Source organism: Carassius auratus, chromosome 50 (genome assembly GCF_003368295.1).
Source record: "Carassius auratus strain Wakin chromosome 50, ASM336829v1, whole genome shotgun sequence".
NCBI lineage: Eukaryota > Metazoa > Chordata > Actinopteri > Cypriniformes > Cyprinidae > Carassius > Carassius auratus.
In genome coordinates this window covers 12634812-12689866 of record NC_039292.1, presented here as the reverse complement: position 1 = coordinate 12689866, position 55055 = coordinate 12634812, and the positions used below count along the sequence as shown (strand labels likewise).

The following is a 55055-nucleotide window of genomic DNA, read 5'->3' as shown; positions in this document are numbered from 1 at the left end:
TCTGGTGCAGTCTTGATAAGAATTATTGCCTCGCCTACCATTGCAACCATAAACCAATCAAATCACCTGTTACTTGTCAAGCACACTTATGACAACAGTTTGAAATCCTTTTTAGCCATTGGTTGTAAATTTCAGAGGGGCTGGGACCCCCAAACATTAAATGGCCAATTTTACCTGATATCACCCTAGATAATTTGGTGAAACCACAACTAACAGATCTGAAATGTCAAGTCAAGCAGGCGAACGAATCTGTCAGCGGTCTCGACCGCGACATTGAAGAACTGGGTAAATCTTCTCAAAAGGTGAACTCTCAATTTGATTCCCTCCACACCACTGTACGTGCTCAAAATCAAGACATTAGAGACCACGATAGACAGACTGCATCCCTCTCCATCACATCACAGGAACCGCCGAGGCTAGTGGGCTTACCAGAATCTGAAGAGGGGTCGGATCCGATTGGGTTTCTCAAGAAGTTTTTACCGTTGTGGAAATCCTCCCTGGCTGGTCGTGAGATTCAAATTGAGAGAGCACATTGGCTTTCTACAGGAGAGAAACTGAAACCTTGAGCTCTTGCACTTTGGTCTTCAAACTTTGGATTATGCTGATCAGCAGGTAATTCTGAAATATACACAAAGTTATTAGAAATCACTCGCATAAAATATTATATGCAAATCTATCAATAGGTGACCTAAGATTTACAGCGATGGAATACTCTCCAGATTTCTTTACGAGAAATCATTTCTTTCATTAAGATGAACGTTCTTCCACGTCTTAATTAGTTTTTTCATGATTTCAATTTCTCCTCCTCCTAAGTTTCTTGAGCAAATTCGATCTTTGATATCCAAATTTAAATGGAACAACAAACAAACTAGAGTTAAGTCTTCTACTTGGCAGCATCCTAAATTGATGGGAGGGGTTGTCTCTCCCTAATTTAACATTTTATTACTGGGCATTACAACGATATATATTCTGCCTTTTTTCTGAAGCCTATCCCTCAGCAAAACACTGACCTAATTTTTTTCATACATAATTGATCTCTACAATTCTTCTGGCAATAATATTAAGTGCTCTGTATCTTTACAGCGAAATGAGAACAACAGCACTCAGCCACTTTTGGTAACACAAGGCTTGACCTAAAATGCTTCTTCCATCATCTCAAGTATCACTTTCTTGATAGCAAAAGAAAAAACCAGACAGGTAGATCGATTTAGATCAAGTAGTAAAACAATACATGTGTGAATCATTTTCACATAGAAATCAGACTAAATATTGTTTGATTATATTTATATTTAGGAAGGTTGTGGCATCACAAAAAAAAAACTATATATTTGGTGCTTCATGAATCACTGCCCAACCTTCTCATAGTTCAGCCCGCTCGTTTCCATTGGCGTTCAGTGTTTAGCGCTCTCTGCTGGTGCTATCATGCGCATGCGCATGCGCAGCAGCTGCTGGACACGTTTAGCTTCCGGTGACTGTCAGATGCCTGAGCTTCAGGCACATAAGGTAAAATTTATAAGTGCTAGCCAAATATTTGATAATGTATAATATAAGGAAAAGTATAGTGACGAGTACTCTGCTTTCAAATCGTTTGTGTGCTGAAGCTTGAGTGAGTTTCGTCAGTGAGACGGTAGCTAAGCTAACCAGCTAACATGCTTAACATGTAAACAAACCCAGCAGAGATGAACAACCCGACTTTTAAACGAACTATTGAATTAAATCAGCCAAATATCGGAGCGGTAGAAGACTTAGAGCAAATGAGTGATGAGTTTATATTATATTATTCATCTGCAGCAGAGCTGCTATTGTTCTCACTGAAAACAGGTTCAAGAGTTTACAGTCTACTGAAATCATGCGTCAGCGTCCACTAAATCATGTCTTCTTTTAAATCTTTAAGCACTTAAATCTGATTAAAAAAAATAAAAAGGTCTGTTAGATTCTTTGTCCTTTATTTACTGAAGGCAAATGTGTCCTGTTTATTATTGTAAATTTAGCTGTAATATATTATAAACTGTATAGCATTCTTGAAATAATAAATGTATTGTACTTTATGAATTATTTAACAAACTTAATTTTTAGAATTAACAAGATGGTAAGTTAGCAAACTAATTAATGGGAATATTGTTATATTTTATTGAATTTATAAATACATGTCAATGATAATATATAGTATTATTATCTCTCACAATATATAGAAAAATATAATTAAATTATCATATATAAGCTAATATGTGACTTAAGTGTCAATTTCTTGAAATTGAGATTTATACATCATCTGAAAGCTTGGATCAGACAATATTTGGCCGAGATACAACTATTTGAAAATCTGTGATCTGAGGGTGCAAAATAATCGAAATACTGAGATCGCCTTTAAAGTTTTCCAAATTGCGTTGCTTATTACTAATGAAAAATTAAGTTTTGATAAATTTAAGGTAGGAAATTTACAAAATATCTTCATGGAACATGATCTTTACTTAATATCCTAATAATGTTTTGCATGAAATTATTATTGATCATTTTGACCCATACAATATTTTTTTGGCTATTGCTACAAGTATACCTCAGCAACTTAAGACTGGTTTTGTGCTCCAGAGTCACAAATATAATATATAATAAAACAATTACATTTTTATACCATATAAAATACATGTAAAAAAAAAAAAAAACAATATATATATATATATATATATATGCATTTAATATACATACTCTGTGTATATACAGTGACTCTGCATATATTTTATATACATATATGCCTACACTATATTTTGTTTGCTACTAGACTCACATTCTACATTCTACATTAATGAACATCACTTATTATTATTATTATTATTATATATATAATTATTAAATAATATATAAATATGTATATAGTACAATAGTATATATATATATATTATTTGATTTTTTTTGACGATTTTTTTTTTTACTACATGACTCACAATGTACATATTTTGCATGAATGAAAATAGTTTGTTATTGTCTATTATTGATGTTGTATCTGCTGTGTGTGTTTTAGTGTTGGGAATGCAGCCTCCTCTCCCGACAGCTGCGGTCAGAGAGCTGGTTTGTTCCTGTCTGCATCGAGACCCTGTAGCCGCAGATCTGCGCTGCAGCCTCTTCGTAGCCGCCGTCCAGAGCTACAGACGTGATTCAGCGCTCAGACCCTTCCCTCCTCACTACCTCACAGGAGAGGTCAAGGACTTTGAGGAGCTGGTAAGACGTTTGCAGAAATAGAGCTCTCCGTGTTGTTAGTCTTCCAGAACAGACATCCGTTATAGTTTTGATTCTACTGTGTCCCTCACAGCAAAAGGACGTGGATACTTTGCCAAACGTGAGAGATCTTGTGCGTCTGGGACATGGGGATGGAGATCATCATCTGGCTCTTGTGCACTGGGTTCTGTCCTCCAAGAGTTTTGCCGTAAAGACCCTGCAGAAAGAGGAGGTATTGCTGAACTTCATTTAGATCTGTGCATTACACAGATGAATCTTAATGATTCTATAAACGGTTCTTGTAATGCAAAGAAAGGTTGTAAAGTAAAAAAATAAAGCAATGTGGTTTGCGGGCTGCACATGTAGCAATCAATGTTTCTAAATCACTTTGTTTACTGATTACTTGTTTAACTGGTTCACTAACAAGATTCATTTTAGTGTGATGTTTCATTGCATTGGCAGAATAACTTAAAAACTGAATGTTAAAAGAACAGAATACCATATAAATCATTTGGTTTTGGTATTCTGCGCACTCTTAGTTCGATTGTGTTCAATCTCCTTCCACTAGTTTGCCAGACTCAGCCAGCTGACTCAAAGCGAGGGCGTTTCGGCTCCGGCTCCAGACTTCCTCTTCGAACTGCAGTACTGTGATTTGCTCGACTCCAAGTTCGAGCGGACGCGGGCCGGACGAGAGCTCATCTATGCGTTCCACGGCAGCAGACTGGAGAACTTCCACTCCATCATACACAACGGATTACACTGCCATCTCAATAAGGTCAGAAGGTGCCGTGTAGTGTCCGCTGCACTCCTTTAGACCTGCTCTGGATGTTATAGAGGACTGCAAATAAACATGTTTGATTATCCCCTATCAGTTCATGTTTAGATGATATGTGTGAAAATGATCATCAGAACTCCAGTGTTATCAGCAGGTTCACTGTAATGATGAAAGCCACTTATCTTTGGTTACTACTTGAGATTTCAGACCTCACTGTTTGGGGAGGGCACATACCTGACTAGTGACCTCAGCATGGCCATCCTTTACAGTCCCCACGGGAACGGATGGAGGGAAAGCGTTCTCGGGCCTTTGATCAGCTGCGTTGCCTTGTGTGAAATCATCGATCATCCTGATGTGAAGTGTCAGGTGAAGAAGAAAGGTAATGTGTCAGGTGACCAGCTTCATACAATAACTGTCCAAAGCTGTGATTATTAAAAAAAAAGTCTCTTATGCTCTCCAAAGCTGCATTTATTTGATTAAAAATGTGTTAAAAACAGTCATATTGTGAAATATTATTACAATTTAATAGAACTGTTTGTCTATTTGAATATCAGTTGAAATGTAATTTCTAATTGAATTTTCAGCATCACTACTCCAGTTGAAAAGTTGTTGTGCTGCTTGTTTTTTGTGAAAACTGATACTTTTATATTTTTCAATATTGTTTAAATGGAAAGTTTAGCAGCATTTATAAAAATTTGTCCGAAATCTTTTGTAACATTCTACATTACTTGATCAGTTTAATGCATCCTTACTTAAAGTGCTAATTTCTTAAAAAAAAAAAAAATAATAATAATAATAATACAGTATTTTTCGGACTATAAGTCGCACCTGAGTATAAGTCGCATCAGTCCAAGAAAACATTATCGTCTCCAGCCACGAGAGGGCGCTCTATATCTTCAGGGTAGACTACAGGAGCACTGAGCAGCACAGAGCGCCCTCTCGTGGCTGGAGACGGTAATGTTTTCTCTTGGTTCATTTCTCTCGGTTCATGTCAAAGTAATTTTGATAAATAAGTCGCACCTGACTATAAGTCGCAGGACCAGCCAAACTATGAAAAAAAGTGGGACTTATAGTGCGGAAAATACAGTAGTGCAAATTAAGCTTTGGATGTGTTCATTGTCTGCGACAATCTTTCCAACAGTTATATGCTACATAATTTTTAACAAAATAAAACCAAACAAACATTGATTTGATTTTTATTCCAATTTTGTGTAAAAGCAGACATCTAAATGCATCTCTTGTTGTGTGTTTCAGACTCTGAGAGCATTGACCGTAAGCGTCTAAGGGCCAGGAACAGTGAAGGAGGTGAGGTGCCCGAGAAATACTTTGTGGTGACCAACAACGAGCTTCTGAGAGTGAAGTACCTGCTGGTGTATTCTCAGAGACGCTACCGATCACGGTGAGACCGGGTGACGCCGGCATCCTTATTCACCTGATTCTTGCATTTCAACTGATGTCATGACTGTCTTTGTATTACTTTCAAAACATTTACAAGTACAAAATACAAAAAAATTCACTCAGAATACATTTCCTGTCGACATTCTGTTTTCTGTGTTTTGAGTAATGTACCAGTCATACTTTTCCGTACAGTTACACTGATTCACTGAAAAACTCTGACTTGAAAGAATGAGTCGTGGATGGATATCAGGATTTCCAGTCAATAACGGCTTAAACTTTCATCTGTTTCTCACACAACGCTATCATATGACTGCAGACAACATAGGATTTAGTATTTTGGTGAAATGGGCTGCTATTAATATAATATTATGGTCATTTCTTTTTCATCCCAAAATGAAAATGTGCTTAAATCAAAGATGTAGATGAATTAGTTTCTTTGTCTGAATTAGTTTTTTTTTTTTTGAGAAATCTATCATTCTGTCACTTGTTCACCAGTGGATGCTCTGGGGTGAATGGGTGCCGTCAGAATGAGAGTCAAACAGCTGATAAAAACTTCACCGTAATCTACACCACTCCAGTCCATCATTTAATAATGTCTTGAGAAGTGAACAGCTGCATGCTTGTAAGAAACATATCCATTATTCCTGCATTTTTTTAATATATATGCATTATCTGGTGAAAAAGTTGTCTACTTAATCAGGAGAGAAATATGCATAGATCTAAAACCGTTTATGAGCAAAAACAGTCTAAAGCACATTTAAACAAGTATGTTGGTAAATTTTTATGTTGAGAGGAGGACAGAGGATGGACTTTATTATAGAATCATATTTTAGCCGGAAGAAAACGTTTTAAGTTAAAAACGTCTTGATGGATTAGAAACGCAAGCTTTTCATTTCACAACACTTTAATTGATGGACTGGAGTGGTGTGGATTACTTGTGGTTTATTGTGATGTTTTTATCAGCTGTTTGGACTCTCATTCTGACGGCACCCATTCACTTCAGAGCATCCACTGGTTAGCAAGTGATGTACTGCTACATTTCTCCAAATCTGTTCATATGAAGAAATAACCTCATGTGTATCTTGGATGGCCCGAGGCAGAATTTCCATGTTTTTCTAGCTTGCTGTATAAAACGATGTTCGGTTCTGATTCCAGACACACTCAAAGGACATCGTGGCTCGCCAGACATCATTTTGCCATCATGATGGGCCTGTATCTCCTGCTCCTCATATTCATCGGTGCCTTCAACTCGTCCACTTTTCAGTCGTTCTGGCACAGAATGTTCCGGTGACTCTGACCGCTTCACACAAACGCTCACGTCCAAAGTGCCTTTTACTCATAAAGACTATCATGAAAGAGGGGAAAAATCTACTCAGGAACGATTTGCTTCGGGCTCAACATGACATTCCTTGATTTTTATTTACATTACTTAGATTTGCATAAACACTGTGCATCTGTCAGAGGTAGAGCATCTTGCTCGTGCGGATGCTGCCGAGCACCAAGAATGTTACATGATAGCATGTAGCCTGGTTTTACTTTTTGAATAATGGGGACACTACATTAGCTACCAAATGGTGAAGACAAAGCGCTGTCTTAACCTGCCTTTTCAACCTAGTCGTTGGCAAAATTGCTTAAAAATAATCATGTAGGGAGATCGGTGTGCTTTTATATTGGATATTTTTCAGTTTTCATGTCTAGATCAAGTCAACTATGCAGAAGACTCATGCTATGGTGGTCAGTATCTTTAAAACTGTAATGAAAATTAGTCTTGATATCGCGTAAATGTCTCTAATTTGAATAATCCAGAGGATCTGAATTGTGCAAATATTTTCAATAAATAAATGCAACAATGCTACATTGTGTTTCTTTAGGCAGAAAACCTCACTTAAGGCAATATCGCACTTAAGAGTGACATATTGGCTGTTGTTGAAGTTTATGGCTCTTGGCGCGCTGAACGTTTTGTCTGGCCCTTGTTTTTATCAGTCGTAAAAACAAAAGCAGGTGTATGTGCCTGATAACAAACGCGGTGTGTTTTTCATCTTGAGAAACGGACACTCATTTGTGTGCACTTGACTAGCTCTGTTTTTGAATACATTTTTTACATTTTGAATTTAGTGGCGGCCTTATAATAACTTACTTTCATGCATAAAGTTTAACGCATTTATGCATATATTTAAATCACTGTTGGTATAATTAAGAAAAAGTTATTCACTATTGAAAAATTAATAAAGTGCATTTCTGTTACATGTTTGAAAGCATATATATGTGTGATCTCCGAAATGAAAATAGTTTTATTCATTTAACATTCGCACATACAAATATTAGAATACATCATTTAAAAAACGGACATGATTATATGACAAAAATATTAATGGTAGGCATCGAAATGCAGTTTTAACATGTTTTAATGACAAAAACACTGCTTTAGATTGTACGACAAAAGCTGTACAAGAATAATGCAAGTAATTTCACAGCATTCTTTTTTTTATATATATAGTAATGAAATGCATTATTAAAAATAGCTGCCTTTTATGCTACAATTTACAACTGGATTACATTATTTGGATTCTTCTTAAAATGCAGAATCAGTTGGCTGCAGTTGGACAGGTAGGGGCCAAGCACACAAAGAATCCCTCATAGTTATTCTGTTGGGGGGAAAAAAATATTAATTTTAAATAATTTTAACCAACACATAAATAAGCAAAAATAGATAAAAAGAATGATAAAGCATAATGAAATTGACCTGTAGGTTCTGGTGGCAGATGGGTGGATGTGTTTCTTGGGTCAGGTGTCCTTGCACACACCTGCCGAAGCGATGCAGGCACACGTGATCTGTTGGAGAACAGGATTGAGGACACGATGGAGGTCTGAGAACCAAGCAGCTGGAGCAGGTGGTGTGCTGGCAGTGACCTCCACACTCACGCTTCTCCAACGATACAGACCTGCAGCCGAGAAGGGGTCACTCATCAGAGACACTGAATCAAAGATCAATCCGAATCAAGACTTCAAGCAGAAGTTACCTGGCTGAGCATATTTCATTGGGATTTGCCTTGCAGAACTCCCATGTGCACTCCGGTCTGCAAGTGTCGGCTTTGAGAACCTCCAGCACTGTTTGGAAATACAAATCCAAAATCAACAAAAGAGCCATGCAAAAAGTGCCAAATAATACACTATATTGTGAAATACTGTTCTGCTGCTCAAAGAAAAAAACAGACAATAAAACTGATGGAATCCCGTTACAATACGGATGCAGTTCTTCAGGAAAGATTGGGGATTTCATCACCGTCTAGATAAGAACAATCAGAGCTTAGCTTTTATGGTAAAGTGCACTGAGATCAAAGGAATCCTTGACTGCCGTATCTCTTTTCACAGTTCATAAATTAGATTAACCTTGATGGTGCCATTTTTAAGAGTGTGAACATGAACATAAAGTTAATTCATGAGCAGGTGCGCACACTCTGCATGAATCGATTGTACCACAGGGGTTGTCATACTTTTAGATGGAAAGAGAATCTTTAGTAAACATTTGTAAAAATGTATTTATTTTTTTAATTTTCAGCAGACACTCTCCGGTGGATCCCTGGACTCCAGTTTGAAAACTCCTGTTGTGTTATATATTAAAATAAATCATTAAAAATATTATTTTTGCTGCATAATTCACAGGGTTCCCACTTTTATTATTAACATTGCTAAGACTGTTTCACTCATTCACAGGGCTGTCGCTAGTGGGGTGAAAGGTGGTGACGATTATAGGGGCCCACGGCCAAGGGGGGCCCCCTGTGATCTCGAACGTCTGGCTGTGGCCAGTCCAAAAAGACGCTCAGGACAGTTGACAGAACGCTGCAGCGTGTCGTCACGAAAGCGCGTCATTTTCACGTGTTATTAAGCCTTGCCACTTGCCAATTTAACCATTCAAAAGACTTTAAAGCATTTAAACACAAATGCGGAAAAGCTGAACTGAGTAGCTGGTTACTCGCGCGCTGTGCTCGGTGTACTCTCCTTTACAAAGTTCTCATTTGAGTTGCCCCTGCACCTGAACGAACAAAAGGATGTGTAAGAGCCCACTTCAGCACCGCGGTGTTCTGGTGCTCAGGCTCACGCAGAGAGAGGCGTCTTAAAACACACCGAATTTGTCTGTTTTTGCTCTTGTACCGACAAATACATAAAAATAAAAAAAATGTGAAAATACCCGTCTTGGATAGTATGTTAGAAAAAAAAAATTGGTTATGTCTTAAGTGAAAGTAAAGAGTTGATGGGGAAAAAATCGTATGTGTATTATATTGGATTCGTTCAATGTCTCTTAAAGTGACCGCGCCTAATTTGGCTACTAGCTGCTGTAATGTCAATCCAATGCAAGAAAAATGAAAAAAATAAAACGAAAGAAAGAAATATTGATTTTTTTTAACTAGTACGTGCAGGACACTATTAATTAATGTATGTAAGTGAGTATAGCAAAATAAGAGAGGCAGCTGTGGCCAAATAGTTAGAGAGTTGGACTACTGTAGTTACCGGAAACTCTGATCATGTTTTGCTTACGTGTTTTTTTTGTTTTTTTTTTTTTGTTTTTTTGTTTTTTTTGGAATTGCTAATGCAACCTTTTCACACAACAGACTGAACAAAATTAATCTTTGCTTGGTAACTGGTCAACAAAGTATTGACAGTTGTCTGAAGTTTCGTTTGATTGTAATCCATTACATATCTTTCTATCAAAGTTATCTGATATTATCAAGATTAATTTGTTCTGACAGTTTAACTCTGAGCTCTTGTCATATTTTATTACCATTTTCTAAACTATAGCAAATAAACTGATAATGTCAGAAATGTTGAAGGTGTCTGAATAAATTTTGGTTTGACTGTATATTTAATTTTTACAGTGCTATTTTACATTTAATTATTCGGTTTCTGTACCTGGACACTTACAAACTTGAAAAAATGTAAACACTGTGTAATAGCACAAACGAATAAACAGATTGAACATACAAAATAAACACTTTCAAACAGGGCCCACCGGTACAACCTGCACCGGGCCCTGCTGACCCCTGCTAGGCCCTGCTCATTCATGACTTGAAGCATTTTAAAACGCAAAAAGGTAGGTGGGGGAGTCTAAAACAATAATTTAAAAAAGGTGATTTTTTTTTTTTATTCAATTCAATTAAATATTGAATTCAGAAATTTGCTAGTGAAATCTTCATGATTTTTCTTGAAAATGTCTTCATTTCCATGACTTTTCAAACCTGGAATTTCCTGATATTCCCATGTTTTTTCAAGATCATGTGAACTCTGAATTCAAAAAACAACTCTACACTCTTAAAAATAAAGATTCCACTGTGATTCCATAGAAAAACCATTTTTGGTTTCTCAAAAACCCTTTCAGTGCTTATAAAAAAATAAAAAAAAAAAAAAGGTTCTTGGTGTGAAGTACATTTTAGTAACATTTTGTAAATAACCATTTTCCACTATTAATAACCTTTTGTGCAACAGAAAGATTCCAAGGTTCTTCATGGAACCACAGAAGCCAATAAAGATCCATTATTTTTAAGAGTGTAGACTTGCAGGTTTCTATGTAACCTCTAGACAGATGAACTCGACATCTCCAGTGCCAGTGGTACCTGATTTGCAGGTTCCCTTGAGTTCTGCCTCTGGTTTTCCATCAGTTTCTTCTGGGTAAATGCAAACCAGCCCTTCATCACATTTCCCCAGGTAGTCCCAGGTGCCTCCACAGCTTTCTCCCGCAAGCTTGGCACAGGCTGGACAACAACCGCAGATCCCAGTGGTGATTCCACCCTTACACTGGAGCTTCAGCGCTCGGCGAGGGGAACAATGGATGCGTTCGCAAGGTGGACAGTGCAAGGTTTCGAGGATCTGCTTGCCCTCCAAGGTGAACGTCTCCACAGCCATTACCGGCCACAAAATCACCAACATTGAGAAGACGCATGGACTCATGGTTGCACTTCACATTACTGAGATGGGTCACCTTTTATATAATGGTCCTCACAACCGAGACCACATTTTACAACCACACACACTCAAAGAAATCATTCAACTTCACACCAAACAACCTCCTCCCTTCTTCACAAACAATGGATGATAAAGTGTTACGTTTGTTTAGTCTGGATTTGCTGTTAATTATCCCCAAGTCTTATCTTTACAATCGCTCTGTTGTTTTCTTTTTGTCTGAAAACCAAGAAGTTGGACCAAGGGAAGAAGACTGGACCCTTTGTGCGCAGGTCACGTGACCAATAGCTGTGGGTGCAATTCACGGTGTGATCGAGATAATCGTCCGTGAGCGACAAGGACAAGATTAGGACATTGGCAGGTTATCTGAGAAGACCTGTGTGCAACTTTTTCATAAGCTGGAAAGCAATAAAACGCCGCTTTCAGTCTGGCGTACAGTTTTCAGAACAGAACGGTTCTTCAAACAGTCTCAAAGGTCATGCCCTTGACCGCTTTATACTTAAACAACTACTGTAGATAAAATTATTAGACGATAACATTTTGCATTAATGCAATTTTTTCCAGGTTTTTTTTTTGGTTAAATTAATGCAAAGTACAATAAAGATGACCCTATTTACTTTCTTAATACAAATTCCTAGTCAGTGATTTATCATTGATAAATTCTTGCAAAGAATAAAAGACTCAATCAAATGATTCAAAATTACATAAAAAAAAAAAATCTGTCATTATTTACCCCCCCTTAAGTTGACGGTAGCCATTGAATTCCATAGTATGGAAAAACATTGTTTGGTTGCCAACATCTTTCAAAATACCTTGTGTACTCAACAGAAAAACAAAAACAAATGCAGTTTTGAAGCAACTAAAGGGTGACTAAATTATTAGTTTTAATTTTTGGGTCAACTATAGCTTTAGGTCTGATGAACAGCATTTTATTCTGTCAATTACCACATAATTATGATCCATTCCTCAGCTAAGATAAAAAGACAATATAAGAAGCAAAAAAGACAAGCGATGGATTTTAAGCAACTTTTATTAAATTAGATCTTTATAAAACAGTGCAGTCTATCATCGGCTTCACTGATCATAAGTCTCTATGATTCATGTCGATCACTGTAAGTTGTCAAAAAAATGGAAAGTCAAACAACACCTGAAAAGACCCCATGTCAATGTTCGATCCCTTATACATTAGCAGATCACACTCATTCATTGCTGGCATAGTTGAGGTCAAATGAGTAACTGCATAATGTGCTGCACTGAAAACGTGTTATATTTGTAAATATTCACATATTTCGCTCTGCAAAATTTAGGTAATGCTAATAACACTGCAATATATCTTCCAAATGGTTCAGGGGTGATACTTATGGTCTTAGACTTTTCATGGAATGCTTTACGAGCTACAAACAAAAAGGTGTTATTTTCAAAGCATTCTGCTTCAATTAGGTACGCTACACTATAAATTTACTTATCTAAACAAATGAGCTCACTGTAGTCTATGAACAAAAAATGAAACTCTGATTGTAGACATGATTTATAAACCAGGTGACTACCATATCACCACTGTAGGTTGTATAGGTTGAGTTAATCGACTTGGTTTACGAAAGGAACATCCCATTCATAAAGGAAACCGACTGAAGCGGATACGACGATAGATCAATCCGGACTGAAATTTGCATAGAATGTCATTTATTTCCAGGACATAGCAGTCACCGAACAATAACACTCTTTGTTGCCTGGACTGTGATGATTAATTGATGCTGCAGATTCACTTTTGTGAAAAGGGCCCCATTTTATCAGGTTTATTATACCGACAAACATTGACCTGAATTCACAGATTAAAGACAAATACTGCAGTTAATTGATTCTCTGCATAACCTCTTTGAAGGGAGAGTGTGCATTGCGTGGGATGGTGTTCAGAGTATTCTAGCATGGTTCTGGTAGTGGGCTTGACTGAAGGGTAAGGTCATGCTGTTAAGGTTTGTGGTTCAGCAATCGGCAAACACTAGCAATGGCTTAAGCCTTGGTCACATGAAATCCTCATAGTCTTGTGCATAGCCTCCGCCGAACTCCCCGTAGTCTGCGAGATCATCTCTCTTTGTGGCTTTTAAACCTCCTCCTGGTAAAACTCCCTTCTTTTTCTTTTTACCTTTGTTTGCCTATCAAACAAAAAATATATATTAAAAAAATTAAAATTACAAATAGTACATATGGTGTGGTATATAGGAGTAAACAAAACATTTTACATAAAAAGGATAAAGCATTGAGAAAAAAAAATTCCTTGAGTTAGTAATTGTTTGATATTAAATGAATAGCTTGCCCATAAATAAACATTTGCAAAAAATGTACTCCGTCCAACCAGATAAAACAGATCTGGTGAAATCTATAATTCCATCATTTGTTCACCAGTGGATGCTCTGCAGTGAATGGGTGCCATCAGAATGGGAGTCCAAACAGCTGATAAAAACATCACAGTAACCCACACCACTCCAGTCCATCAGTTAAAGTGTTGCGAAGCAAAAAGCTGTGTGTTTGTAAGAAACAAATGTATCGTTAAGACGTTTATAATTTTCAAACTGTCGCTCCTGGCCAAAATAGGAGTAAATAATCCATAATAACGCTTCCTACAGTGAGAAAGGCCATCTGCTGTTGTTGTCTCACATTTGTTTAGTTTTGTTTCATATTTCTCTCCTGATTCAGATAAGAGGATTTTTTTTACTAGAAAAAGTAACATTATGGATGGAGAAGTCTATTTTAGACAGAAGCAACGGGTTTAAGTTTATGAAAATGATGGATTTTATTCTTACAAGCGCGCAGCTTTTTGTTTCTCAAGACATTAACTGATGGACTGGAGTGTTGTGGATGACTTGTGGATTATTGTGATGTTTTTATCAGCTGTTTGGACTTTCATTCTGACGGCACCCATTCACTGTAGAGGATCCACTGGTGAACAAGTGATATACCGCTACATTTCTCCAAATCTGTTGAAATGAAGAAATAAACACATCTTTATCTTGAAAGGCCAGAGGGTGAATACATTCTCTGCACATTTAAAACATTTTGGGAGAACGATTCCTATAAATAAATTTCATACCTTTTCTTGTCTCTGTTTTTCACTTAGTAACACTGTTAGAGAATTGTTAATTTTCTTCAAGTCATCAACTTCCACTGCAAAACCGAAAAATGTCATGAAGTGATACATAAATCATATTATGACTGACAGAACGATCAAAAATTAAATATACTTACATGAAAGACACAGGTCCCTAAATAGTGACTCTAAAAAGCTGGAATAGTGTATTGATTTCTCACAGGAAGAAATTTTTTCTTTTAGCAACCGCTCAAACTCTGTGAAGTCTTCTTTTGTAGAGGGACTCATTGCATCAATTCCTGAAACATTATTTGATACTACACCTACAAACAAGAATAAAAGTTAATGATTTGGGCTTATTATGGGTAAACATGTGGATCTGGAGAGCACTTACCGAATACTTCTTTTGCTAGTTCTAAGTCTGAATCTTCCTGTAGTTTTTTCACTCTAAGTTTTTCTGCCAGCTCCTCTTCTGGTGTGAGTTCTGTGCTGTTTTTTGACTCCTCTAACTATTTAAACAAATTACAGTTAGTAAAAGTGTTGGTATATTCTTCAATCACACTTATGATACTAATAAAGGTATGAGTTAACAATCAGACAATACATAGACTACCATTCAGATGTTTGGGGTCTGTAAGATTTTTTAAGTCTATATTTATTTGATTGAAAATGCAGTAAAAACAGAAATATTACAATTTAAAAGAACTGTTTTCTATTTGAATATATTTTCAAATGTAATATATTCCTGTGTTTTCAGCATTATTACTCCAGTCTTCAGTGTCACATGATCCTTCATACATACATGTACATTCATATATATATACACACACATTTTTTCAGAATTCTTTAATGAACAAAAAGTTAAAAAGAACGTTTATTTGAAATGGAAATCTTTTTAAAAAGTATTGATTTCTTAAAAAAAATGTTACTTACCTCCAACGTTTGAACGGTAGTCTATGTATATAAAAAATTAAAAATTACAGTTACAAAATGCTGTAAATATAACAATGCTTTCAATGTTCAGCATTACACATACAGCATTACTTGTTACTGAGAAACAGGCTTAATTAAATATTGTCCGCACTCACTCGTTTTTGGAGCTCCTCTTGTTTTTTTCTTTGTAAATTTTCCTTTTCCTTTATTTTTTCGCTGAGTTTCTTCTTTTCTGTAGGTTTAGTTTCTGTATGCGAGAAAAAAAAAAGTTAAACCTCAAAGATTACAAACCTCAAAGAACATTACAACTTGAAGTACAGCTGAAAATGTATAAACATATAATGTTAATGTGTGAATAATTTTCAAGCCATTTTAAAATGTTAGTGATAATTTGGTGTTTAATTAGCTATGAACAAATGTAAAGTACAAAATCTATGCTTAAATATTATAAATATAAGTAATTCAGAGAACTAGAAGTCAACTGATAAAAAATAAAATTATAAATACGAGGTTAAAATACATTTTGGGGGGGAAAAAAACAACAATGTTCCGTTTGTCAGCTACCAAATTATGTATTTCATGTCACTGTACCTGACTTTTTTTCCTCGTCCTTTTCCTCTTCTTCGTCATCATCCCAATTATCCTAAGTTACATGGAAAAATTGTTTAAACCACAAATTAATGGACCTATATTACGCTAAAACTCATCCTCATCGCTCTGTTTTGACACTCTTGAGTTAGCAAGAGCAGCTAGCAAGAGTTAGCTAACTGTTACTTCTCGACAGATGAGAGACTTTCTCAGCTGTTACAGAGTAAACACACATTTTGATTTGCGAACGACAAATAAAGCGTTCGCTACTAACTTTGACGTCGTCGTCTTCATCCTCGCCCTCCCATTTGTCACGAACTGCCGCCTTTTTGAGAGGCTCCTCGAGCTCGAAACTATCAGCATCTGGACAATAACAGCGCGTTTAGACAGATTACTTAATGACAGCCGTGATTCATGATGACAGTCTATTGGATAAAACATGTTAATATAAATTCGTAAGGTCAGAAAATAAAATTAACGGTAGACTTTAATGAGATTCTTACCCCAAGAATCTGCGTCCGCCATGATGTCGGACCAGCTGAGGGGCACGAGCGCGTGAAGCACACACACCGCGCGAAGACTAACAGAAATGTCAAAATAAAGGCCCTCAGTCACATATATAAGGCATGGCTCTCTTAAAACCCAATAAACGGCGTAATATAAGAAAAGTGTTAAATACTTAAATCGTATCAGTTTATTCGATTTTTGAAGCTTTTAGTCCATGTGTGTAAGCCTTGTGGTCATACCGTGATAGCAAATGTACATCAATGATACATCTATTTTGGGGTGACCATATTTTGGATTTCCTAAAAGAGGTCAGTGGTGCAGGTGGGGTGTTGAGGTGTGGTTGGTTGGTGGATAAAGTGATACCGAAAGCCACAAAGTAAGTAAATCCCAAATATCAAAACTCAAAATATGTTATTTCCATATATAAAATACATATTTTACAGCTGATCATAAACACAGCTAAAAAGCTTCCTACCGTTTGCCCCTTCTTTACAAAGGTAACTTAGCACAGTTTTATCAAAGGTAGAATCAGGGCCGTAGCTGGTGAAGGTTGCATCTATGTGCCCTTTTTGAAATTGTGAGTTAATAGCACAAATAAATCAATAGAACAAAAACAGAAATTAAACAATGTTTATTTTTTTCATGTTTGGAGACATTCAGGTACAGAAACCGAATAATCAAATGGAAAATAGCATTGCATAGCCTTCACTGTATAAATTAAATATAGATTAGGCTAGTTCTTGTTAAGATTTCAAAATTTATTCAGCCAAGAGCAGTGAGTGGTCTTGTTTTGATTTCTTGGATTAACATTAAGGACACAGACATCAGTCATGGGCCCCCATTAATTGTATTTGTCACCACCTTTCTACTAGTGACTTCCCTTGAATGCAATACAAGCATTTCATTCAAATGTAAGGATTTGCTGCTCAACAGATCCTGTGCTCATTGAAAATTATCTGATCTTCCTTCAGACCACGTGTGATCGCTAAATCAAAAGTGAAACAGTGAACAGTAAGCGCTCATTCAAAAGAGATTTAAATACTCCGCACATTGATAGCGGATCCCTGATGCGCAAAAATAGTGTATAGGTTGAACATCACCTGACAAACCCTGGAAAACAGGTCTCATTGCTTCCACTTGTTGGAGAACGCGCTAACAGCCGAAATAAATAATAGCGATATCTATGGACTGTTAAGATAATCATTTAAACTAGCTGTTTTTGTTGTTGATGTTTTATTCATTTTTTTATATAGCCTATAAATGATAGTGAAAAGAATAAAACTAGAAAACTTTTAGACATCATTCTGCATATGTGATGGACATTGGTTATGATAATCATTGGTATCTACTTTCAAGGCATCGAGAGCAAAAATGCTTCCAATTTAACGAAAACGCTTAAACCGGTGTTGTGCCCAATTTCGACCCCCTGCCGAATTATTACCCACCTAGGTAATAGGTTCAGGAGTAGGTGTGGGGGAGGGGTTAGGATTAGGGGTGGGGTTAGGATTAGGCAATCAGGTAGCGACTTGAACAAGGGGGGTAATAATTCGGCAGGGGGTCGAAATTGGGCACAACACCGGAAGCGCAGAGACCAGGTTAACAGAATATGGAAGTCTATTCAAGAGAAACGCTTAGAATGTTTGCAGGAGCACAGGACACAAAAAAATCATGGTAATGGTCAGAAATTCAGCTGGAGCAGGATTAAGAAAACATGAATACATAAATACAAAAATGCACCCAGGTCCAAGAAGGGGACATGTCTATTTGACATCTGCAAGACCTATTTTTTAGGGTTTGCTCTAATCTGGAAAGCATCTGCTGTGTACAAACAGCAGCTAGATGTCTCTAAGATGTCAGTATTACATTCATCCTAAATCATGAACATTTTAAAGACATTTTCTGAACGTCTTTGACATCTGATAGGAAACATCCTATATTGCATATGAAAAAATCCTCGAAAAAAACATCTTGCAAACGTCAAATAGATGTCTCAGTGATGTGTGCTAAAAGGGGTTTTGCTAGTAGCCTACTCTTTGCTATGATGTCTGTCTCTTTAAAAAAAAAAAAAAAAAAAAAAAACTCATAAAGCGCCTCACTGTCCCGGGATGCTGAGGGTGTGTGTTTAGCTACATCCACGCTCCTCAGCATCTGTGGTGCGTCAAAGACATGTCCTAACATTCGCCCTGTAAATGTCTGAGGAAGACAACGAAATCATATTTGGCTGCGCAACGCCAAACTGGCTCCGGTAAGCACTTCTTTTTTAAAGCTTGTCGTCGGTATTAAAAGATATGGTAGCCTCTTCGATTTGAGTCAGTTTTATATTAACTGCACTGAAAGACAAAATGCATATCCTGCTAATTCTCATCGCCACGCTATTGTCGTGTGAGTGAGTGCACAAGCATGTGGCGTCTCAGTGACAATGAAACGGCGACGTATTGCTATATTCTCTGCATATGAGACGGCCAAATGTTTCCTTTGATGTTATTATGTGCAGAAACATTTTGTCCTCGCTTTTAAGGATTAGAAGTTTGTATTAATTTGGGTTGAGAGGAGTCCTGGTAGATGTTATGTTGGAGTAATTCCGTCTCGAGAGTCGAGATCACTGGGAGAATGGGTGACGTCAGAACCGCTGGATATTAGGCTTATTTAGTGCTGAAGGAGGGTCACTGAGAAACTTTTCAAAGTATTTAAAATTCTAAATTGAAAGAATGTTGTGTGAAGATGGCACATATGGCAATAGCTGTATAAAAAAACAAAAACAAATCAACAGCATTCCTAACCTCCAATCCACCATGCTGAAAAGCAACTCAAACCTGCATAAACTGCTTTCATGGTCTTTTCCCTGCTAAAAACAAAACAACAACTACAAAAATAGCCAAACCTAGCCTAAGCTGGTCTTAGTTGGTTTAAACTGGTCTCTCAGCCTGGCCAGATGGGTCAAGCTGGTTTTAGCTGGTTGCTCTAAATGGTCTACCAGCCTGACCATAAGGAAGTGGCAAAAACCCCTTTAAAAGAAGCCCGCTGATTACTTTTGACTAGTTATGACCAAACTGGTTGACCACCTAGAACCTCTGCCAATCTTGACTTCTGAGAGGCTCTTTTTATACCCAATCATGTTGCCAAATGACCTAATAAGTTGCAAATTGCTCCTCCAGCTGTTCCTTATATATATATATATATATATATATACATATGTACATTTAACTTTTCCGGCCTCTTATTGCTGCCTGTCCCAACTTTTTTGGACTGTGTAACTCTCATGAAATCCAAAATGAGCCAATATTTGGCATGACATTTCAAAATGTCTCTTGACTTTCAACATTTGATATGTTATCTATATACTATTATGAATAAAATATAAGTTTATGAGATTTGTAAATTATTCCAATCCTTTTTTTACTTACAGTTTGTACAGTGTCCTAACTTTTTTGGAATCAGGTTTGTCATTTTAAATATGTGGTTTCTAGGCCTGGAAAAGTCTTGGAAATTTACATTTAAAAATGTAAAGATTTTAAATCTTAGAAAGTCATGGAAATTTACGGTGAATCATGAATCATAAATCTCAAAACATAGAAAAGTATTGTTACTAACCTCTGTAAATGCCATGGAAATTTAGTGGGCAAAATATGTGGGAACGATTTTCACATAAATAAGAAATAAAGGCACATTTCTGCAATGCTGTATAAGAAAGCTCTACAATTTAGACCCTATGGAGAAAAGAAACACTGCAAATTCATTGATAGTCACTGAACATAAAGGAACATTGAGGTAAACAGGTATATTAACCAATTAGAAGTTGCTTGCTGATCTAATAGCGATACTAATGTGTTCGATTTACATGCTTTGACCAAGCCTGCATTTTCAGCTTAGACTTGCTGTTTTTTCTTTTAAGGTCTGGGCCAATTTCCATAGTTTCTGTGAAGCTGCAAAGTGCGAGTTGGCTAATTTATGAGGAATAAAAATCTATTTACTTTGCTACTTTATATAAACCATATTAACTGCAGATAGATTAGCAAACTGATCTCAACAACAGCTGAAAAAACATAACTCTATCCCTGAATCTCCATGCTTAAATATTTAGCAATACAATGGCCTGCAAAAATATTTTGACACTTAAACCGTGCTTAAAGGTTGTTTCAAACTTTGTTCAGTTGCTTAGTCTAAAACTGAGTTTGATTCCACTGCCCTCATGCTGCTTTTTGGGTCTTATGTAGGTAAGTGTTGCCAAGATCACCAGATTTTCCCGATTTTCAGTACGGATAATGATTAAGATTTAAACTAAAATATCATTCCATCTGTGGGTGAAGGAAGCTTTTGTTGTATAAGGGGACAAATTAAGTGAGTCAGAATCAAAAACAGGAGGCTGTATTTCCACTGGGAATCTGATGCTTCTTATCAATAGCGAGGAATCCCTGGAGTGCAGGAAAATATCAGCATGTTTCCTGCTGATGCACCTGCTGAACTGTGCAAATCTGTCTCCCTGATGCTGTGGTGTACTGTGTTTGATTTGGATGAGGTTGTTTTCCTTAGAGGTTTTAATACAGCTCGTGAACTACAAAGTCAAGGTGTAGGTGTAAACTGCATATAGAATGATGCTATCTGATCAGTTTGTGGATATTAGCACACTTTGTTCCAATGCATAGTGTGTTGTGCCAAATAACAAATGCATACATTTTGAGAATTCCTTGATCTCTACTTGGTTATTGTTAGGCTATATGTTGCACAATTGGTTAGTATGTTATACTAAGGGACCAAAAATAACTTTTGGACCCGTCAAATTCAGAAAATGTATAATTTACTGGCCATGAAATTGTATTTTGAATTGTGTTTATTATACATGTATCTGTCTATATGTATAGGTTTAATATGCACTTTATTTACATGCTTGTAGATTACGGCTCTGTTCACAGTAAATGCTGCTCCACACAAAATAAAATATTTAAACTATTACTACATTAGTTTGCATGTTTTGATGTCCATATGCTTTTTTTTTTCAAGAAATAACAGTGTCTGTAGCATTTCTGTCATAAAGAATTGGCCAAATATTAAATATTAAGTGGACATTTGAGTAAAATATTGTTCAGTCAATATTAAATGAGCAATAGATTGCACTAAAATGTGTAAAAATAGTTAAATAAAAAACATAAATAATAGTTATGATCATATTGCTTTGTTACATTGTGTATTTTAACTGTTTTGTTCAATAAAACCATATGATTACCTGCTTTTTATATTTTGTTTGAACCAATAATTTATTGGCTTATTGCTGTTATATGTGTTTTTTAGTCATTTTAAAGTATATTGTTAACTTAGGTCTATTTTTATTCCAACAAAAAAAAAGATCTGGATACTCAATCATCAGATTAATCGACGTTAGTGACAGCACTAATTTTGATTCTAGAAATTAATTTTAGTGGTTTAAAATGTGGAGTATTGATTTCTGGAGAGAGTAGATAAACGTAGTTAGATGATGTTCACTTAGTAGATCGTTTGTATGTCTTTGATTTAAATCGATTCCTTATACTGTCACCAAGTTAATAAATACTCACCAAAACCAATTTCAATCAAATATGCCACTTTTTAACTTACATTTTACATACTTTGTTTCAGGGCTGACAGAATCCCACTTCTGCGAGGCTGATGAAGGCCAGTCATGGCTCTCAGGAGAAGATCGGGGACCGGAGCCATTGTTTCAGAGCTCATCCCGTCAGCCTCTAGCAGTGCTCCTGAGGGAAGTGAAAAGCTCTCTGGAGATGGAGTTGATCCAGTTCCCGAGGAAAAGCTGGACATCCAGCCACCCTCACTTGTGACCGCTAGGGTCTGTCTAAGTGATGGGTCTGAGGACGACTCTATCCAAGGCGAAAGCCCTCTTCAACAGGACAGCATGGAGGAGGACTCACTGTCCGAGTATGATAATGTCGTATCAGGGGAAGAGAAAGAAGAAGAGGAGCATGATTACGAGGAAGATGAAGAACTGCAAACCGAAGCAGACAGGATGACCTACTATGTCCACTGTTGTCCTGAAGATGAAAGCTACATGGAAGGAATGGATTGCCATGAAGGCGCGGATGGAGCCGAGTGTCCTGGCACGTCTCGGGATGTCCAGGATATCTCTAAACCAAAGGAGGCTTGGGAACATACAGAGGGCTTTTACAAGGTTCTGCAGGAAGACGCAACAGCAATGGTCTACAAACGTCCAGAGCCTATCACCGAGACAACCTTCATACAAGCCCCCATGGCTGAGGATGAGGAAGATGAAGAAGAGACAGAGGAAGAAGCAGAAGAGGAGGACAGTGAAGAAGAAGACATTGTTGGGTTTTTTCACTGCGAAGGGAAAGAAGCAGAGTTGAACAACAATGAGATCCCAAATAAAGGTGCTGACAGCTTTCCCAGAGATGGCAGAAGTCGTCCTCAAGATTCCAGTTGTGCTAAATTGGGTCAAGAAAGTGATGCACTTAGAAACTATAGAAGGAATCAGGACATCCCCAAACACGTAAGGGATGTCCCTCGAGGATCAAGTTGTCCTCCTAGAAATCAAATGGAAAGGGTTCGGGAAGAGTGTGCCAGTGACTGTCCAAAAGATTGTGATGTCCCTGTGGTCACAGAAGGTAGAGGAGACCCTAGACAAAGTTTCAGATACGGAGCACATCAGTCGAAGAGAGTACACAACACAGACATCACTAACCAGGATGGTAGTGAGGTCAGCAATAACGCTAAGTTCGCAGATCCAGAGGACAGAGGCGTTTGGAAAAAAAGACATTTGCTAAAATACTCTACAGAGGATGACAGGGACAGACATGGGAAACTTCCACACAAGCAAAGTAAAAGTCCTGAAGACAGCAAAAACACAGGACAGGACCATCCCGTTTGTAGTCATAAACCAAAGGGTGGAATAGAAAGAAAGATCATTGGGGATGTTGAGCAGATTGAGAACAGAGTTAAGACCAAACTCAAAATTTCTCCAAACAACTCTGGGAGAAACAAAGGTGCATCTGATCCGACCAATAATGGGAAAGAGGCTCCTGATAGTTCCAGGGCCTCTTCAACATCATCAGACGTGAGAAGCAGCCAATCCAGAGCCCATGTTAATACACCTGTACATACCCCAGACAAACGGCTACATGAAGACTTGACCAAACCTGGTGAAAAGGAGAAGACAAAGCCTAATCAGGAACAGGTAACTCTGCAGAATACTTTACTCACTGTCAAGAAGTCTGCTTTCTCCTTGCAGGGGAGCTTGTGAATCCATGTGAATGAATCCTTGTTATTGTTCCAGCATTTATTCTAGATTTACATGTTTTAACACACAAAAAAAAGGTGAATGGTCGTTTTGCATGTTGATTGGACATCCTGTTCTTGTCTTAGCCTGTTCTTGGCTTTTGATAGCATTGCACCAGACTTGTATCAGTGGTCCGGCTTCTTCTAGACCAGTGGTTTTCAACCTGTGGTCCGCGGCCCCCTAGTGGGCCGCGGTGGTATTGCAGGTGGGCCGCCAATTATTTTCTGTTCATTTCCAGTCCATTCTAGGGCTGTGCGATTAAAAGAAAACGTCCTAAAATCATGATTTGAGCGTGCGCATATGCCTAACTCCAGGTTCACACACTGTCTGTGATGCGCCTTTTTTCTGAGCCAATGTTGACGGATCAGAGCGTTCTCACTGCAGTAAAAAGCTAGAAATAAAAACATGTGAAAATAATTAATGTCTAACACATGAGCATAGAGTGAATTTGTTAGTGAACAGGATGCAGTTTAAGTGAGAGGAGACACGTTTTAAGTGTGCACACTCTCTCCTCGCAAAGCAGCGTGTATCTGAACAAGCACGACCGGTTTTGTGACAGAGCAAAGGAAATCTGCTGCGAACAGAGAGATTCGCACTCGTGCATTATTTTAATGTGCTTTCGCGTTATATTTATGCGCTCTCACTGCTGACCGCATACACACACTGCAAACACCTGAGGCATCGCTACAATGAGCTCTATGAACAATGCATGGCAAAAAAGAAAAAAAAGTCCCTGTATACAGGATTTTTTTTTTTTGCCACAAGTCTATACATTTTTTTACATCTTCACTATAGTGATAATTTTGACTTATGTCTGTTCTAGAGATGTTACATCTTTTTGATAAAGCTCTGATTGGTTTTCTTTTGGAAATATGTTTCAAATGAATCCTGAATGCATTTATGACTGTAAAAGCACAATTGCAAAATTGATCAAAAAAATCGCAAATTTTTTTTTTTTTGTCCATATCGCACAGCCCTAGTTTATTCAATAAATATAGTTTAAAATCTAGCTTCTGAGTACTAAGTTATTAACCCAACAATAGCGGGGTCAGTTAATTTTTTTGAAGTGGGCCGCGCAAACATATGTGTTTGGTTGTGTGGGCCGCGAGTTGAAAAAGGTTGGGAACCACTGTTCTAGACAAACATCAGACAGTCCTCTCTTATGAGATTTGAAGATTTCCATCCATTCTTCAAACTGCTTGTCCTCTGCAGGGCGTCAGGGATACTGGAGCCTATCCCAGTATCTCGGGCCACCAGTGAGGGAAACACCATGGACAGGTGTCCAGTCAGATTTGAAGATTTGTCTAAATAATAGACTAGATTAATGTTCAGCCACCGAACAGTGGTCCAATAAAGAGTGGAAAAGTGGTTATTGGGAAAACAACACAACATTGCTGTTTTATATATAAACCATTAGCCATTTGGTTCCAAAAACTGAAGCTAATTATGTGTATGCTAAGTCTACCAATTTAGCTCATGTTTGTATACAGGGACACAAAGTTTGTGATTACATTCCCTTTAAATTGAGTTGTCCTGTTTCTGCTTATATGTATACTCCTCAAAATCTGTAAACCTTAATATATCCAAGTATATCCACATCTAAATTATCAATTGTTGGACCCTTGAAAGGTGAAACTGTAACTGCTACAACGGGACTGGCTATGGACAAAATAAAAGTGATATCCACACATTTTTTGTATCATTCCTATGCTTTCAACAATAATTATGTCTTGTCATGTCAATTATAAATTGTACCTATAATCAAAATATAATAATTTTCTGTTTCAATGTTTCTACTGGTTTCTCAGAGTAGTCCAGAGGAAAGTTGTACATGGCCACCATCTGGACAAAAGAGACTGGCACGTTAACTAGTTATATGCTGAACCATAATAATAGAGTACATGCTATGGGACAAGTTATAACCTGTAACAGGATCTGTAACTTAAACATTGTTTTGCTTTTCAGCAGGCCCAGAGAAATCCCTCTTTCCCAAGCTTTGTGGACAGTAAGTTCTGTTTTATTGACCAAAAACTGAATATTATGACTCAAACCTTTTTTTAAAGACTTAAAAGATGCATCAGTCTGTTTGTTGATAATTGGAATAGTATTGATATTAGAGTTAGGTTCAGAGTATTAGCTTAAATTTCAGGTGTTTTATTAGTCTAGTTGTTTATCCTGCTCTTTACAAATGTTTATTAGTCCCTGGTCCATGTGAGCCAGAAGACCTCATCAATGGAATAATCTTTGCTGCAAACTACCTCGGCTCGACCCAGCTGCTCTCTGACAGAAACCCGTCCAAAAGCGCGCGCATGAAGCAAGCTCAAGAAGCCGTGGACTGTGTTAAGGTATTTTATAAGATTCCCCACACAAAAATATTGGAATATTTCTGCTGCCTTGGCAAGGCTCTCGTGAACGAACGTTGCTTGAAATGTGCTTTATGGTTTAATATTTTGTGGGAACAGAACATTGTCAGACGTCCCCTCTCAGTCCACTAGATGACACTGTTATTTTTAGTCTGTAGAGGGTGAAGCTCAGAGCTTGACAGAGATTGACTTGTTCATCTCAACCAAGGCCATCAAGGTGCTCAATGCCGACACACAGGTAGGTATATTTCATTTAACACTGGTAATTATGTGAATATATACAATATTTGGTCAAATGTACTTTCAGAGCTGTGTTGCAGATGTTTAACACTTTTCACTTTAAAAGAACTGGATTTACAGTAAAGGGCAGTTTAGAGAATTAATGCTTGCGTACATTTCATTGACTGACTCCTGGTCCTTGTTCACAGGAGACGCTGATGGACAACGCCCTCCGGACCATCTCTTACATCGCAGACATCGGTGAGGTGGTGGTCCTGATGGCTCGCAGGCGTCTGTCGAATGCCTCCTCGCTCGACTGCACAGATTCAGGCCTCGGCACAGAAAGTCGGAAGCAGTACCGCATGATGTGCTACGTCTTTGAGTCAGAGGATGTGAGATTGATCTTATAATAACAAATAGTGTGAATGATAATGATTGCCATGAATTGGATTTCGAGAGAAAAGATTAAAGCTTAAGTGTTTTGTGTGTGTTTGTTTGTTTGTTTGTTTGTTTTCAACTAATGGCCATGGATTTTACATTATTTTTGCAATTGCAAGCTTTTTCATGCAAGTAGCACAGAAACTACACACTTAGGCTTAAATCTAACAATCCAAAATTGCATAATAAATCTGTCCTTATGTCAGTGCTGATTGGTACCTTCTAAATAATATATGTACCCATAATAAAATAATGGAATGATCTTACATTCTTCACATTTATGCAATGATTAAAAAAATTTAATGCAGGTTTGCAGGAAATTCAAAAATTTTAACTTAAGTTAATAGATGTAGGCATGGGGAAATTACTTGGCACACATGTTAGTTAAAAGCATTATCAAATTAGCTTAATTATTTAATAAACAACATGTAATATTTAATATTGAATAAGCTGTTTTTAACATTTAATAAACAACCAAACTTTTCTTGTGTGACTGAAATCATTACTGAATTAGCCTAATTACTAAACAAACATATAATATTTAATATCCAGTAAGCAATATTTCATATTAATAATTAATATAAAAAGTATCTGTAGCTGTATTTATTGTCTTCAAATTTGTATGATTAGCCTAAACAGTTACTAAACAAATGTTTAATATTTAATAGGAATATTAATTTATTAATATTTCCTACATCTAAAACAACAACAGTGCTTTCATTGGTGGGAAAAGCATTATCAAATTAGCCCAAATGATTTCAAAACAAATATATAATATGTAACATTTAAATGTACTGTACTCAGTATCAAAATTTAATAAAAAAATGTTATCAGTAGCCGAAAGCCAAAATAATTACTCAACAAATATATAATATTTCAAATTAGCCTAAATAATAACTAGGCAAATATGTCATTGAATATTCGATAAGCAATATTTAACATCTGTATTTACTAAACAAGCACTGTTTTTGGTAGCTGAACAAATGGTCAAATTAGCCAAAAAAAATTACTAAACAATATATTGCATTCGATAATAAATATTTAAGATTATTATATAATAAATAAACTCTATTGATGTAAGCTGAAAGCATTATCAAAATAGCCCAAAATCTGACCAAACAAATATATAATATTTAATATTCAATAAGCCATAGTTAACTCAGTATTTAGTAAACAGGAACTATTTTTGGTGGCATTATCAAATTAGCCTAAATAATGACTAAACAGTCAGGCGTGTGTAACTGTGTGAATGTCTGAATGATTCCTGGTGGTTTTGTGTTTGTTCTTCCTTGTGTTCATGTGGTGCTCATGTAACGGCATGTTTTGACTCTTTTCCACCCTCTCGATTTGACTCAAGCACTCTCTCGCTCTGAGATGTCTTCACGTGGTCAAGTATCCTCCTGTCTCTGAGTGCTTGGCCTCTCTCTCCTCCCTCACAGGCCCAGCTCATCGCACAGTCCATCGGTCAGGCGTTCAGCATGGCCTACCAAGAGTTCCTCCGAGCCAATGGGATCAATCCCAAGGACCTCAGCCAGAAAGACTACAGTGATATCCTGAACACTCAGGAGATGTATAATGATGACCTCATCCATTTCTCCAATTCTGAAAACTGTAAAGAGGTGATTATAGCACTGGAAACATCATCCCATAGCTATAATTCATAGCTGCTTTGTGTCCCAGACATCAAACTCAAATGTGTTGTGATGCTCCTGTAAGTTTGGCCTCTCCTTTTCCAGATCCCACTCTCCCAGTCTTTCCTAAAGCATTCCTATCACTTTCCACTGTCCTGTGTTCAGTGTGTGTTTCAGTGCTGATGGTGATAGAATAGAGATTAGGGGGCCTATATATATATATATATATATATATATATATACATATTTGCTGTTATGAATCGAATGTATTTAACAGGTATGTAACTATAACAATTATATACATAAATATATGTATGTAGATATACAGTGTATCAATGATATTTATACAATTATCTATACTGTATATTTATGCATATATATAATGCATATAATTATATAAATTATTTTATATTGGTGATATGATTATATAAAATTTGTAAATATATAGAAATTATATATAGTACATTTACTGTGTGTGTGTGTATATATATATATATATATATATATATATATATATATATATATATACACACACAGTATATAGTGTGTATAAAATATTTTTTAATCTTCATATATAAGATGTATTCTTAATATGTAATATATATTTTTCTATATGTAAATTATTTTATATTAAAATATACATATATTAAATGATAATAAATGGCATATAGCTATGTAAGTAATTATATAGCTATAAAAAATGTATTTAAATATATATTTCATATTTTTATATATCAAAATATTTTTTAATACTTATGCATTTTATATGTAATTTTTATATTAATTATGAATATATTAAATAATTATTAATTATATAACTATAAATTGTATATATATATATATATATATATATATATATGAAAACAATTTTGAACAAAAAGATTGTATAAATTTCATATATTTTATTTTTATATGTAAGTATTGTATTATTTCTAATTAATAAAAATTAACAAAAAAATAATTAAAAATAATTAATTAATTAATAAAAAAACACCATATTTGTTAAAAAATGCTCTCAAGGATTTATTCATTCAAATATATCAAAACTCAAATGTGCAAAATTATCAGCTTATGCTGATCACAATGATGAAATGGTTAAATACCATTAAATGGCAGTAATAAATCCTGGTGTGTCACTGGTCCCCTGCAGTAAATTAAAATAATATATTTTGCTAGGTATTCTGCCACATGCTACGTCACAATGGTGTTAAAATCATACTTCTAACAGCAGTTAACACCTGTCACCCCATATTCGTTTAATAAATGGAGTATTTGGTTCCTTTTTTTACACTGTTTTCTGACTTCTTTAAGTTCTTTCTTTGCTCTTTAGTCGTTATGGATTTGTCCTGATTTTGAATCATATTTCTGCGCTCAGCTTCAGCTAGAGAAGCAGAAGGGTGAGATGCTGGGTGTGGTGATCGTGGAGTCGGGCTGGGGCTCCATCCTGCCCACCGTCATCTTAGCCTGCATGCTGAACAACGGCCCTGCCGCCCGCTCCGGCAAACTCAATGTGGGCGATCAGATCATGGCGGTCAACGACACCAGTCTGGTGGGCCTGCCGCTCGCCGCCTGTCAGGGCATCATCAAGGTTTTGACGTATCTAAGCATGTACTCAACACATACATGTCATTAGACTGCAGTATCACACGTTTCTGTGTCTATGCGTGTGTGTTTCAGAGCCTGAAGAATCACGTTCAGGTGAAACTAAGTGTAGTGAGTTGCCCTCCTGTTACTACTGTCCTCATAAAGAGACCCGACCTGCAATTCCAGCTGGGTTTCAGTGTCCAGAACGGCATAGTAAGTGTCAAGGATCAACACCACTAAAAGAAAATTACGTTTATAAAATAACAAATGTCTAATGCATGACTGTCTGATTACAGTAACTCGGCTTATCTGATCAGCGGATGTGTATGTGCATTGTTAGGGGATTTTTTTGGTTGTATCGTGAATAATTTCAGTCTAACGCAGTCATCCTGCTGTTGAATTGCAGATCTGTAGTCTGATGCGTGGAGGTATTGCGGAGAGGGGCGGAGTGCGAGTCGGCCACAGAATAATTGAGATAAACGGACAGAGTGTGGTCGCTATGGCGCATGAGAAAATTGTCCACGCCCTTTCAGTATCTGTAGGAGAGGTACGGCAATATACACACTTATATTTTGATTATTAGTAATAGTCCAATTACATGTTTCAACTGAACTTAAGTACGGTACAAATCCCTCAAAATAATACGCGAGTACTGTACAGTTAGTACTTTACACTCCTGTCTTTTGCCGTGAGTCAAATAAAACCAACCTTTATTGTAAGCACACGGAGTCATCATCCTTTTCGCATATTTGCACTCATTTTTTTTATTATGTAATGTATTACTATATTGTCACGAATGCTGTTAAAATGATGTTCCTTTCGTTTTTTTCAACAGATAAACATGAAAACTATGCCTGCCATCATGTTCAGGTTGTTAACTGGTCAAGAGACACCGGTGTACATCTAAGGAATCATAAAACTGGGACTTTTTCCTGCAGCTAAAAAAAGTTTACAGCTCCTAAAAAAAAAAAAAAAAAAAGGGCAGAAAAATATTGACGAAATAATCTCTGTCTTGCTTCATGTGGCTGTAGACTGCGAAGAAAACACAAAGAAAACCGAATCACATAACAATCTGATCAAAGGAGTGATGTTACTTGCTTATTAATGCAATTATACAGATAGTCTTCCATGCCAGAATTATTAGTTTGTATATATTTTAAATGCCTTTTGGTTCAAGCCTTTTTTGAGTTCTTAAACTAACAAAGTACTATTACCACGTGACTGTACTAAAGTTCAATAGATCAATACAGTAGGGTGTATTTTGTAACAATACTCATTTCACAAACTCAAAGATTAACAAGTGGGCTAAAGCATGCTAAAATCCAAAGATAGCTGTTACATTTGCTGAACATGCTTAGTCTTCAGTGTCTCTGTGATAAATGGGTACTGTACACTGTGAACGAACCATTTCAGTAGATTACTACTTCAGCATGAAGACTGAGAATATACTAATCAGAAAACCTGAGCTGCATTCATGTGTACGTATGCATGATAAAAAATTTAGTATCACTGAGATAGTATTATTATTTTTGAATTCGATTTTATTTGTATATTCTCCGTTTTGATTTTAGCTTTTTTTTAATGTATGTAGAGTTTATACAACTTCAATTCAAGCCTTCTTCATATAGATGTGATTTTCAATTAACATTTATTTCTTTTTTAAGGAATGAAAATATTTTTTATGGTTTTATTAGCTAATGGTGTGTGTGTGCATATTAATTACTCATAAATTCATTATTTTAGAATTAAAAATCAAATTACCTTTGAACTTCCGATTTCAGATGGATCACACATTGAAAAAAAATCAATGCAGACTGTATTTCAAATGAAACAATGCTCATATGGTTATGAATTCACTCTTGGTATTGCCAAATGTTATCGCATTTGACTAAAAAGAACTGTAACACAAATAATGGAAATAGACAGATTGTAGAATTTGTATTTTAATTTTGTGCATTATATACATATATACAGTACTTATGATTATGCAGTTTCCCCCCAGCAATTCAGTGTGTAAGTTTTCAAGTAGTAGTTGTGGATGGCAGCACACAGCCCCTTAGAGTCGCTGTAAAAAAAAAAAAAAAAAAAACACTAATATTTAATCAAACAGCAAAGACATTGAATTTTAAACCAATGACACAATTTTGGTGTAAATAGTTATATGCTTTTGTTGTATGGAAAAGAGCAGCATGTATATTCTTCAGAACATCTTTTGTGTTCCACGGAAGAAAGAAACTCATACAGGTTTGGAATAACATGATTGTGAGTAAATGATGACCAAATCTTTTTTCTTTTCAGATAATGTTAATGCAAATGCATTTCTTTGTGCTTTGAAACGTACTGTTAATGTAGTGATCTGCTGAGACGAGGACACATTTCCTGTCTGTGTGTTGTTATCATAGATCACTCCCTCTAGAAAGCCTGAGTTGAGGTAGCCTTCACCAGTATGGCATTCATCATCCTCGTTGTCCACGCCCACACTGAACACCTCCCTCATCCTCGCAGAACACAGACAGTCCAGTAGCACCACCACCAAACCAATCACAGCGCACAGCAAACCTGAAAATAATCGAAAAACACACACAAAAAAGATTCTTCATTGGCATTAATGGTTCGATGAAGATCATCCATAGAACCTTGTCATTGCACAAAAGGTTCTTTATAGTGGAGAAATGTTCTTAAAATATTTAAATGTACTTCACAAGGTTCTTTGGGGAATTCAAAAATGGTTCTATGACATCACTGTGAAAGCCACCTTTTGGAACTTTTATTTTTAAAAGCATGGAATATTCTAACTCCTCAAATAAAGGTTTAAATGGATGCCATAGAAGAATCCTCCCATGAACACTTGTTTTCCTTAGAGCAAAGAACATTAAAAAGTCATCTAAAGAACTTTTTTTTTCACTATAAAGAACCTCTGGAATGAACGTTTCCATTGATGTTAGGGTCTTCATGGAACCTCGAATGCCAGTAAAGTATATATTGCACAAAAGGTTCCTCAGACTGAAAAATAAAATTGGTTCTGTTCACCCAAAATGGTTCACCAAAATATTGTCACCACAGATCTATATCATTTGATATTGTATTTAACAGATGCTTACCAAGTCAAACACTTTTGAAAGTGGTACGCTTTCCCATAAGGAGCATTTACCTGTAGCCAAAGCGATCCAGAAGGAATGGCTGTAATCTGTCTTTAAAGACTCTGCACCTATACTGAAGTCACATGGGATCACATTGAATATAGTTGAGAAGGAAGCCATGGAGAAGAAAATGAAAGCGGCCGTGGCTATCATCATATAACCGGCGTAGAGGATGACAGGCATTGAGAAGAGGATATTGGCCACTAGCCAGCAGCAAAAAGCCGTCCTGTGGGAGAAGGCCATTCTGTACTTCAGCTTGCTTGAATTTGTTGAATAGGATGGGGTTTCTTTACACTACAGTAAGACATTGGTGGTGTCTGTGTGTTGGTTTACCACAGATTGGCTGAGGCGAAGCGGCCTGAGTAGCTGTACTGGTAGATGAGGCCGCAGGCGCTGTTGCGAGTGAACTTCTCTGCGATGTAAAGGATGGGGTTGGGAAGACCTCGCTCCAACGCGTCATCGTACTGCTCATCTACGCTGCTCGACCACCTGAAGATCTCGTTGTAGTCAATGGTCTCATTTATCTGCAATACTGGGTCGCCTGTTGGAATGGATATCGAAAACCCATGAAACCTGAATTGGACTAATAATATTCTTGATAAGTGGACCATAAATCTTGATGACTCATACGGTTTACCTTTGAGTGTGATGTTTATGCCATACAGCCCCACATGAAGTCCCACCTCAGCGGACACCACAGCATTACTGAAGGATTTGTAGCTGGCGTTGGCTTTCACGCTGGCTTCAGCCCAGTCTCCAGTAAAATTCAACACTGAAATGGACAAGAAGATCACAGAATTAAAATGTAGACTATGTTATACAGGTTCAGCAGCTCTTACTGTATGAAATGACACAAGATAACTGGACTTATTGAGATATTTCATTCTTTTGTTCTAGTTGAATTTTTAGACTCTTAAACTTAAAAATGCATGAATGCAATTGCATTATGTAACAAATATGTCAAACCGAACCAATTAAATTTAATTATCACCTTAACTTTGGTTAAAAGTCATCGAAAAAACTGGCGAGGTTAGAAAAGAGCTCTAGCAATGCAATGTTGTTTAATGCTATGTAGTTCTTGTATTTTAAATTCCAGGTACATAGGAAAATATTTTTGAGGCCAATATTACCATATCTAGCAACAACTTGAGTTCCAGACTAACTTGAAAAAAATACTTGAAATACTCACCTACTAAAACAACTCCAATAAATAAACTAATGATTATCCTGAACGTCCAGAACAGTCTCTGAAAAAGAGGACATTTTATTGATTATATATTAATCTTCTTTTTTCCCCCCACAAACTGGCACAAATCCTTTGTGATATTTTAGACATCTTCGACATAAAGAGCTGATGTAAAAGACTTTACACAAGGTTTGTAAATTAACAAGGGCACTAAAAACGTAAAAGAAAAAAAAACTGAATTTTACTCTAAATGGTGTTACTGACACTGATATTCAACAAAAATAACACAGAAATTAGAAAGCTGTAGATAAAGAAAAGCCTTCTAGACAAACTGATCCAACTCACTTACCGATTTGCCACGTATTCCCGGTAGAATGAAGAGGAAACTGACAGCCAGAACCGAGAAAACCAGGATCGCGACCAGCAGGCTGATGTCGACGATGAACGGGCTCCTTTGTAGGGAGTAAAACGGGTAAATGCCATCGTAGAAAGTCATCTTCCCTCCACAGGCGAGAACTATAGCTGAAAGCAGGACAGTGTTGGCCAGAGGCTCAGTTACCTGAAGATTGCAGATTACAGTCGAGTGTGCGAATTATACAGTGATTTTAGGAGGGCCGATATAGCTACTTTTGAAGTGCGCCTACAGCGAAACCCCTACTCGAGCCGATTTTTGCCGATATATTGCCAAGTGAAATTCGCGCTCTAGATTTAGCTTTAGTTCATCCCCGATTTAACAAATGCTTGTAGGTAAAAAATGTGTCCTTTTTAGGCCTTCGAAATTTGTTTCCTTCATAAGAATTAGGCTACAATTCGGAAATAACTAACTCAGCCCATCTCTCACACATCTTCACACTTCAGATCAGTCGTTAAAAATTACTTCGAATAGATCTAGAACACAGAAAGCGCCCCTCATACAGCAGTCCGTTATAATGCAAATGATCCCGCTCAGGTAACCGGTCCAGGTAAGCGCACCTTCAGGTGATTGTTAACGTGAATGAGGATACTTTGATAACCGTACATCAAAGGACATCGGATCTTCCTTCATAGTCTGACAGAACTGGATGTTACTTGATAGACATTTGGAAATCAATACCCAACAACAATGCCGCATTGCAACTCACCTGTGGACGCAACGAGAGCCGCGAAACAACACGGGAAAATATGTGTCCTGGAAATAGGATGATCCTCTCGGCGCTCATCTTTTAAGCGATCGCACTTCCTAATAAAATATTTGATTTGCATTGATTGGTATTCCCAAAGAGAGGTGTGAACCGCTCATGACCAGCCCTTCAAACATAAACCCAATGTGAAACAGGCAGGTGTGGATGTGGGTCGGACTCTTCCTTTGATTTTCGCTGCCTTCTGGTCTATTCGCGGACAGGTGAGGTCTGCTATTCTCTAAGACAGGCGTGACTGTATTTTAACTTTAATTTGCTTAATGTTTGCTCTAAAGTCCCGGATTTGTCAGTCTTAAAGGAAGGTTGTGTCTGCTTGAACACACGGCAGTTTTCTGTAGTTCAGGTGAAGAGGTGCTTCATTGGTCTGCAAGAATGGGTTTATGTGAGCTACTCTTGAAGACTTTAACTGCACTGTCTGTTCTCTGTCAAGCTACTGGTGAGTAAAGTCTGTCTATCTGATCTTTCTACACCGACATCTATCTATCTATCTATCTATCTATCTATCTATCTATCTATCTATCTATCTATCTATCTATCTATCTATCTATCTATCTATCTATCTATCTATCTATCCATCCATTTATCTATCATTTTGAAATTATAAAAACTATTTTTAATAAATGTGAACCAATGTGCATAACTTTATTATAATTTTTTATTATTTTTCAGTTTAACTGTCCTCAAAAAATTTTTTTAATGCTATTTTAAATAGAGAAATTACTGTATTTTTTAGTGGTCTCAGACTTTTGATCCTCACTATGTACATATATATGAATTTCCAGCTGTTTGAATACTCATTCGCCTACACTATTCACTAAATGTGTTAAATACTATGTAACATGCCAATATGAGTTCTTGTTATTCATGAAAATTACTGAAAAGTGTTTCAATAAGCTGTACTTCAGTCAAGGTTATTCAAAATATGTTCCTATATTTTGCAATTAAAAAATTAGTGGCAAAAAAGTGGCTCATTGACACAAAATAGCTTTTTTGATTATTTTTTCTTTAATCTTGCATATTTGTTTATTTTACATCTTAACTATTATTCTATTGTTTTTTTTTTTTTTTTTTTTTTTTTTTTGAGGGACATTTTAGGATGTAAGTTGGATTTAGAATCCTAGATAAATCTTATTTTAAGCACAGCTGAAATGTGCATGGAATAAATTAAATCATCAATTTACTAACATTATATAAAGATTCACACTAATTTATTATAGTGTTGCCAAAGTTCCTTTGATCTTGAACCAAACAGGTGCCAATTCTGCCATTACCTGGGAAGTTCAAAGGTATGATGGGTGGTACAATAATTTGGCAGATCACGATCGAGGGGCTGCAGGTGAGTGAATTCATACTTCTTTTATGTTTAAAAAAAAAAAAGAAGAAGAAGGGAACATCAGGATATTGTCCCTACAGATGCAGCACTGCTCCGTCTCCTTCCGGCGCAGTACGCAGATGGCGTTTATCTCCCCCGACAGGAACCGCACCTGCCAAACCCCCGCCAGATAAGCAACATAGCGATGAGTGGCCAATCTGGTCTCATGTCCTACAGGAACAGAAGCGTTCTCTCTGTGGCCTTCGGTGGGTGATGCTTTCATTTAAACACGGTGTAACCTGTTGATTGAAGAGCCAGCCCTGTAATAATAGTGTCACATCATTTAAAGAAATGTCCAGAAAAGGCTTATTGAGTGTAATTTACCTTAAAGTGATAGTTCACTCAATAAAAATACAAATTAAAGACACAAATGCATCGATTCACTTCAGAAGGCCATTATTACAATGCAATTCAGGGAACACAAAATTAATGCCAGTGGCTCCTGATGAGATATTGAGGTCTTATGAAGCGAAACGATTGATCTGTGCTAGAAACTAAATGTTATTTAGCGGTAATCCACAGCATTAGGCAATTTGGAAATTTTATTCTTTTCCGCAAGCTGATTCTTTCGGACAGTTGGTTTCAGTTTAAGGTTGTATTTGTTTCCTCAGTTCAGTGACTGTTAGGAGTAGTGCTGAATGAGTTGGCAAAACCAGCATCATAGGATCAGATTTGCCGGTATTTTGGTTCATTCTGAGTCTGAGTTACTGTCAGGTGTCTGAAAGTGAGTTTTGCTGCCCAAGCTGTGAACTCTTTCAGATGCTTCAGTCCTATCTACGCACTGTTATTCTATTAAGAATTTTAAAGGATTTCAGTAGGTGTTTTCTTAATAGTGACTAATTTTAATAACGGATCAAGGAGAATTTGATTCCTTATGATGGCCACTCTTTATTATTACACTAGGTTACCATGTGTGGTCTGAGATCTCAGAATCACGAAGGCCTGGTTGTCCACCTGAGTTCATGCATATTAAAGTCCATAAAGAAGATCCTGTCTTTGGCTCTAACTCTTCACAACCGGTCCTGCTTCAGTTCCAGAGAGCAGAGTGGGATCCGAGCACGGGCAAAAGTCCTAACAATCCCCGCACACAGGTGCGTATGTAGCCCCTGTAGACTGTATGGGATTTATAATAGACCTGCTGGGTTTTTGATCTACCCGAATTCATTTCAGGTGAATCACGTGACAGCATGGATAGATGGCAGCTCCATCTATGGATCGTCCAGCTCATGGTGCGATGCCTTGAGAATGTTTTCCAAAGGACTGCTGGCGTCAGGCGCCTCACAGGACATGCCCCAGCGCAGCAGCAGTGGTTACCTCATGTGGAGCGCGCCGGACCCCAGCACCAGCCCCGGCTCACAGGAGCTCTACGGTAACATATGGAGTAATACTTTAAGTTGTAGTACATTTATTTATTTATGACCACATGACCAGTAGTTACATGGCTAATCAATTTTATAACTAAACAATACATAAATGGCTATATAAATAAATAAATAAATGCTCAATAACAAATAAAAATGAATGAATTAATTAGTGATTAAATGCATAATAATAGTAAATATATTGATTAGCATCTTGGTCTGCTCTAGGAGATAACATCGTCATCGAACCTGGTCTGTCTAACACCGAAAGACGTTAACGTTAGTACCAAACACTTCTTGCACTGCAATAAGTCGCTAATCGAAAAACATAAGCTATATAAAATAGATCAACTTACTGTGTGCTTTTTTTCGTTGGAAAACAGCAGCTCGCTATTCTTGGTCCTCGTTGAGAAGCATCGCGACGCAATCATGAGTTATTTACTAAACTGAAAGATTATGATTTGTATTTGTGAGTGACAGACAAGTAGAAGGGTGGGGGCACACTGGGGGGCCAATAAGTTTCCCCAAGGTCCCTCCCCTGGCTACGCCACTGGCTATAAGGGATTTAAAACCCACATAATTTCATTTGACAGGCAAAATAAATAAAAAAAGCATAACAGTGAAATGACAAACTGTGTTTTCTAAAAATCGAGCCAAGAGGCAGCATATAGAGAGAGAAAAGCAAAGGAACCAAAATAGAACCCTGAGGAACCCCACAGGGCAAAAAAAACATTACTCGAGTAATGTTCAACCATCTTGACTGAAAAACTCACTGGAGTGTTATTGTTGCAATAATTCCTTTTTCCTCAATCCTTTTGCATGAGCATGTGTTTGCTAAAATGCTCATATGTGACACCAATAGACCATCATTTTTGAAAATAATCTTCAATCTATGTTCCTCTTGTAAATGGCTCCATAGATGGCAAAACATTAAGCAATAAAGTACAAAAGTGCATGATACAGAACAGAGTGACTTCTCATTTTGCATTATTTTAGTACTTTTATGGAAAAAAAAAGTACATTGTTACATTGTTTTCAGCTGCTGGTTTTGTGTTCTCAGAGTTTGGGAATGCCTGGGCCAATGAGAACATCTTTACGGTCACTGAGGGAATTATTTGGTTTCGTTACCACAATTACCTGGCCTCCAAACTGCACGAGGAACACCCCTCTTGGTCAGATGAAGAGCTTTTCCAAAATGCCCGGAAGAGGGTTATTGCCACATTTCAGGTAAAGCAGATGGTGCTCTATTACTGACTCACTTCATGAAACGGGGCAGTTTAGAGGAGTGTAAAGATTCCATTCCTTCCATTAGAATCTCCTTTGAACACTTTGAAAAATATAATGATATATCAGTCTTATTTCTGATTTGATGATCGATCCTTCCTCAGAATATAGCATTCTATGAGTGGCTGCCGGCCTATCTGGGAGCTCCAGTGACTTCCTATCCAGGTGAGACTTGTGTGTGTGTGTGTGTGTGTTCTGAATGTGGACATGCTCCAGTAATCTGTGGTTTGGCTCAGACGGCACACCCACTGACCACAGTCCGTTCTCTGACCGTCTGAAGGTCACACTACAATCAGATTTTCATTCACTTCCACTCATATGCATGTTCGCGCTTATTAATAATAATAATTATTTGATATTTATAATTTCTATTAATATAACCAATTGCATTTTGATACAGGTTTCAACTTCTTTTACTTTTAACTTTTAAGTAGTAAATTACTCATTTAAAAATTCTAAATAAATCAAAATAGTAAATATAAAAATGTTACATTTGAGATGCAAATTAACAATACAATTTTAAGTGACATACATAGTAAAATATTTAATAATAATGACCAAATATAAAATTATTTGTCTGTTATTGTGATATATTGAACAAAATGATCTATGTGGGTCAGATGGTCTCTTCCTGTTTAGGTGGACAATTATATGCAGCTGTGAGCAGACCTTCTGCCACGGGTCAATGATTTGGCAACACGAGACTAATCTGTGGTCTGTTAAAATCTGTCTCATGGCTTGTGTAAAATGCAGTTGGCTTTGCAGTTGACAGCATGTCGTTGGCGTCTACGTGATTGCAGGTTAACAGATGCCAAGTACTGTATGTCCTTTCTGCTGAGGGCAGTACTGTAGGCTTAACAGTGGTTTGTGTAAATATGAGCTGATAACGGAATATATAATATGAGCTGAATCACACAGCGCCGTCTTTTTTGCAGGTTATCAGAAATATGTTGATCCAGGGATCTCTGCTGAGTTTGAAGCTGCTGCTGTGAGGTTTGGACTGACTCTTGCACCACCTGGTGTATATAAAAGGTACACTGCTCAAATCACTTTTGTAAAACTGATACAAATCCCGTGACATTGTAACATTAACATTGTACATCTAACATGTTGACATTGTAACATTAACATTAACAACTTTCTGTTCATATAGTAACATGTTTGTATATATATATATATATATATATATATATATATATATATATATATATATATATATATATATATATATATATATATATATATATATATATATATATATATGTTTTGCTGTAGTGTGTCAGTAGGAAATATCAGTTTACATTTCCAAACATTACTTTTGCCTTTAAATGTAATAATCCATTGAGATTTTTGTTTGCACGAGGAGTCCACACAGAGATCTGCTCCACACAGAGATCTGATCTGATCATCATCAGTCTGTCTGGAAGAACATGAAGAAACAGAACAAACTGAGACAGACGCAATCCAGAAGAACTGTGGCAATGTCTCCAAAACGCTTCAAGAGACCTGCAAAGCTACAGTACTGTGCAAAGTTTTAGGCATTTCTGTAAAAATGCTGTGGAGTGGGGATGCCATCAAAAAATAATCATATAAATAGATTTTATTACTAATGAATTTCTATTAACTTAACTAAATTAAATCAACATGACCACACTATGTGTTAAAAAAAACTTTTTTCCTAGAAGGATTTGTGCATTATTTTTCAGGTAGCTTTGCAGGGAGGTTTCGTGTGTTTTGGAGACATTGCCACAGTTCTTCTGGATTGGGTCTAGTATAATACTAGTAGCCTAAGACTTTTGGACAGTATTGTACATATATATATATATATATAACTGATCCCAAACTTTCAAATGGTAGTGTACATATAAATTCCTCTATTGTATCTAAAATTGTGTTGAAATGTGATTTTGGGGATTCAGAAACAGGACATGTCACTACAAAAGTGCTGTGAACAGCGACGCAAGTAAATCTCCTGCCCTGCGTTTATGCAACACCTTCTGGAACCGAAATGTGAGTCATGATAGACTATTAAATTTCAAACATGGTGGCTTTACTATAATTTTGACTGTTTTTGTCCCAAGAATGTCTTTATTATATATATGTATATACTCACAAACACACAGACATATAATGAAATGTAGAAATTATTTTAATTTAATCAAATATATATATATATATATATATATATATATATATATAAATGTTTTAGAATCCAAACCTGCAGTCCAGTCAGGATGTAGATGAGCTAATAATGGGCATGGCTTCTCAGATCGCTGAGCGAGAGGACAACGTTATTGTGGAGGATTTGAGAGGTTGCTTTTTCTTTCAATTCATTTAATGACAATAAGAAGATCTGCTGTTTAACACATCTTCTCCATTCCATTTTTCCATTAGACTACATGTACGGCCCCTTGAGGTTCTCGCGCTCTGATGCAGTGGCTTTGACCATCCAGAGGGGGCGTGATTTTGGGCTGCCCAGTTATAACCAGATCAGGGAGAGCCTCAACATGCTGCCTGTCAACAGCTGGGACGAGATCAACCCTAAACTGTATAACACACAGGTGCTGCTACAGCCATCAGCAAGAATCTCTCAATAACAAATATCCAGAATCACCCAACCACTTATTGTTCAGATACTGCACAAATCTAGTTTGTAATGTTCTATCTGTTTCTTTGATTTAGTTGTTAAGGGTGCTTGAAAAGTTGTATGAGAAGGATACCTCCAGACTTGAGCTATTTGTGGGCGGCCTGCTAGAATCACAGGAAGGACCCGGTCCAGTGTTTTCCACCATCATCCTGGACCAGTTTGAACGAATAAGGAACGCTGATCGCTTCTGGTTTGAGAACATACAAAATGGGTGAGAGATTTTTATTTGATGATTACTTAAAAAAACAAACAAAAAAAAACAGCCATGTCAGTTTGGTCAGATGATGAGCACACAGAACACTGAAAGATATCCTTCATCTCAGCTTGTTCACTGAAGAGGAGATCCAAGCCATACGTAACACCACATTTCATGATGTCCTTCTGGACGTTACTAGTGCGGAGGAGGGCGACCTTCAAAAGAATGTGTTCTTCTGGGTGAACGGTAAGAAGCAACCAAGATGCACCAACATATTCCTCAAAAAATTATATTATAAATCATGATGTGTTTATGTTGGGCTTTTTGTTCAGGTGATCCCTGCCCCCAGCCTCAGCCAATCAGAGCCTCTGATCTACACCCCTGCACAAAGGCTTCCTCTATGAGTTACTTTGACAACAGCAGCAAAGCTGGTTTTGGAGTAACGGTGGTGGTACTCTTCCTGTTTCCAGTTGGTCAGTGTCATTCATACATATATATATATATATATATATATATATATATATATATATATATATATATATATATATATATATATATATATATATATATATATACTCCTATGAATTTCATTCAGTTACTGTTACCTACCCTCTTAAAATACATTAGGTAACTTTTTGGATGAATTAGATGTGCTGCTCTCAACCTTTCCTGAGGATGGTACTCCCATAGTTATGCTTGGAGATTTCAACATCCACTTAGATAAACCTCTGTATGCTGATTTCCACACTCTGCTTGCCTCTCTTGAACTCAAAAGAGTGTCATCTACTGCAACACACAAATCAGGCCACCAACTGGACCTTATTTATATACGATACTTCTCTACTGATCATGTACTGGTTACTCCACTGCACACGTCGGATCACTTCCTCCTCACTCTTAACCTCAACATGATCCCTGATACATCACTTACCCCTCCACATGTCCACATCTTTCTACGTAACCTACGCTCACTCTCACCCTCCCGGCTATCTGCCATGGTTTCATCTTCACTTCCTTCCCCTAAACTGTTAGCATCTTTTGATCACTTTTTGTTTAAAAAAAAAATATTGAAATGTTATTCTTGTATTGAAGTGAAATAATTTATTGGATAATTTATTACAATCGAACACGTCACTTTCAAAGTTTCTTGCTAGTTAAAATAAAGAGTTTTTGTCAGGGTGTATATGCCCCCCAATCATTTTTCAACACACGCCACTGTTACAACTTTCTGATCTCTCAACAGTTAGCTACATAGTAGCTTGTGTAGTTGCTCGTGTCCGGACGGCCAGATACAAACGATTCCAAAAGAAGCTCAGAGGTTCTACCACAGACAAGAAACCTGCACATGAAACTATTGGTCAGTAACATCACCTGCAGTGTCACATTCGTCTGAAATGCCAGTGAAGATGAGTTTATTAACTTCATTTTACTATATTTATTCAGCCAAAGAGTGGTTGGGGCACAATGCAGCACCTCAACAAGTTACACTTGCATTCAACGAGAAGAAAGTATTCCAGACCTTTGATGAAAACGGCTCTCTTCTCAGTTCTCACAGCATGAGCAATCAAGACCACCTGAATGTGTTAATATCAAATGACCATCAGCATCGTGCTTTGCTCTTGAAGATCCCCAAAGAGTATGATATGGTAGGCATTTTGTAGTTTATTCTGATGTTATTATCATTCAACTGATTCTCAATGAGACATTAAGTTGTTAGATTTCTGTCCAAAAGGTTTTGTTCTTTGAGGATGGTGGACAGAGGTCAAAGTTTCTGAGTCACCTGCGCTCTGTGCTGGAGGGCAGAATTCAGAATCTGACCGTGATGGAAATGAGTGAGAAAGAGCTTCTTAGAGATGCAGTGACCAGAACACAGAGGGAAAAGATTGTGGAGACATTTTTCAAGCACGCTTTTTCAAAGGTATGTGTTTCTGTTCTCTCTTTATAATGTATGTCTACACGGTCATTGTGTTTTCATTCCACTGGCAAAGTGTCACAAAGTTAAGAGGTAGCATCTTCCATGTGTTTTTTGACTCCAGGTCTTGGACATTGATAAAAGTGATGCAGGAGACTTGAGCAATAGGACCAGAGAAGCTTTACAGTGTGAGCTCACACGAGCTGAATTCGCCAGTGTGCTCGGTCTGAAGCCTGACTCACTCTTTGTTGAGTCCATGTTCACACTGGCTGACAAGGATGGTAATGGATACCTTTCGTTTCAGGAGTTCCTGGATGTTATTGTCATTTTCATGAAAGGTGAGGTTGTTAAAATCTTTTTTATTGCTCTTCATTGTTTCAATATATGTTGTTGTCACCATTTAAAAATACTACCAAGTAACAGTGTTACAATGTTGTGATGTTACAATGCTACCGGTTTACCTTGTTATGTTAGGATTTTACAGTTTTACAGTGTTACAATGTTAGAATGTTAGAATGCTACAATGTTAGACTGCTACAAAGTTACGTTGTTAGGATGTTATAGTTTTACAATTTTAGTGTTTCCATGTTAGAATGTTGTGATATTACAGTGTTAAGATGCTACTAAGTTAACTTCTTACAATTTTAGGATGTTACAGCTTTCAATTGTAGAGTTTTTTTGTTGATACAACATTACAGTGTTACGGTTTGATGATGTCACAGTGCTAAAAAAGTTGCCTTGTTACATTGTTAAGATATTATAAAATTGTATATTGTTTTGATGTTAGAGGGCTGTTATGTTACAATATTATAATGTTACAATGCTGTAAACTTACCTTATTATATTGTTATAATATTACAGTTTTACATTTTACAGCGTTACAGTGTTCTGATGTTACATAGTTAAGATGTTACTGTGCTATTAAGTTAACTTAGGATGTTACAGTGTTAGTTACCGTGTTACATTGTTAGAATGTTACAGTTATACAATTTTGTGGCATTAAAATGTTACAAAGCGACCTTACACTGTTAGGATGTTTCAGTTTTACAATTTTACAGTGTTATGTGGTTACAATGTTTGAGTGATAAAGTTTATTAATGCTACATTATGTCACAATGCTACAAAGTCGCCTTGTTGCATTGTTAGGATATTATAGTTATACAGTTTTACAGTGTTTTGATATAAGAAGGCTGCTATGTTACAATATTGTAATATTACAATGCTACAAACTTACCTTTTATGTTTTAAGAATATTACAGTTTTACAATTTAAAGTGTTATGATGTTCTTATGTTACATAATTAAGATGTTACAGTGCTATGAAGTTAACTTGTTAGGATGTTACAATTTTACAGTGTTATGTTACAGTGTTAGTTTTATGATTTTACAATGTTACAAAGTTACCTTGTTACATTGTTAGAATGTTACAGTTGTACAATTTTGCGGCATTACAATGTTACAAAGTAGCCTTACATTGTTAGAATGTTACAGTTGTACAATTTTGTGGCATTACAATGTTACAAAGTAACCTTACGTTGTTAGAATGTTACAGTTGTTCAATTTTGCGGCATTACAATGTTTCAAAGTAACCATACTTTGTTAGAATGTTACAGTTGAACAATTTTGCGGCATTACAATGTTACAAAGTAACTTTACATTGTTAGAATGTTACAGTTGTACAATTTTGCGGCATTACAATGTTTCAAAGTAACCATACTTTGTTATAATGTTACAGTTGAACAATTTTGCGGCATTACAATGTTACAAAGTAACTTTACATTGTTAGAATGTTACAGTTGTACAATTTTGCGGCATTACAATGTTACAAAGTAAACTTATTGTTAGAATGTTACAGTTTTACAGTGTAAGGGTGTTAATATTTTGTGTTTTTGCTCTCAAATCCAGGTACTCCTGAGGAAAAGTCTAGGCTTTTGTTTTCAATGCATGACATTAAAGGAGATGGCTTCTTGTCCAAGGAAGAGTTCACTTTCCTACTCAGGTCGTTTCTGATGTTTTTTGAGCCTTGTAGAGAACAAAAGTATATATATATATATAGATATATCTATATATAGATATATCTATATATAGATAGATATATAGATATATCTATATATAGATATATATATATATATATATATATATATATATATATATATATATATATATATATATATATATATATATATATATATATATATTCTTTTATAAGTCAGATTACATTTTTCTGCTTGTCACATTCCTCATGTCTTGTACAGGTCTTTCATTGATATCTCTGAAAGTGCTCTATCTAAGAGTCAGGCTGATGATGGTATAGCAGCTATGCTTCAGGCAGCTGGTCTTTACAACAAAGATTGTTTCTCCTGGGAGGACTTTCACCTTCTGCTGCGAGACCATTCAGCTCAGCTCAGTATTAAAGGTCATGGTCTAATCCTCCATGTCTATATTTATTAATTCACTCAATACAGTGGCATTTTACTTTGAAACTGTTGTTCCTGTATTCCCAGGCATGGAAGTACTTGGAAAGAAAAAAATAGCCAGACAACAGCGAGTATCTTTCATTAAGAAAAATAGGTAAAGAAAAAAAATATAACATAAAATCCATTTGGCACTTAAAAAAAGAATAAGAGTAATATAGCTAAGTATTTTTTTATTTCTATTGTAGTCCTTCAGCAGTGGAAGAGCTTACTCACAGGCGTGAGGGGGAGCAAGACCAGGAACTTCGTCAAAGACAGACCAAGAAGTGAGATGTTAATGCAGTGGTTCTCAATTTCAGTCCTCGTGCCACCACCACCCCACCGCGAGCTCTCTTTAATTTAACACACCTGAGAGAATAGAGAGAGAATTCCATTCATGAGCTGTGTTCCGATTGCAATGGTCCGTACACAACATTCACTTTTCCCCACTCCCTGAGCACAAGAAGTACGTTGAAGTTTACTTCACTTCGAAACATTCATTCACAGATTTGCGCTACACCACAGCCTGTAGCGTCTTCACACACAGAAGAAACTTACTAGAGAAGTGTGACTTTACCTCTGTAAATAATACAATTTCAATTCACATCTTGCACAATTCGAATGGAACATACACTCCATTCTTACTGGAATCAAGGCGGAATTTCCTATAAAGTTTACTTCGTAGTGCACTTATGGTTAAATAGAACTAATGTCTGAAGTGATAAGAGATGCATGCAAAATGTGCAGAGCGGTGGGTTGCGAGGACTGAAACCACTGTATTTATGGTTACTATCTCTGTCATGGTCATTTTAAAGCATGTGTTGCATTACGAAACATGTTCTGACATGTATGGTCATTAGGATTTCAGCTAGGTGTTCGATTTAAGCCTTTGTGAAACCCATCATTTGTTGGCTATTGAGCAATGTGGCAATCTGTATTTGTGGGAAGTGATGCCATTCTGTGACGTTATATTGGTCAGGTTTCGCTTTGAACGTCATCATTTTTAGTTGACTGTGACAAAATTAAACTGGCTAATAATGCAGAAGCAGAAATAACTAGACTTTTACATATTATGAAGACAAAGTGAATGTTGATTGTTGATGACTTGTGTGTGACGAGTGGGGTGGAGCTAGTGTTGCTCATTATCATTCACTCCACAGGCCTTGCTCCACTTCCACGGCTCTCAGATGGAGATGTTTAGGAAGGATGTTACTATGATACATTACTGATAAATAACTAACTAGACCAGACATGTCCAATCCTCCTCCTGGAGGGCCGGTGTCTTGCAGAGTTCAGTTCCAACCCCAATAAACACACGTGAACCAGCTAATCAAGGTCTTATTAAGTATACTAGAAACTTCCAGGCAAGCTGACCTATCCACCCGTCTGTCTAATTAGTTATCTATTTATTGACATGTCTTTCTGTGTAGTTAGTCAATCTGACTGTCTTTCTATTTAATTTTTCTCACATCTTGGGTTAACTAACTGGCTTTTTTCTCTGTCTAGTTAGATAATTATCCATTTGTCTGTCTATCCAATTAGTTAAAATGCTCAACCCAAGTTTGAGCAATAAAGGTATGTTGTTTCTGTCAAGCCACCCTAATTAAAGCAGAATATGTTCTGTTTCCCTTGTTAGAACTGAACAAAACATCCCTAAAGTGTACGTGAGGCCTCGGAGGGAGCGCTACAACAGGAACGCAGTGCAGCAATGCATCCAGCAGGTCAAACGCTTCATAGAAAACTACAGAAGACATATCATTTGCACAGTCATTATATACGGGATCACTGCTGGACTAGCACTGGAAAGATGCTATTGTAAGTGTCCCATTATTTTCTCTCTTTTCATCTCTGAACATTGTATTGTGCATATTTAAGGCCTGATTTGATTTATTGTGATCATGTTGAACTGTCCCTATTTTGTAACACTGGAGATCCTCACTAATAGTTGCAAACCAATAGCAATGTTTGTAGATTATGGTTTACAGGCCCATGCCAGTGGCATCCCAGAGACCTCCATGGTGGGTGTGCTCGTGTCTCGCGGTTCTGCGGCCGCAATCTCCTTCCTGTTTCCCTACATGCTCCTCACTGTGTGCCGTAACCTGATAACCATGTGCAGAGAGACTTTTCTCAACAGATACATCCCGTTCGATGCGGCCATCGACCTTCACCGTCACATGGCTATGACTGCTGTCGTCCTCTCAGGTCAGAAGAGAAACATTCGCTCTACGTACAAAATGCCATCTCTTAATACTTGGACTTCTTATGTGCACTCTCAATTTTTTTTTTTTTACTATAGATATGATTCATTAGAATCTTACATCGGCGTGTTTATGTTTTAATACTTTGCATGTCAAAAGATATTTGTGCAGTTTTATGACATATGTCAGTTGACGCATTCAATTGCCAGGGTTCAAAGTTCCATTGCATTGTAACATTTTCTCAAAGTGATGTGCTAAACAGCAATAATTTTACTCTTTTTTAATTTAAGTTTTTTTTTTTTTTTTTTTTTTTTTGGTGCCAGTTGTTCACAGTTTGGGGCATGTGGTCAACGTTTATGTTTTCTGCATCAGTGACCTCAGTATTCTTGCCTGCCTGTTTCCTAGAGTGTTCTCCAACAATGGGTAATTAATACAATTGATCTTGAGATACACACACACACAAATATATATATATATATATATATATATATATATATATATATATATATATATATGTACACATATGGTGATGGTTTCAGGTTCAGAGTAACATTCAAAAGTAACGTTTCCATAATGTTTTACAAAATGATCAAATGTTCATGTAACCAGAACTGGATGTTTTGAATGTTCAGAGAACATCCATAAATTCAAATTTTTCATAAAGCATTCTTAGAGCATATGTTTGTTAGCTGGGAATCTCTGTTAGTGCAGGAGCCTTGTCTAATATTCTGTATCTTGATCAATTGTAGATCTGAGCTTCCAATGAAATGGACCTTCTGGTTTTTCAAGACAGTTCCTGGTATAGCTGCTCATTCAATGTTGTTCGGATGTATTCAGTATTACATTTCTAAAGTCGGTATATTACTTTTCTTGATGTGTGTTTGCTGTAGCTTTGTTGTGTTTCTCTTTCAGGTCTCACTGGGGTTCTTTTGCTGTTGATTTTTGCTTTTATGTACGTCTTCGCCTCACGCTATTTCAGACGCATCAGCTTTAGAGGATTCTGGATCACACACCACCTCTATGTGCTCGTCTATGTCCTGGTAAAGGAAAAAAATACCTATTCATTTATGAGCTTCAGAATTATGTACTAGGAAAAACTAATATAGTTGAAATTCAGTTAGTAAGAGAGTGAAAGGAAAAAAATCCATAAATGATTCATTAGAATACTTCTTTACACTTTTTGTTTAAAAATAAATAAATAATGTTTTGCAATTTTTAAAGTAAAAGAAATGACGAAAAAAATGACGTTTCTTTTTTTTGTTTTTTTCAAAAAAAAACAATATGATTTTTCTCAGCCATTTGTTTAGTTTTTTGTTTAGTTTTGTTTTGTTTTGAAAGTTACATGTCTGGTGAGCACATTGGCCACAGGAACTGTGAATACGGACTTCCTCTCTTGTCTCTCTCATCTCATTTGGCAGACAGTGATCCACGGCAGCTACGCCCTCCTCCAGGAGCCCCGCTTCCACATCTACCTGATCCCCCCGGGCCTCCTCTTCCTCCTGGACAAGCTCATCAGCCTCAACAGGAACAAGGTGGAGATCCCAGTGTTGAAAGCGGAGCTGCTGCCCTCAGGTAGACAATACGCTCAGCAAATCCACCACAACGCTCTTCAAGGGCCTGAGCACACAGTGGTGTCTCATGTGCTGTAAAGTGTTCACTTCTAATTGCTCTAGCTGTAAAATAATACAGCACTTCAGAACAAGAGTCTCGAGGCAAATCCAGGAGTCACTTTATTGATTTTAAAATTAAACGTTGTCTAAAATCACCAATAGGGTAACAATTTATTTCAATAGTCCACTTTAGATATTCCACTAAATATAAGTAGCTTTGCAACTGCATGTCAACTATGAGTCATTATTAGTAGACTGCTAGCACTGATCATTCTACTGACTATAAGCAACGTTGAGGAAAGTTTCTTTTAAAAGTAATGCTTTACGATATTGTGTTACACCATAAAAAAAAGTAACTAATTGTGTTACTTATGGTTGTTGCTTTTAATGGGAAGTAATACATTACGTTAATTTTGCGTTAATCTTTGTCACTTGAACTGGGCTTGCTTGTTTATTTTTAATAGCAAAAAAATAATAATAATAATTTATATATATACATACACACATATATATATATATATATATATATATATATATATATATATATATATATATATATATATATATAAGTTTTGTTTTTGGCAACTGTAAAGGCCCTTTCACACCAAAAGTGAAATTAATAAGCCTCCGGCTGAAGGAAGAGCATCTGCCTCTTGCATTAATGTCTTGCATTACTTTTTTGTAAAAGTAGCTAAAATATATTATTGTAAATTTACAAGTAATGTGTTACTTTACTAGTTATTTGAAAAGTGATCTGATCTAATTTTTGTTATTTGCTATGCATTACCCCCAACACTGACTATAAGTTTCTCTGCGTGTACATATGAACTTAAAATAACATAACCTTAAAATAACATAAAATAAGCTGTCCACTTAAACTCTAATGAGAGTTAGTTGGCATGCACTGGCAAAGTTATTTATAATAGAATGTCTAAAGTGGACTAGTAGCACTGATAACCCGATTCTCAATTTCTCTGAACTGACAGATGTAACTTACCTGGAGTTTAAGCGTCCTCAAGGTTTTGTCTACCGCTCGGGACAGTGGGTACGTATCGCATGCCTGGCGCTGGGCACAGATGAGTATCACCCTTTCACCCTGACCTCCGCACCACATGAGGAGACCCTCAGCCTTCACATCCGTGCAGTGGGACCCTGGACCAGCAAACTCCGAGAGGCCTACACCCCTGAGAATCTCCAGGAGCTTGGAGGATATCCAAAGGCGAGGACAAACAGTTTGTGTTTGGATCATATAGATGTAGATCAACCTGAATGCATTAATTTATCCTAATATATATTATATATATTTATAGCTTTTATGTTCCTTGGCCTGAATGAATGACCCTGCTGTATCTCCACAGCTGTATCTTGATGGGCCGTTTGGGGAGGGTCATCAGGAGTGGACAGACTATGAGGTGTCAGTTTTGGTGGGTGCTGGGATTGGAGTCACACCCTTCGCTTCCATCTTAAAAGACTTGGTGTTCAAATCTTCAGTCAAGTTCAAATTTCACTGCAGAAAGGTACAACACAGCCTTTGAAAAATAGTTTTCAATGTCCTATAATTAATGAATACATTTTTTAATGACTCTTAACGTGTCCTCTGAATCCAGGTGTACTTTATTTGGGTGACACGAACTCAGCGTCAGTTCGAGTGGGTGTCTGACATCATAAGAGAGGTGGAGGACATGGACGCTCAGGAGCTGGTGTCAGTGCACATCTACATCACACAGCTGGCTGAGAAATTCGATCTCCGCACCACCATGCTGGTAAATCCGTTGTTTATATGAGAATGAAATTAGGTTTTATTGGTTTATATAGTTGCTGTAAATTCCATTGAACTACTGTTATGAAATTAAAAGCAAGTTAACTGATATGAAGTTATGGTTGGGTGTAAAATCAATCACCTCTCTCTCTCTCTGTCTCTCTTTTGTCAAGTATGTCTGTGAGCGGCACTTTCAGAAGGTGTGGAACAGGAGTCTGTTCACCGGCCTGCGCTCCGTCACACACTTCGGCCGCCCACCCTTTTTGGCTTTTCTCAGCTCACTACAGGAAGTTCATCCAGAGGTCAGAAGCCAAATAATTAGCATCTATGCATGCAAGCACCAAAAATGCTAACTATAACGATAATTATAACGTTTTTAATAATCATTCTAATTCTATGAGAATTGGAAAGTTTACACCCCAACAATAACGACACAGAGGAACAATATCGCTGGAATCACTTTTACAATCACTTTTCTCCAGCTGATGAATGATAAAACATTGACAGCCAATCAGAATCCATCGGATTAAAAAAAAAGCTTGAGCATTTAAACTGGGAGATGACAAGACTGCAGCATGTGCTTATAATAATAGTAGATTATTGTGTGTTGTCGTGGATGCTAATATAGTCATCCGTATAGTGGTCTTTAGTTATATTTTTCATTATAGTTGGTTATAATTAGCTTTATTGTTATCGTTATAGTTATCTTTATCGTTATAGTCATTATTATAGTTTTTGTTATCGTTATAGCAATATTTATCTTTATAGTCATCTTTATTGTTATAGTTATTGTTATACTTATCATTAAAGTTATCTTTATCATTAAAGTTATCTTTATAGTTATCATTATAGTTTTCTTTATTGTTATTGTATAGTTTGTTGTTATAATAACTACAACGATAACCACAAAAAGAACTTTAATGATAACTATAACTTATCTTTGTAGTTATCATTATAGTTATCTTTATCGTTATGGTTATCGTTAAAATTATCTTTATCGTTACAGTTGTCCTTATAGTTATATTTATTGTTAGTTATTTTATCAGTTACGTTCCTATTGTTATGGTTATAGTTATTGTTTGTTTTTGTTACCGTTGTTGTCATTGTTATAGTTATCTTTATGGTTATCATGATTAAAGTTATCTTTATCGTTATAATTATCCCTATAGTTATAGTTATCTTTATAATTATAATATTTATAGCTATTGCTATAGTTATATTTATTGTCAAAGTTATAGTTATCATTGTAGTTATCTTTATCGTTATGGTAATAGTTAAAGTTATCGTTATCGTCTTATAGTTATCATTATAGTTATCCTTACTGTTATATTTATCTTTACAGTTGTAGGGCCTTAACTGTTGCATTTTTCTAAATCTTCCTGTATCGGTAAATATTTGTGATTCATATGGGATCTTGTTAAAGGAGTCATTTTGGTAAATGAGTCATTTAATTAGATCATACTGACAGTGATATCAACCTCACGTACACCACTGGTGATGTTTTCTTGTTAAAGGTGGAGAAGATCGGCGTGTTTAGCTGCGGTCCTCCTGGTCTGACCAAGAATGTGGAGAAGGCCTGCCAGCAAATGAACAAACGTGACCAGACACATTTTGTTCACCACTATGAGAACTTCTAGGTTGTACGATTGAATCCAATAAGAAATACTTGACAACAAATCACTGAATCATCCATATTGATTTATTTTTAATTGGCCTGGAGTCCATTATTCAGTCTGAGTTGCCATTACTAGTTGGTAAAGTAAAGAACATGTTGAGGTCATATAGAAGTATAATGCGGTCAACAAATCAGTTATGCTAAATAAATCACTTTTAGTACCAAATATATTAGGAGCAAATTTCATATAAAGAAACAGATTACAGATTAGATTTTTTTAGAGGTAATTTTTCCATTGTATTTTTTGTTTGTCTTTTTGAATGTAAAAGTACCTACATATGATGGATATTCTATGTAACAAATGATCAATAAATGAAGTGTTATTCCATTTTTATCTATTATGTAATTGTCATTTGAGTGTTACTGTTGAGGTTTCATAATAATTATCACTAAAAGGACTGATCAAATTCCACCTAAATTTATTTTGTCTAAAAAAGGAACTCTTTCTTCTTTGATGATACTCCTTACGTTCAAAACATAATTCACATTCAGTGCTTGTTATGTTTCTTCTCTAAGGAGATTTATGTTTTGTTTGTCCATTAAAAGCAATGGCCCGTTCACAGCTTTTCATCCAATGTTGGTGTTGTCTGTATTCTGTTTACCACAAACTCCAATAACATGGTATTTGCCGACAAAGCAATAAAACTGCAGGAAATTAGGAACATTGTGCTGGCAGACAATATCACTTTTGGGATTGTGAATATGATCAACACAATAACAACAATTGCCAGTATCCTAGAGAAAAATAAAGTATGAAGAAATGCATGTATAAAAGAACTCTGACCACGTACACACTGCACGTCACAATATTTTGGTGTGTGGCTCATTTCAAAGATAATGCATTATGGTTTGAGTCTTTTATGGGCTTGTTCTTTTTTTCTAGCAAGATCTGTCGGCACCGAGTCAAAACATACAAGACACTGATAGACAAACTTTTTCCAAATGTGTATGTGTTTGTACATATATCTTTACATGTACATTAAAATACAAATGCATTTTTAACTTTATATTATTTCATACACCTGTTTATATTTTTTACTCTATAATTTCTTGGACCATTTCAGTCCATGGTAGTGCAACTGAAGCAAACAATCAACTATGGGAGGCAAGACACTGT

General features: G+C 36.5%; 6 protein-coding genes across 8 annotated transcripts; 3 read left to right on the top strand and 3 right to left on the bottom strand.

The window, feature by feature from the left end:
• The first annotated feature begins 1387 nt into the window (after positions 1 to 1387).
• Positions 1388 to 7237, top strand: LOC113067052 (mono [ADP-ribose] polymerase PARP16-like). Of its 2 annotated transcripts, none has more exons than XM_026239270.1 (7): positions 1388 to 1503; positions 3020 to 3216; positions 3308 to 3445; positions 3782 to 3988; positions 4196 to 4379; positions 5243 to 5387; positions 6542 to 7237. In XM_026239270.1, exons 2-7 carry the CDS (start codon positions 3028 to 3030, stop codon positions 6675 to 6677), a joined length of 999 nt encoding a protein of 332 aa, XP_026095055.1. In that variant the 5' UTR covers positions 1388 to 1503; positions 3020 to 3027; the 3' UTR covers positions 6678 to 7237. The 2 variants fall into 2 exon arrangements, with proteins under 2 accessions (XP_026095055.1, XP_026095056.1); XM_026239271.1 differs by having other exon boundaries at positions 1389 to 1503; positions 4196 to 4367.
• A 144-nt stretch (positions 7238 to 7381) lies between these two features.
• LOC113067053 (cysteine-rich motor neuron 1 protein) lies at positions 7382 to 11522 on the bottom strand. The gene is made up of 4 exons (XM_026239272.1): positions 10996 to 11522; positions 8407 to 8494; positions 8130 to 8328; positions 7382 to 8031 (listed from the first exon to the last, which is right to left on the bottom strand). Exons 1-4 carry the CDS (start codon positions 11327 to 11329, stop codon positions 7972 to 7974), a joined length of 681 nt encoding a protein of 226 aa, XP_026095057.1. The 5' UTR covers positions 11330 to 11522; the 3' UTR covers positions 7382 to 7971.
• An 831-nt stretch (positions 11523 to 12353) lies between these two features.
• LOC113067051 (eukaryotic translation initiation factor 3 subunit J-A-like) lies at positions 12354 to 16535 on the bottom strand. Of its 2 annotated transcripts, XM_026239268.1 has the most exons (9): positions 16451 to 16535; positions 16222 to 16310; positions 15951 to 16002; positions 15515 to 15606; positions 15360 to 15380; positions 14821 to 14935; positions 14585 to 14749; positions 14430 to 14503; positions 12354 to 13494 (listed from the first exon to the last, which is right to left on the bottom strand). In XM_026239268.1, the coding sequence occupies exons 1-9, from the start codon at positions 16470 to 16472 to the stop codon at positions 13363 to 13365; spliced, it is 762 nt and encodes a 253-aa protein (XP_026095053.1). In that variant the 5' UTR covers positions 16473 to 16535; the 3' UTR covers positions 12354 to 13362. The 2 variants fall into 2 exon arrangements, with proteins under 2 accessions (XP_026095053.1, XP_026095054.1); XM_026239269.1 differs by lacking the exon at positions 15360 to 15380.
• A 1994-nt stretch (positions 16536 to 18529) lies between these two features.
• On the top strand, positions 18530 to 30947 carry LOC113067048 (amyloid-beta A4 precursor protein-binding family A member 2-like). Its single transcript, XM_026239264.1, has 11 exons — positions 18530 to 18699; positions 22065 to 23631; positions 25699 to 25738; positions 25933 to 26078; positions 26248 to 26334; positions 26525 to 26707; positions 28193 to 28372; positions 29760 to 29972; positions 30062 to 30181; positions 30375 to 30515; positions 30804 to 30947. Exons 2-11 carry the CDS (start codon positions 22108 to 22110, stop codon positions 30873 to 30875), a joined length of 2706 nt encoding a protein of 901 aa, XP_026095049.1. The 5' UTR covers positions 18530 to 18699; positions 22065 to 22107; the 3' UTR covers positions 30876 to 30947.
• A 640-nt stretch (positions 30948 to 31587) lies between these two features.
• On the bottom strand, positions 31588 to 34918 carry duox2 (dual oxidase 2). Its single transcript, XM_026239266.1, has 6 exons — positions 34644 to 34918; positions 34298 to 34355; positions 33746 to 33880; positions 33442 to 33649; positions 33120 to 33334; positions 31588 to 32527 (listed from the first exon to the last, which is right to left on the bottom strand). The coding sequence occupies exons 1-6, from the start codon at positions 34788 to 34790 to the stop codon at positions 32205 to 32207; spliced, it is 1086 nt and encodes a 361-aa protein (XP_026095051.1). The 5' UTR covers positions 34791 to 34918; the 3' UTR covers positions 31588 to 32204.
• Positions 34919 to 35155: 237 nt separating this feature from the next.
• Positions 35156 to 54287, top strand: duox (dual oxidase). The gene is made up of 33 exons (XM_026239267.1): positions 35156 to 35908; positions 36725 to 36808; positions 36886 to 37050; positions 37748 to 37935; positions 38015 to 38213; positions 39266 to 39432; positions 39594 to 39654; positions 40425 to 40521; positions 41409 to 41499; positions 41699 to 41801; positions 41884 to 42050; positions 42172 to 42347; positions 42460 to 42578; positions 42665 to 42805; positions 43576 to 43689; positions 43776 to 43978; positions 44065 to 44250; positions 44369 to 44582; positions 46149 to 46242; positions 46499 to 46659; positions 46748 to 46814; positions 46906 to 46983; positions 48333 to 48511; positions 48668 to 48898; positions 49218 to 49317; positions 49644 to 49693; positions 49807 to 49934; positions 50313 to 50466; positions 51491 to 51723; positions 51863 to 52021; positions 52112 to 52267; positions 52437 to 52565; positions 53778 to 54287. Exons 1-33 carry the CDS (start codon positions 35845 to 35847, stop codon positions 53898 to 53900), a joined length of 4581 nt encoding a protein of 1526 aa, XP_026095052.1. The 5' UTR covers positions 35156 to 35844; the 3' UTR covers positions 53901 to 54287.
• The last annotated feature ends 768 nt before the right edge of the window (positions 54288 to 55055 follow it).

Bases quoted from the DNA above. Each gene is read 5' to 3' on its own strand.
- LOC113067052 (XM_026239270.1), top strand. From the start codon at position 3,028: ATGCAGCCTCCTCTCCCGACAGCTGCGGTCAGAGAGCTGGTTTGTTCC. The intron at 3,217-3,307 runs GTAAGACGTTTG...TGTCCCTCACAG, and splicing joins TCAAGGACTTTGAGGAGCTG to CAAAAGGACGTGGATACTTT. The intron at 4,380-5,242 runs GTGACCAGCTTC...TGTGTGTTTCAG, and splicing joins GAAGAAAGGTAATGTGTCAG to ACTCTGAGAGCATTGACCGT.
- LOC113067053 (XM_026239272.1), bottom strand. From the start codon at position 11,329: ATGAGTCCATGCGTCTTCTCAATGTTGGTGATTTTGTGGCCGGTAATG. The intron at 8,495-10,995 runs GTACCACTGGCA...ATTTCCAAACAG, and splicing joins CAAGGGAACCTGCAAATCAG to TGCTGGAGGTTCTCAAAGCC. The intron at 8,032-8,129 runs GTCAATTTCATT...TCCCCCCAACAG, and splicing joins TCTGCCACCAGAACCTACAG to AATAACTATGAGGGATTCTT.
- LOC113067051 (XM_026239268.1), bottom strand. From the start codon at position 16,472: ATGGCGGACGCAGATTCTTGGG. The intron at 15,607-15,950 runs GTACAGTGACAT...TCTCGCATACAG, and splicing joins GGACGAGGAAAAAAAGTCAG to AAACTAAACCTACAGAAAAG. The intron at 14,750-14,820 runs GTAAGTGCTCTC...TCTTGTTTGTAG, and splicing joins ACTAGCAAAAGAAGTATTCG to GTGTAGTATCAAATAATGTT.
- LOC113067048 (XM_026239264.1), top strand. From the start codon at position 22,108: ATGGCTCTCAGGAGAAGATCGGGGACCGGAGCCATTGTTTCAGAGCTC. The intron at 23,632-25,698 runs GTAACTCTGCAG...TTTGCTTTTCAG, and splicing joins CAAAGCCTAATCAGGAACAG to CAGGCCCAGAGAAATCCCTC. The intron at 26,335-26,524 runs GTAGGTATATTT...CCTTGTTCACAG, and splicing joins TGCTCAATGCCGACACACAG to GAGACGCTGATGGACAACGC.
- duox2 (XM_026239266.1), bottom strand. From the start codon at position 34,790: ATGACTTTCTACGATGGCATTTACCCGTTTTACTCCCTACAAAGGAGC. The intron at 33,881-34,297 runs GTGAGTATTTCA...TGTCCATTTCAG, and splicing joins TATTGGAGTTGTTTTAGTAG to TGTTGAATTTTACTGGAGAC. The intron at 32,528-33,119 runs GTAAATGCTCCT...GATTATTTTCAG, and splicing joins CTGGATCGCTTTGGCTACAG to GTTTGCTGTGCGCTGTGATT.
- duox (XM_026239267.1), top strand. From the start codon at position 35,845: ATGGGTTTATGTGAGCTACTCTTGAAGACTTTAACTGCACTGTCTGTT. The intron at 37,051-37,747 runs GTGGGTGATGCT...TTATTACACTAG, and splicing joins CGTTCTCTCTGTGGCCTTCG to GTTACCATGTGTGGTCTGAG. The intron at 44,583-46,148 runs GTGAGGTTGTTA...TCTCAAATCCAG, and splicing joins TATTGTCATTTTCATGAAAG to GTACTCCTGAGGAAAAGTCT.